At 56.9% G+C, this 65,659-nt stretch overlaps 9 protein-coding genes across 17 annotated transcripts; all 9 read right to left on the bottom strand.

The window, feature by feature from the left end:
* Positions 1-25,259: 25,259 nt before the first annotated feature.
* Positions 25,260-28,085, bottom strand: LOC129204606 (T-cell activation Rho GTPase-activating protein-like; the record flags this gene model as incomplete). The annotated part of the gene is made up of 8 exons (XM_054820832.1): positions 25,260-25,575; positions 25,662-25,753; positions 26,221-26,369; positions 26,677-26,794; positions 26,972-27,167; positions 27,335-27,444; positions 27,529-27,690; positions 27,885-28,085. Coding segments are annotated over 8 exons (1,344 nt in total), but the record flags the coding sequence as incomplete, so codon positions are not given.
* Positions 28,084-30,220, bottom strand: LOC129204705 (uncharacterized). 5 transcript variants are annotated; one of them, XM_054821147.1, is made up of 7 exons: positions 30,071-30,220; positions 29,831-29,950; positions 29,464-29,637; positions 29,287-29,328; positions 28,886-29,135; positions 28,499-28,565; positions 28,084-28,417 (listed from the first exon to the last, which is right to left on the bottom strand). In XM_054821147.1, exons 1-7 carry the CDS (start codon positions 30,100-30,102, stop codon positions 28,101-28,103), a joined length of 1,002 nt encoding a protein of 333 aa, XP_054677122.1. In that variant the 5' UTR covers positions 30,103-30,220; the 3' UTR covers positions 28,084-28,100. The 5 variants fall into 5 exon arrangements, with proteins under 5 accessions (XP_054677122.1, XP_054677123.1, XP_054677121.1 ...); XM_054821148.1 differs by having other exon boundaries at positions 28,084-28,565; positions 28,886-28,939; positions 29,051-29,135; XM_054821150.1 differs by having other exon boundaries at positions 28,334-28,579; positions 28,886-28,939; positions 29,051-29,135.
* Positions 30,221-33,280: 3,060 nt separating this feature from the next.
* LOC129204605 (T-cell activation Rho GTPase-activating protein-like) lies at positions 33,281-36,182 on the bottom strand (the record flags this gene model as incomplete). The annotated part of the gene is made up of 8 exons (XM_054820831.1): positions 33,281-33,672; positions 33,759-33,850; positions 34,318-34,466; positions 34,774-34,891; positions 35,069-35,264; positions 35,432-35,541; positions 35,626-35,787; positions 35,982-36,182. Coding segments are annotated over 8 exons (1,344 nt in total), but the record flags the coding sequence as incomplete, so codon positions are not given.
* Positions 36,181-38,454, bottom strand: LOC129204604 (uncharacterized). Its single transcript, XM_054820829.1, has 6 exons — positions 38,168-38,454; positions 37,384-37,734; positions 37,148-37,232; positions 36,983-37,036; positions 36,596-36,662; positions 36,181-36,514 (listed from the first exon to the last, which is right to left on the bottom strand). The coding sequence occupies exons 1-6, from the start codon at positions 38,452-38,454 to the stop codon at positions 36,198-36,200; spliced, it is 1,161 nt and encodes a 386-aa protein (XP_054676804.1). The 3' UTR covers positions 36,181-36,197.
* Positions 38,455-41,378: 2,924 nt separating this feature from the next.
* Positions 41,379-44,281, bottom strand: LOC129204603 (T-cell activation Rho GTPase-activating protein-like; the record flags this gene model as incomplete). Its single annotated transcript, XM_054820828.1, has 8 exons — positions 41,379-41,770; positions 41,857-41,948; positions 42,417-42,565; positions 42,873-42,990; positions 43,168-43,363; positions 43,531-43,640; positions 43,725-43,886; positions 44,081-44,281. Coding segments are annotated over 8 exons (1,344 nt in total), but the record flags the coding sequence as incomplete, so codon positions are not given.
* On the bottom strand, positions 44,280-46,420 carry LOC129205314 (uncharacterized). Of its 5 annotated transcripts, none has more exons than XM_054822612.1 (7): positions 46,267-46,420; positions 46,027-46,146; positions 45,660-45,833; positions 45,483-45,524; positions 45,082-45,331; positions 44,695-44,761; positions 44,280-44,613 (listed from the first exon to the last, which is right to left on the bottom strand). In XM_054822612.1, exons 1-7 carry the CDS (start codon positions 46,296-46,298, stop codon positions 44,297-44,299), a joined length of 1,002 nt encoding a protein of 333 aa, XP_054678587.1. In that variant the 5' UTR covers positions 46,299-46,420; the 3' UTR covers positions 44,280-44,296. The 5 variants fall into 5 exon arrangements, with proteins under 5 accessions (XP_054678587.1, XP_054678588.1, XP_054678586.1 ...); XM_054822613.1 differs by having other exon boundaries at positions 44,280-44,761; positions 45,082-45,135; positions 45,247-45,331; XM_054822615.1 differs by having other exon boundaries at positions 44,530-44,775; positions 45,082-45,135; positions 45,247-45,331.
* Positions 46,421-49,476: 3,056 nt separating this feature from the next.
* Positions 49,477-52,378, bottom strand: LOC129204602 (T-cell activation Rho GTPase-activating protein-like; the record flags this gene model as incomplete). Its single annotated transcript, XM_054820827.1, has 8 exons — positions 49,477-49,868; positions 49,955-50,046; positions 50,514-50,662; positions 50,970-51,087; positions 51,265-51,460; positions 51,628-51,737; positions 51,822-51,983; positions 52,178-52,378. Coding segments are annotated over 8 exons (1,344 nt in total), but the record flags the coding sequence as incomplete, so codon positions are not given.
* Positions 52,377-54,517, bottom strand: LOC129205313 (uncharacterized). Its single transcript, XM_054822610.1, has 6 exons — positions 54,364-54,517; positions 53,757-53,930; positions 53,580-53,621; positions 53,179-53,428; positions 52,792-52,858; positions 52,377-52,710 (listed from the first exon to the last, which is right to left on the bottom strand). Exons 1-6 carry the CDS (start codon positions 54,393-54,395, stop codon positions 52,394-52,396), a joined length of 882 nt encoding a protein of 293 aa, XP_054678585.1. The 5' UTR covers positions 54,396-54,517; the 3' UTR covers positions 52,377-52,393.
* Positions 54,518-57,569: 3,052 nt separating this feature from the next.
* LOC129204600 (uncharacterized) lies at positions 57,570-62,756 on the bottom strand. The gene is made up of 13 exons (XM_054820826.1): positions 62,470-62,756; positions 61,857-62,030; positions 61,680-61,721; positions 61,279-61,528; positions 60,892-60,958; positions 60,278-60,492; positions 59,922-60,083; positions 59,728-59,837; positions 59,365-59,560; positions 59,070-59,187; positions 58,614-58,762; positions 58,051-58,142; positions 57,570-57,964 (listed from the first exon to the last, which is right to left on the bottom strand). Exons 1-13 carry the CDS (start codon positions 62,754-62,756, stop codon positions 57,649-57,651), a joined length of 2,178 nt encoding a protein of 725 aa, XP_054676801.1. The 3' UTR covers positions 57,570-57,648.
* Between the last annotated feature and the right edge of the window lie 2,903 nt (positions 62,757-65,659).

The raw sequence follows: 65,659 nt of genomic DNA, 5'->3' as shown, positions 1-65,659 counted from the left end.
TCCAACTGTTAACCTAACACTACCAAGTCCACCACTAAACCATGTCCCTTAAGCACCATGTCCACACAGTCACAACATCTCACCCATCACAAACTCTACCCTTTGTCCTGGTAGACCAGACTGTATGGGGTTAATATCATAACAAAGTACACATGCACCTACTAAAATTCCCTCCTTGCCCCCTGGGAACCAGATTACAGGGGTTATCATCATCATCAGTCTGAACTTTTATCTGTTACAAGCTCCACCCTGTGCCCTTGTGGACTAGATTATTGGGTCAACCTTATCACACTCTGACTACATGTACTCTTCACAAACTTCAATCCTCATCCCCTTGGATCAGACGGTAGAGGTTAATATTATAACAACCCGAATGCATACAGGATTATTATGCCCCTCAGGACATAAATTGCAGGGCTTACTGCACTCATGTGTGAGTGTCCAATAAAGCCACACAGGGATGCCCAACTATTCACGCTCAAATGTTCAGTAGGTTTGTGCATGAGCACCCAATAAATATGTGCATGAGTGCCCAATTTGTTTATGCATGGGCATACAAATAATTCACACCTGAGTGGCCTATCAGTTCATAAATGAGGGTCCAATCAGTTCATCCTTGAGCACCCAATAAACTCAAACATAGGCGCACAATTAATTCACATCGAAGTGCCAAATTAATTTATGCCAGACAGCCCAAATAGTTCATGCATGAGTGCCCAGTTAGTTCATGCATGAGTGTCCTGCAAACTTACACTTGATTATCCAATTAATCCCTGCATGGAAGCACAATTAATTCATGCCTGAGCACCCAATTAGCTCACACATGGGCATCCAAATGGTTCAAGACACCCCATTAGCTCATGCATGACTGCACAATCAGGTCACACATGATCACTGAATTCATGCATGAGAACCTGACCATTTCATGCATGATCACACAGTTCACTTAAGATGAGCACTTTACTCGTGCATGAACACCTGATGATCTCACAAGTGCTGTACTGGACACACGTGGCAGGCTTCAGCATCCAGGGGCTACAGCAGGGCCAGCGTGGGAGGTGGCCATGAGCTGCCCTGTGCAGTTGGCAGCTGGCTCTGAAGCTGATGTAACTTCCCACCGCACCCCAAAATGCCAGGCCCTCAAAGGAGCCCACAGTGCTCCATCACAGAGATACTTAAGAAGGAGCAGCCAGCACAAGGGGAAGAGACATGGGGAGATGGTAGAGGAGACACATGGAGGGAGAGATAGCGGTGATGATGTACAGGGGGAGACCTGCTCATGGAAGGAGGCACTCCATGTCTGAGCAGTGTCCCTGAGGGACTGCGGCCCATGGGTGATCCACACCAGAGCAGGGACACCCTTGAGGGATCGTGGCCTGCAGGCAACCCACTACCTGAAAGCTCCCACAGCTATTCATAGTTACTAATTCCCTTTTGCTATGAGCTGGTGGGAAGTCCTATTGATCTAGCAGTGACCTATATGCATCATCATGCAAGTGGAGCATGCCAGAAGATGGGTGTGAGACTAGGAGCAAAGATAATGCTGAAAGGCCAGTAGTATGGTTGACCTGGGAAAGAGTGTCAAAGAGATCTGAAAATTCTCCTTGGTGCCACCCTACTTATTGGGACTGTTCCTGAAAGAACAGGGACAGAATAAGATGACATGGGGCAGAAAGCCTTTCAGAGATGAGAGCTGTGAGTTAAGGAATTGTAGATGCAGGGGAAAACAGAAGGCTCAATTAATGTTGTTCAGGATGTTGAGCAAGGTCCAGAACAGTTGAGCACCATTTTACTCCCCAGGTTGGGAAATGCCTTTGTTGCATCAAAAGAACACTCTTCACCACCCATTTTAGGTCTGGACAAAGCCCTACAGCTATCTGATTCATGAACCTATCGGTACCTCCAACAGTGGTGTTAATCTTAGCTTGTACTATCTTCATCATCTGCTTTGTATGCTACAATAGAGTAAATAAATGAAAAATTCTGTTGTATTCTTGGTTTTGTGTTTTGCAGGACCAAGGTGTGAAATTTATAGTAAGTGCTCAGATTACATTAACCCAAATAATGCAGTCCACAGGGGCAAGGGGTGGCATTTGTAATGCATATATATTCAAACTGTCGTGACTTACATTTGTTGCAGGAGCAAGGAGTGGAGTTTGCAATAAGCATGCATTCAGATTGTTATAGTATTAACCCATACAGTCTAGTCCACTGGAATGAGGGTAGAAGATTGCAAACAGTATATATATTCAGATCATGATAAGGTTGACCCACATCTCTTCCTATTCATCTTCCCAGCCCTCAGGACATCAGTCAGGTAGCTTAAAACTCTTTTCCCCCTTGCTTACACATTGTTCACACCTACTGCCCCACTAAGACATAGCACCACTTACACCCCGAATTCCCAATACCAGAATCAAGGCTCCTTGCTGAGCCTCGGAGTCATGCAAATTATTCCAACCCTTGATTGTGCCAGGCCCACATTCTCCAACAACTACTGTCCTGGGCACACTTACTGTTGCTAGCAAGACAGCCTCCACTGGGGGAATTTTTACTTAAGTTACTGCAAACTAACACAAACTTCTAATCACTGATTTGGGTAATGAGAAAGAAGAAAGCAAGCAATTAAACACTTAGACATCTTTCTTCCCCGTTCCCAGTTCAAGCTTCCTTTGCTTTCAGTACAGATGACACGCAGTCCATCCCAACCCCTTTGGTGATGCAATGGGCAGTGCAGGAGGTTGGAGTTGTGTGCATGACTGTCTGCTGCTGCTATCTGCTTTTCATTGGGTTTCTTCCACTACTTCTGAACCTCAGTCTTCCTGCCCTGGCATGGATGGGATGAAGGTCAACACATCATTCCTCAAGACTCAACTAAGCAATTTATCTTTTCAGTCAGTGAAAACTGCACTTGACATCTTTTACTGTCTCTTTTCGCAATTATTGAGAAAGCCTTGCAGAGGTTCATAGTATTCACGGCGATATAAAAGGTCAAGCCATATGGCCTCAAGAACATGCACAACGCTGAAAAATGTTTTACCCCTAAGTAACAGTGCAAAAAAAGTTGGTTCAGTGCAAAATGAAAAAAACCAACACCAAGGACTTAGATGTGCTTGACAATCTCAGTACCTCCTGGATTACTCTTTTACCATTCTAGCCACGCAAAGCATTCAGCAGTGCAATGCAACTGCCTATACCAGAATGATAATTCCTTTGCAACGGGCAGCCTGGATTGTATTTGGGAGCCTGGCCCATTTACTGTGTATTTCTGCCAAGATACATCTTAACTTGCAGCTGACTTTGAAATGCAAACCACTTAGCAACCCATAATATGATGCTTTCTAATCTCTAAAATCCCACACTACCTACTAAAGGCAGGAGGCTTAGGCCTTGAAACGCCTAAGTGTTAACAGAGTTGCATTGACAGAAACAGCATTTGTTTTGAAAAGTCTTCAAGTGTATTGATACCAGATCAGGGCCCATCAGTCTGTCAGCTAAAGTCACTTCTCATGTTCCTCTCTGTGTTGACTGGATACTTGCTAAGATGTCTCTCAAGCTATGCAAGTCAGGAGAGAAAAAGCCGTAAACTGATCAGAGTGAAAAATAAGCCTATTCAGTGGCTCTGTCTTGCCAGCGCAGAACAGCTGGAATTTGTGGCAATACTGGTTGTAAAAGCACTGTTTCAATGTGAACTTAGAACTGTCACACTCCCAGAGCCCCCTCTATCAGGAAAGGGCTGAAAAGACAGGAGGAAAATATCTACCCCATACATCACCAGGTTTGCCCAAAAGCGTACTCTGAGAGGAATGATGCCTCATGCTGCTGAGATTTAAACCCTTTGAGCACTGTTTCCTCTCCAAATATGTACATATCAGTTTAACATGGCTGTCTACAATGGCAGATAATTATAACTTATCTCAGTTGGCATCCCCTTGTTTAAGGGAGCCTCCAGCAAGCATTTACGCAGGCAAATAAAAGAACCAAAAATGAAGGGCTGGGGAATGGGAACCATTCTTCAGGTACTACTGTCTACTGTTTATATTAAATCATAACCAGGATTGACAGAGAAGATGGCTGAACAGTCTGAGCATAGGCTTGGAGGCATGCTACATCAGTGGCCCTATGGAAAAGGGAGTACCTCTTCTTCCACCAGGCAAAGCTACCTGAAAATGCTTACAGCAGCAACTCCATTCCTGGGCACCAGGGAAACACCTGGTAATGCAGTGCAGGCAGTCTGTCCCCACTCCTGCAGCATGCCAAGGTACATGGAGGTGTTACATGGCCAACTAGTCTCCTGTGTTCTGGACAGCCACTCTGGGGCATTTAGCTTAACGACACACATCTACCTCATTACCCAGCCCCAAAATTAGCATGGAAAATAAACGCCATATCACAAGAGCCTGGCGTTTAAATGCACTCTCATTCATTACCTCAATCCAAATTTTGCATTCTGCTACAAGCTGACAAGATAATTGTTAGGTAATTACACTGTCTTCATTTCCAAGTGCAGCAAAGATGCAGCAGCAAGAGAATGTACTAGCATGATAAAAATCACATGTTTGCTTTTCAAAAAATTATCCAGCTGGCCTGTATATTACCAAATAAGTAGTGTGCTGGAAGGAAACAATGGCAGGAGAATGCTTCAGAGCCGTTTGCTGCTCTTGTTGATGTTATAGGCACTCGCAACTAGAATAACAGAGGGTAACAATACATGGTAGCCCTCTGCACCACTGCTTCCCTCACTTGTCAATGCTGGGGCACCCCAGGTGTGACGCCTGCTGCCGCCATTGGCACATGGGAGGCACAGGGGGTGCAAAAAAAGGGGTGGGAGAGCTCAGGAGGTATCACCAGACCTTCATCAGCCAAACCTCCAGCAGCAATAAGGTAACTTCAGCTGTTTCTGGTATATTTGTACACTACAGTTATTGCAGACCCAGTAGGTCTACCCAAATCAACTTGAAAAGCAGCCCAAGCTAGGAGTCTGAACTGTGCCCAGGAGGAATGATGCGGCCTGCAAAAATCCTGCTGAGAAAGGCTGGCCAAGCTGTTACAGCTCTCCTCTGCCAGCATTCAAGTGAGCCAGTTTGACACTAGTTGTGGTGCATCCACATGAGCAGAGATGCTCTAGGAGAACAGCTGTTCTTGCACTGATGTGTTTCCAGGATCACTGATACCATGACAGTACCACAGAGTGGGTATTTCATCCCCGTAGCTCTTCTGAGGACAATCTGCAAGATGGACCAAGAAGTTCCATTCCCAGTCAAGATTTCAGCAATCAGTTATGAAGGACTGCCTTCTCTGCTGCTTACCATAAGCCACAGCTTTATTGTTCCTATGAGACACCGTGGCAGTTCAGCAGGAGACACCAACTCATCACAAAACCTAGCTCATGAAAGAGCACGGTATTCAGCTGCAGCCAGGCAGTACAGCTGCTCAGGCAGACATGGCATAAAAAACAGACCGACTAGAAACAGAATTTTGATTTGGTTCAAAGACATCAAAAATGTTTCCATTTGGATATAAAAGCCTGAAAAAACCCAACGTGGAAATTTCATTTTCCCTCCCAAACACTTTATAAGAAAACAACGTATCATTGGACAAACCCCTGGCACTTCCAACCACCTTCTGTAATTGTCTGTTTTGTGACTGTTCAGTGAAAAAGTGAACAGTCAGAGGAAGGCAGAGAAAGGCCTGAGTCTCCTGTGTCTATTTGTATTCCCTATAAAATCCCATGCTATCATACAATAATCAAGTGATTTTGCTTCTTTTATATTTTAATTGCTGTGTATCTTATTTGGTTATGTGACTTTCCTCTCAAGCTGTAAAGCACCCCAAAGCCCAGAACTGTAACACCTGAGCCACAAGCATATGATTTGATGGTATTTTCAAGTGCTAAGCACACTTATATCTCATTGTTCAGTTTCAGAGCTTAATGTCAGAAGGCATCCATAGCTGCTGATGCCACAGGGACTTGGTAGTGCACAGCAGTGCAGCAGGTCCTGAACTGTCTGCAACAGATGATTTGGGGGTTTCTTTTGCTTTTTATGAGGAAGCTTACTTTTGCTTACTGACAGCCAGTTTTTCCAAAGTGTGCCACTTTCAATGATGTCTTAGTCAGGAACATTTTTACTCTCCAAGGTGAATTTTTAGTTCAAGGCAGAGGGAGGTGTTCAGAGCAGAGACCCTAAGGTTTCCTGATTTGAGAGAAGTGGTGCCATACATGGCTCTTTTGTCTGAGAAGGCCTGAATCTGTTTGTTAACCTGTGTGCCTCTTCCCCACCCCTCAGCTTTCACAAGGGACTTGCCTAAATCTGAAACAGGAAATAGTTTTACATTTCTGACCCACCTCTACCCAGAACATTGAAGGAGCAAGTCCTTAATTAATGGGGACCATATCCTAAAACACTCTAAAGCAACCCAATGCAAACTTTTTTCCTGGGTTATTCCTGCATATTTCAGTTACGAGAATTTTCAGCTAGGGCTAGTAGTTGATGATTGCTTTTGCTAATTATCAGTTTGATCATGTCTCCTCTCCTCTCCTTGAGAGGCTCAAGAGTTATCCCTGGGGGCACAGGTAGGGTACAGAAAGTGCTCAGGCAGTGGAGAGTTTGATCTCTTGTGCTCCCCATTTCACAAAATAATTTCACATCACAACTCTCACATTTGTCTGTGAGTACCAGGGATGGATTTGGACATTACAGGCAGGGAGACCCGAGGAGTGGTATGTTACTGGGAAGGTGGGGAAGAGTGGAAGAGTATAGATAGAAAGGAAGAATTTCAAGCCACTGGCTGGTATTCCTCCTCCTCACTGCATTCCTCCCTCCTCCTCCTCCCCACTGTAAGCCTGTTTCCACCTGAGCTAGGCCTGTTAGGAAATCTGCTCAGCAGAGTCACTGGAATAATGACCTAGATTCAGATGAATTAGACATTCAAAATAGGCCATTTAAATCACTCTCCAAAGCATCTATTTCCTCTTAGTGAATATGCAGGGCCACAGGTGACAAGTGCAGCTGTAGACACTGGAAATGTCTACACTAAGCAGGATGGATCTCAGCCTAAACATCATAAAATCAGTATATTTATCACCTCAGCATTCCTGAGAGATATGGCAGTACTACCCTTGCCAAAGTGAGACAAAAGAAATCACAATATACAACTTCAGGCCTAAAATTCAGGGTTAAAAATAAGAGCCTTGGTTTCCTATGCCATCACTGAAGCTTAACAGAATGCAATACAGAGCAATTTCCTAAGCAAAGTGATTTGAATCAACTCTCTCAGGAAGCAGATCACAGGAAATGGTAAATAAATGTGTCAAGTAGATGTACCTACCCAAGAAACTACACGTGCGATCTATAACATTTTCATTTTCCAAGTCAGTACGTAAGGGATCTAAATAAATGCTGGCTGTATTCTTTCAGAAGCGTTCCCTCCAAAACATGCTGGCTTCTACAACTGGCAGTTCAGTGGGAAACCCTTAATGGCTATACTCCTAAGGTCACAGCTAGGACCTGAACCGTACCACTTGCTGTTCAAAAAGTCAAGGGAACTATAGGAATTATTCATTGAGAGTAATCTCAGCATTAAAATAGTATTATCGGAAGCTACAAAAAAGCTATTAGTTACAGGAAAGTCTATACCATCTTGACTGGGGGAGGAAAAAAGAGATGCTTTTTGCAGGGGAACCAGCCTGAAAACCAGATCATCCCAGAAGGTTTGTGCAGCTTGAGACAAATCAGTCAGCCCATGCAAATTCTCTACTGTTTTTCTGCTGTTAAAAAACAAAAAAAAGTCCTTTCTTCTGTAAGAGTCTGGGCTGACTCATGCTGTGTACAACCCAGTATGACCTAGTGGAAGTCAAATTTCCCAGTGATAACACTGCTACAGGCTATAATAAAAAGGAGGATCTCTGTCCTGCCTAACCATCAGCACCCAATTTTTTTTTTTTTTTTACTCAAGTTTGGAGCCCTAAGTTCTCCACCAGGACCACAATGAGACATTCTGATGCTCATGGCAGGATGGTAATTTGGCAGACTTGCATACTAAGTAAACAGGGATGATTTTTTTAAATTTTTTTTTTTATTTGAATAAATGCATTTGCCTCTGCTTTGGTAACCACCAGAGGTATATGTAGAGTAGGCTAGGTTGTCCTTCATCTTTCCTGCAAGCCAACTCTCTCTAGAGATGAAGGCACCACATCAGTCCACACAACTGAAGATCTTTAATTTGTTTGGGTTTTTTTAGAGAGCATCTGAATGCCGTGAGGACCTACCAATGTATATGCAATGCTACAACTTACAGGCTTAAATATATGAGAAATAATAGAGGCGTATATGTCAATCTTTCGGGCAAGCTTTAAACAGTCTCAGGTTATGAACCTTACCAGCACCATCTGAGGGTTATCTGGGGAACACTCCAGCTCCATCATTTGAGATGTTGTGAAGCTTCTTTTATTCTGCACCAGAATGCCTGCAGCTTTTCACCCACCTTCAGATACTTCCTGCATCAGACACACAGTACCAGAAGAGAAATATCTGGAGAATCTTCTCAGCTGAAGGAATAAAAAGAGCATTGTGAGTAGACAAGACCATTTCAGAACACCTTTATTTTAAACAAAGGACTGTTGATACAGGACTCTAACCAAACCCCATCACCAGGGAGAATTTATCCCTGTTAAACTCAAGAACCTGGCTGTGTATCACAGTGCCATAATTTGCAGTTCAATAGCTCTGAAAAATAAACTAAGATTCTTGGAGGAAATAGATGAAAAGGTGCAGAGGTGGAGGATTTTAACAGTTCCAGGATCTTTTAATGACAGAGGAAGCACTCTGGCGACATCTTCCCACAACCAGCACAGATATAGCAAGACACCATAGCATGCTTAAACCAAAGAACCTTGTCTCATCTGCATAAAGGCAGTGTCATTTTCTCAGCCTCCTTGCTATCACAGTCTAAGAGCACCATTCAATATTGGTGATGCAGGTAAACTGCTGTTTTGTTCAGATAACCCAGGCAAAGGAAAGGCAAAGTGAGGTCCAAAACCATGGCTGACATAAATCAGAGTTGGTAGAATTCACCCGGCTGAAGATCGAGCCCTGTTTATATATTGGTTTTCGCCTCAAAGGAGTAAGTGAAGTTGCCACCATAGAAATGCTTTTGGAGTTGCCTTGCTAAAGCAATCTTGATGAATCTTGCTATTCAACACAGCAGCTCTTTTGAACACTGCAGTCCTCAATAAATCAAAACATGCCAGGATGTCTGTAATTCTTAATCAACATTTTTGAGCTTCCTCTCCCCAAACACCACCCTGAGGAAAAAATAGAGTAGATGCCAATTTCCCTGTTGGTGCAAATGAGTATACTTCCACTGAAAGTGAGAAGCTTCGGCCAATTTAAACAAGCTACAAAATTTGGATCTGGTGCTGTTTCTGCTCCTGCTTAGAGTGGTTTTTAGATCCCACAGAGTTCTTGTGGGATGAAGCAGTTATCTCCTAAAGCAGCTTTCATGCAAAGGTTTGCAGTCCTTGACAGAGGAGATCTTGTTACCCACAAGTTCTATTTTAGGCAAAGGAAGAAGTGACTTGTCCAAGTCTCTTAGCTAAAGAACAGCCAAACAAGGCTGTGCCCAAGCCCTGGAGACCAGGTTTCAGAGTGCCTGTTTCACAATTATGTTTAACTAAATATCTTTTCAATGAGGGACTTTAAAATGAGGAACCTTTTCATATTTTTTTATTGCTCAAAACCACAGCTACCATATTGAGACACATTTCTGAGCTTTAAAAAAAAAAAGGCTGCTTTCAACATTCCTAATTTTCACTGTTTATAAGCCATGACTTTACAGAATGATTATTTTTTTTTCCTGTGTAGTTGAATATGCCCTGTATCTAGAGAGTAATTTTGGCTTTAATCTGCTCTAAATGCTAGAATGTCGGACAAGTGAAGCATTTGATGGTGATGATAATGAGTAGCCCATTAAAGGTAATTTTTAAAAAGTTAATGAGCTCTCACTAAGGGACCGACACGTACTGTAATGAAAAATGTTTGCATAAAGAATATAACTTTCTTGCTATTTATTTTACTTTATAGAGTATCTATAAAACTTTTTAATATGCCTTCAATTAATTCAGCAGTTTAGACAACATTTGAGTTTTATTTTCATTCTTGTTGTGCCATAGTAGAATACAGAAGTCTAGTTTTCTAAGGAAAGCAACTGATATCTCTATTAATCACTCCCTTTTACCACCCTATTCTCTATTGAATGTCCAGGGATTTAATTTTTTTCCCCTGCTTAATTAAGGGAACTCAGCAACAAAGTGATTTAGCGATAATGACTCTTGCTATTTCTTTAGCTGTGCGGTCACTGTTAGCCACTATTTGAATTTACCAGCATAAATAAAGCCCTTCAGTGACTAAACAAAGTTAAAGTAGCAATAAATTAAGCCTGCCATGTACATTTGGTTAAACCTTTAGCCAACATAAATACAAGCAGCCTTTTGCTGTGATTTGCTTGGTACAATGACATCATACATTTCCAAATAGAACATCAAGACCACAGCCAAAAAGCTAACAATTCCCTTACGCGAATCAAATTGCAACAATCTAGAGTTTGTTGCACTGACTGTTCAGTTTCTGGCTTCTGTGCCCTCTGCTCTCATGTGACCACATTATAAAATAATCTATATGGTGATCTCGATTTTGCATTTTCTGCATGATTACATTTTGGCAAGGGGACTCCCTATGTCATCTCTCTCCGCAGGAATGCTTTGAAAATTACTGAAAAAGTCAGAATTTGCCAGCTCAGAGTCAAATCCAACCTTCTCCTCCTGAAGCAGATCATAGGAGGAATAAAGGATAGAAAGAGTTGTGTCCAGAAACAGGCAAAAAGAGAAGAGTCCCAAGCAGAGGCTGTGCTACCCAGAGCTAAACCTAGCTAGGGCTGATGAAAGGGGCCTGTGCAGATAAGAAAATTTTTAGCTAGTGGAAAGGAAAATAAGGGGGTGCAAGAAAACTGGACAAGAAAACTGTCACACTAACGGATTTTCTGAAAGCAGGCCAAGACCATAATTCTGTTTACCTCCTGATCCATTAGAGCCTCTCCCAGGGAACACACCTACACAGCAGGACAATGCACAGCCCAGAGACACCTGAGCTACCTTTAGAGAAAGTGGCTTGGTTATTGAGAACAGTCACAGCACAGAGCACCAACCTCAGGAGGCGTTCACTTCAACTTTCATATCAACGCCAAGGCAAGCCTAGGTCAGAGCACACGCTTCCACAACAAGGCAACACCTGAAACCTCCTTTCAGAAACAGGACAGCAACTACTGCTACTGCTCCTGAGGGTTTTCATCCCCTGCAGGGTGGACCCTGGCCAGCTGGGAATGGCCAGGAGCAACCAATTAACAGCAGAGCATTGGGCTTCTCCTTGTAAGATAAAGGAAAGTAGTCAGCTGGCTCTTATCAGGTAGTGTTAGTCCTACCGCTCACAGTAGTGGAAGCATTGCTTCTGGTGCACCTGTGAACAGCACTTCCAAAAGCACAGCAGGCAGCTTTGCAAGACTATGATACAGCTTATTTTGTGCTACTGCTGCTTAAAAAAAAAAAAAAAAAAAAAAAAAAGTCAGAGGTGTTGGAGGATGCTGACACTGCCTCTGAGTTGACAAACCCCATCCTCAGGTACCTGTGAGCTAGTAACTGTGAGCTTCTCAGAGTCCTTGTGAGCTACTACAATAGAATGCAAGGTAAAATATTCTGCACTTCCTTCTCTTTCCCTTTGTATTCCCACCTCAGCAGCAGCAGCCAGGTTTAATCCAGAACTATAATTTACTCCTAAATAATCATGCTCTTGTATTTGTTCTCTAGTAACAATTTCTTCACTAAGTGAAACAATTAAACATTTTAATGCAAGAAGGAATCAAATGAAAAATTGCATCACAGACATGTTACTGATCCAGAGATGAGCAAAGGATGAAAGAGAGGGAATACTTCTCTGAGCCCATGTGCATGACAGAATTAAAAAAGGAGAAAACTTAATAACTAATTGGTTATAACTTTATGGTGAAGCCATAAAAATGGCAATAAGAATATTTTGCCTGAGACAGTTTTGTGCTGTATAATTTTGTCACTTGTTATTTATATTTTCATCATGAAAGTTTTCTTGAAAGAGAGGCAGTAGAAAAATATGGTGAGGCTAGACTTCACAACTGATTATACTTTTACAGTATTTTAAAAACAAAGAGATAGAGCAAAGTCACTCATATATCAGCTTTTCTCTACTCTCTCTTTATTCTCCTAGACCTGTGTTGAGTAATAATTCTTGCCTTCTAATTCATGACATATTAAGGATGAAAAAGAACTCACATTCTTTTTCTTTTTTTCCCTTTCTTTTTATTATTCCTTTTGAAAGATCTGCAAAAGGCTGAAATATCATCCAGGCCTCTATCAAGCCAATCAGCACAATGCTTATTAAGCACAACACAGAAGATGTGATCTATTTTTAATTAAGCTATCTTTGAACAATGCAACGTAAGGAACCTGGCTTTTGAACTGCAAGGCAATCAGTGAATGGACGTTGAGTGAATTAAAAGTAAACAGGAGGAAGAATTCCAAATACAGGGAGGGCTCAGAGGGGATTTCCAAAAAAAAAAAAAGTTTTCTCAAGGAAAGGAAAAATTAACATTTTCTTATCATAATTTTGAGGGTACATTTCATTCCCTATTTGACTCACTTTTCAAAGCCACATCAGGTTGTTTGTAGAAACAATTTGTTAGCAAATACGTGGTTCTCCTCTGCCCGGAACATTAGAAACTGCAACATATATACAACACTTACTGATGTTTAAGTATCAATCAGATTGTGTATTATTTGAGCAGAGTACACATTCAAGTCCACTTTACACCGTTATGGAACAGACTAAACAAACCTGACCTCAGGGGTGACCCTCATAGGATCCCCAAAGATCACAAATGTATAGTAGGCAGTCACCATGAGACTTTTACAGCCTGGTAATGGCATGCAAATGACACTCTGTCTCTGTAACGCAGCCAAATTCTGGGGTTGTATATGAGAGTAATTTCCTGAAGAATTTGGGGAAAATGTGATACTTTTCCTTTTATGTATAAAATTCGCAACATCTCGTCCTTTTACTAGAGGACTACAGGGAAAACACTGACAAACTTCTCGCCAAGCCGTACTGTTCCCTGTAGCAGCACCTCTCCAAAAGTCTCCCTCTGTAAGCAGAGCGGGCACATTTCTCCCGTACACAGAGAGAGCCCAGTATGCTGAGCCCAGTTTCCACACGCCAGAAAACATGCTCAGCACCTCACTGAACTACCTGTGTGAAGTATTCTCCTCCAGAGCCCAGCTTCAGGCAGAAGAGGCGGGGAGATGCTCTGAATTGCCCTGTGGAGAATCTGTTCTCTCTCCAGCACTTACACGGGGAGCAAGGAAACTGGCTATGGTTGGCTCCTTAACATCAGTCAAGGGGAATCCCACTCATTCCCCTCAGGGCTGCATTTTTTTTAACGGAACATATGCAGTGATACAGATGGTTCAGCATGAGTGAAGCTGTCTCATGCCAGTGCAATAGGTGAAGGCTTAGCTTAGGTTGCTCCATCACTGAGGATTAGGCCAATTTTCACAGTGGCAGCCGCACCTACACGTCACAGATGTAACTTCTTGTCCACACAGCTCATATCTTTCTCGCCACTTTCAGTGCTGTAGCTGTGTTATTCCAGTTTTGCTTCAAGGCTTCCACTGCAGCTGTGTATACATTTGCCATAAATCAGCTTATCTGTTCCCACTGGAGCTCTTAGCAGAGGAAAAGAGACAGGGAGGAAAAGGTAAATGCATCTTCCACAAGCCTTTGCACTTCTATGTACACCGGCTAGTAAAGGATCAGGATCATCCTGGCGTAACACAGAGGAACCCACTTGTGGTTCCACCCTGGGCTTTGAAGAAACAACCCATTCTAGTCATGCTGAGCAGCAGCTCCCAAAGGATAGCATGCCATGGCCACGCTCCCTCGCTCAGTTTTTACGAGAACTCACAGATGAACATCTGGTTTAAGACTTTCTTACCACCGCAGGGACTCAGGAGGGCTTTTTTCCTCCCTGCCTGGCCATAAGATTTCCGCTGTCCATTGGGGACCTCCCTGGCATTACCTGTGCTTTTATCAGATCACCGATGTGTCGCCGCAGTGTACTCCATGCACAGACACGTCATGGATTACTAAAACCAAAATCCGAAGCAGAGTATAGCAGCCCCGCTTTTTGGCACCACTTTTCAAGGGGTGTATTTGGTACTCATCTCATGCAATTTCTTTCACCTGACCTCCTCAGCTATGAGACACTGCTTATGACCTGGAGAAAGGACTGCACAACAAGGACTTATGCCAATGAATTATTTGGCCCAATAGGTTAGGATTCTTCTGTTTGCAGTGACTGCATTAAAGGGAGACACTGGGAAACCTTGCCAAATGTAATAAAGCAGTGTTAATTTAGCATGTGGAGCACATAGGCAGACATGGGGCTTAATTTGGAACCTGCATCTATCTTCCTCAAGGTATTGCTGTTTAAGGTTAAACTTACACAAGGACTACACAAGGACTGCAGGGAGAAAAAGTCTTGGCCTCCTATGTTTTTTAACAAAATAAGATTCAGTGAGATTTTCCCACTTTCAAGACCCACTCTAGCCATTTCTTCCCTTTCTGGCTACTCCCCTTTCTTTCCTCTTCCCAGAATCACGCTGTCGGTAAACTGTTTTCTTCCAATATATAACATTACAAACCTATGGGTATTTTCCTCTCCTCTGCAGTTCCAACCTCTTCTGGGGAATTAAATTATGCATACTGCATGAAAATAGGACCACAGGCTGGGCCTCTACAAGCTGCTAATTGAAAACCTTGTCAGAAGTAGGAGGAAGTGGCAAGAAACTTGGCAGGCCCTGACGCTTTTCGTGCTGTACTTAGCTCTTGGTACTTATGAATGGCAGCTCTGCAGTACTTTGCAGAGGTTTACAAGTTGTGCCAGTGCTGTCTCTGCAATTATAGAACAACATGTTCTTCTCTACAAGCTGAAAAAAAGAAAGGAGCGTTTATATCCAGAAAGCCACATCCTGTGTTTTTCATCCAGGTAATATTGCTGCTGAAATGAACGTGAAGACAACAGAAGACAAGACCTCACATCAAACATACTAGACATGCACGGCTATCAACTACAGAAAAAGCCAATGAGGCAATGTTATTCTTTGAAAAAACATCCGCGTGCTAGATTCCTGGCAAAGATGATCTTAGGCTGTAGAAGGTAAGAAAGTGAAAGAGGCAGAGGGGAAGATGTCTAGACCTGATCCTGTGGTTCTCAGTTGAATCCTGCTTCAAAACACCACCTCACACAGGAGCTGAAGAATCCACCCCCGTTAAAAATTACTACAAATTACCTGATATGAAATGCTTACATTATGAAAACAGGGATGATTTTGCATCTGTTAATGAGGATAATGACTAATATATTCAGGCAGTAGACGTGACAGCTGTCTGTATGTTTTTTAGGGGCATGTATTTTTAGATGCCATTTACCTCCAAACATATTAACTACTACATTCTTCCAAAGTGCTCCAAACCTCCAAAGCTTAAGAATGCAGGTTAAATTTCTTTCTGCTTCTGCACCACTCAGTTACATCACTCTGTCTCATTATTTGAAAGCTCCCATAAATCTGCCACTCAGATCCTCAGCTAAGTGTTATTGTAAAGGGAAATGGCTAATGTCAATGTGAAACAGAACAAATTTGAAATCACAGTCCACAGAAACACTGCTTAAATACAACTGCACTGCCTGCTGCTCCATTTTAACTAGTTTAATCGCTTGCTGACCAAGCAGGGCTTATAACTGTTAAGGAATATATGTTTGTACTTTTCTCCTATTTTTCAAAACCAAAGATTTGCAAGACAAACTCCAATTTTAAGACAAAAGTCACCCCATTAAATCTTAACAGATGTTTCTCAAGTTTAGAAGATTAAGAAAGATTTCAGCATCAAAAATCAAAGAAAATATTCTGTGACCTTAAAAAAGGATAAATCGCAAAGCTCTAAACAAACCAAAAGTCCACTTTGACAGCTGCATCTGACTGAATTGATGAGGTGCTATTGATGTTTGGATTAAACTATGCCTCTGTGATCAAGTACTCAAACATGGGATAAAAGAGGAATATATTCTTTAATCCCACCAACTAATTTTGTGTAGGCAGCAGTTGCAGAAAGCAGTGGTTACAGAACAAACGTTGGAAGTGGCTTCACTTTTGCTTATTGACAAAGCTATTTTTATTTCATTAATTCACCAAGTATACTATCAGCGTTTAAACTAACATGGGGAAATCTATATCAAGCACAGTATTCTCCACAAACAAATCACTGAAAATTTCAAAGTCATTAAAGGTAGAATCAATAGGATATGATTCTGAAGGGCTAGGAAGATGCAGTGCTAAAGTGTAATAGAAAAATTAGATATTGATTTTTTTATATAATCTTGATAAACAAAGTAAACAACACAGGAGATTCCAGTTCTGTTTTTATAGCATCTCTTCTCTGAAAAGGGAAAGGGTTAAGAGACAGTTAAGTCACTTGTTAATTACTGTCTTCATCTATCACTCTGTAACCCTAGAAACTTGCCACCTCTAGGAGAAGACTACATGGCGTCCGCTTTCCAAAGCTCCTAGCGAGGGAGGAACTGAAGCAAAGCTAGGCTCCAGATGCTGCATTGCTAGGAATCCAGATGGGAGAAACTAAACCAAAACTAGCCACCTGGATACCTGGATCCTCGTCTGACTACAACTGGGAAAGGGCTTTGGGGTAAACAAGAATCAGACCTGTAATATTTAAACAGCAGCACTGCATCCACTGCTGTGTGCTGGGATACCTCATGGCATTCAGACCCATCGCAAGAAGGATACTACATGAAAGAATGGGAAAGATTCTGGCTACTTGCAGAAAGTCCAGTTCCAGGCTGGCACTGGGTTGCACCGCAGACTGCCAACATATGAAGCCCTGCAACCTGAGCAAACAGCTGAGCACATCATTTTCTGGAGTAGAAAGTCCAGCGTCGGAAAAAATAGACTCTCAGAACATAGGGATTCCAGATTTGCAGAAGGCATAGAGCGAGGGAAAACTCACATGTAGTAAATTTGTATTCCAAATAAAGCTTCCCAGCTCATGCACACAAAACAATATCCAAACATTTTTTTCACTTGAGGCACTCAAGAATGTGATTCTGAAGTAATTTACTGGAGAATGATGTCATTTTAGGGGAATAACTCCCATCAGTAAATATTTACTGTGAGCATCCTTTCACGAAAATAAAGGGGGAAAATATATCCTGAAGAGATCAAAGGATACCGTAAAGGTAGGCATCCATTCACAGAGCAGACTCTGTGGTGGTGGTGGGTGAATCTACTGAAGCTGGTGGCAAACTTCTCATTGGTTTCAAAAAAGGCTTGGACTTCACCTCTAATTCTTTGCTCTTCTGCCTATTTTTGTTACTTCTGTTTCTCTTAACAGCTGCTCTTTCCATACAGGTAAGGAACATCTACTATCAGATCCAGATTTGCACACACTGTTATTTTACTATGCATGCATAAGAGGAAGAAGAGAGCTTTATAATTCTGAGAACTGTTTCTGACAAGAGCCAAGCACTCCCAAGTTGAACCAAACTAACCATACATTTTGCAGGATTAGCCCTAAATTAACCAAAAGCAGCTGCCTTGCATTCAAGAGAGGCAGCAAAAGCGACAAATTATATCATGAATCATAAAAGAGAAGAATGAAAATAACGGATGGTCTCTTCACCTGACTTAGCAACCTAAAAAAGGTATATTCTCAGCTTTGGGATAGTCTAGACTCTTTATCATTTCTTCAAGCACAGTTCTATGCACATTTTCAGGAGGGGGTTGGATGTAAAAAGAACTTTCCATTGCTATCAGTTTAGTCTGTCTTTACAGTCACTTGTTCTTGAAGGATGCAAAACCACACAATAATCTGGCTGAAAAACACCAGATGACAAAATGTATGTGGTAATATATATCCATGTATTAATGGTTATTTATATAAAAGTATTGTGTTTCTATGTTGTAGAAAAATACATAGAATATTGACAAAAAGTTTGAGCCTATTTCTGGGTTGTTGGTTTTGGGGTTTTTTATTTATTTTCAGCTGGATAAAATAAATCTTTGCCATTTTTTTTTCAAACTCTTTTTAACTCACAAGTATATCTGCTTATGCTTCCAGAATCATAAATATGAAACCAAGCAACACCACTGGTTATGATTTATATAGCTGGTCTGTGACTATTATGCAAAGACAAGTTTTACCATTACAATTATACTTATGTAATTCTGACAGTTTTCTTTGTGTTGCTAGGGAATTCTGTAAACAAACCAAATAAAACCACAGAGTACTTCAATAGCAGTGACAAAATTTCGTAGCCACAATACTGAGAATATGGTCTAATTATTCTATAAACACACTTTGATTTGTTTACTTCAGTGTCAAATTAACTTCAAATATGTAACAACAGTCACTGATTTGATATGGTATACAATACTGCCAGTGACTGCTTTCATTGTAGTGTGTGTAAATCTATCTCTTTTTTAAATGAGTTCATTTCTGAAAGCGTCTCTGCCGTACATTGTGAATACTAAACAGGGAAACACATATGCAACTTATTTAAAAGAAAATTATTTCCAATGAATTTTGCTATGATCCAGCATATTTCGGCTCCATTTTATTTTTCCTTTTGCACAGTAGAAGGAATAATTTTTGGAAGATTAATAACTCATGACTTAGAGAAACAAATTATAATCTCACTGGGGAAAAATGAGCCAAACTAACCTCATTTCCATCCATGCAGTTCCCTGAATCAGTAGATTGTGCTACTTTAAAAGAAAGAACTTTGAATGTTATAACCAATAGATAAAACTGGGACAAAATCAAATTTTTTGAGCAGTTGCAAAGAACAGAGATCCTGGAGAGATGCACTGAAGAAACAAATGATTACATGGTGTTTTTCATTTCATACTATATTTGACTGAACAGTAATCTAGGGAAAACACCAATGGCTTACAAAAAGATTCAGATGTGGGATTTTTGTTCTTTTTCCAGAGCTCTTTTCTGAGAAGTAGTACACGGGTTGCTGCATACCATGACCATCAGTGGTGGCAAGTAACAAATTCGGTAATGGCAGCCGCTGCTCTGCACAAATTACTTTGAAGTGGCTTGAGATATGTATGCCACAGCTTGGATACACTTGTATCATAAAGTGCTTTTCACAGAGAAGGATCTCTAAATGGTTTCCAAGCTGCGCACCCTATGGACAGGTCAGAAGCCCACCCACTGAAACAAGGCCAGCTAAGGACAGAATGAGGCTGCCAAATGGCATCTGTAAAACTAAACAATATAATTAAGCAGAAAAAAAAGCAAGAATGTTAGTCCCATATTCTGCCAGTGCCAGCTCTTTCTGCCCATTTGCTCACACAGTACTGGGAGATGTGACAATATCCAGTGGAACAATTTCCCTTTCAGCAAGCAAGGAGTTAATGTCTTGCTCACAAGGGTCATGTGTATAAAGCAGAGAAAAGAAGGCAGAAGCAGGGACCTGGGACCTGTCCCAGAAACCAGAAGGGTTAAAAATGTTAGTAATGAGAGATATCACTCATGTCCAGGGTCTCTCGGGACTGGACAGGCAAATTTTCTCCCCCTGGACGTAAAGTTTTGTAGTTTCAGTAAGCAGACAGACAATAATCCATGCTGGAATTTCCTTGGGAGACCAACCACCCCTTCTTCCCTGTCTGGAAATAGCGAGACCTGCAATGACGTGGACAAAATGAATCTCCATTTTCTGATCTTCACAAGAATAGGCCTTCAGCAGGTCTGTGTGAGACACCGACTCAAAGAGAGAGGTATACATCCATTTAACTCCCTGCCACGTGGCTTTTCTACCATGGAAGGTATGACTGCATCCCAACCTATTTATGCAAGCTGTCTGCTGTGACAAAAGCAAAACATTTCTGTTGCAACAACTGAAATGTCAAAATATTGCAGAAAATCACTGGAAGTTTTGGGGATCTTGCAGGCATTTCACCCACCTCACTCTGTAAGTGAACCTTCTGTGATTTTGCAGAACAAACAAGACAGACACTATCTTGGCAATATTTAGAGATGGACAGAACAACCTCCTGTGAGTGATTCAGGAAAGCAAGGCTGGCTGTACAGCTGATGACAGTGTTGGGCTGGCATCCTTTCTGGCTCTGGCATGAAAAGTGATAATAAATAAATGGGTTCTAGGGTAAAACAATCAGAGAGACAAGATGTGAAAAAGCAACATAAAGAAGTGTTGTATTTCCTCTGGGACATAAAACCCAGCTCCGCAAAGGCTCCCTATTTACCTTTATCCTCAAAGGCTGGTGAAGAAATAAATTGAGGAAATGAACTAGAAAAAGGCAGAGGATCTGCCACTGCACAGGGTCAGCCCCCCAGCAGGTACAGATACCAGCACTGCTCAGGTTCCTTCAGCCCACTGGTCTCTACATAAACACTTGCTGAGTTGTCTTTGCTATGGGGCACCTAAGGAAGCCTTGACCTTGTGGACATCCCAGTGACTGAGTATTGTGGAAGGGATTTAGTCCCAGAACGTTAACGTGTATGCAGTGTAATCATTAGCAAGACTCCACAGCGGACTCCAGCGTTCCCTGCAGTGTACCTCAAACGGCGCTGAGCAGAGACACGAGGACTCGTGCCCTTTAAAGGACTAAAATCTCCAGGCAGAAAATACTGGATTTACCGTCGTTAAGCCAAAACGATCTAGGGATTCATGGAGAGCTTAGAGTTTTAATACTTGTGAGGTAGAAATTGTGGAAATTAACAATGAAGTTGTGGAAATTAGAGGTTATTATTACAAAGCCGCTATTTAAGGGATAATGTTCTTGGCAGAGAAATATACGAGGCAATAAATTGCATTAGTAGGTGATTATATTCCCAAAGCAAAAACTGCAGTGATGGCTGAATAAGTAACCACAAACACCATTATACAACAAGGGAAAGGATAAAAGCCATGATATTGTGCCTTCTAAAAATATTTCATACACACACATTATTTTCCTCCATTATTAGTGCATTTAAGAGTCTTGCGCTTCATCCTTCTTAGCATTTCCATATTTACTCAAGTAGTACAGATGAAGTCTAAAGGAACTCAATTCAGAGGTGGGCCTTGGACACCTGACCCACCTGATACCCATTGGTAGGGATATACAGATGGTTTGTAGATCAAGTTAATGGGTAATCGTTTTCAGCTTCTCAGAGGCCCTCTAGAGTAGTTCTGCACTTCCACAAGCACAAGAGTACAGCAAGAAATCAAGGGGAAAGGACCATCTTCCCAGAAATCTGTGGTCCAACCCTCTGGGGGCACTTCCACTTGTACAGATAATACCTACCCCTAGGAGAGATCCCTAGGTCAGCCCCTCAGCCTGACTGGGGTATAGAGAGTAAATCCCTTCTCCCCATCCTTAGCTCTTAGTTCTCAAAAAAACCCACTCCTCCTTCCCACTTATTCAGGGTGAATTTCATCCAAAAGAAATAACTCTTCTAGCACACGACCCATATGGTTAGCTGAAGCAAAGCGACCTAAGAAATACAGCAAGGGCTGTATCTTCATCTTTCCTGTACTTTATACTTTGCAGCTTGGGGCTCTGATGGCTCTTCAGCTATTTCAAGACTAGTAACAAGGATTCCCTTTTTTCCCTCATTATGTATGGCTGAAAAATTGTAACTGTTTCACCAGCTATGAGCCTCACTGCCATTATTCCTGCCTCCGTCACGTCACTATAAGCTTACTTTATGTGTATGGAGCACGCACCAACCCCAGGCTACACTTAAACTCACTTTGAAATGGGAACAAAATGCAACATGCCATTGTTATGTGCAAGTTCCCAAGAAAATGATTCCTCTTCTACAATTTGCACTGACTGCCAGTAAGTTTCTATGAGGGGGAGGTGTAATGGAGCTGATTTTGCCCTATAAATCACTGCTTAGCTTGCAGTCCATCTACCTGGCTATTACTCTGTTTCCAGAATAGGATGGAGTGCTGGAGCCTCTGGAAAGCCCAGTTTCAAGCTCAGGAAGACCAAGTTAGGATCACAGAATCACAGAGTGGCTTGGAAGGGACCTCAAAGATCATCTAGTTCCAACCCCCCTGCCATGGGCAGGGACACCCTTCACTAGACCAGGTTGCCCAAAGCCCCATCCAACCTGGCCTTGAACAAACAATTCCAGGGAGGGGGCATCCACAGCTTCTCTGGGCAGCCTGTTCCAGTGCCTCACCACCCTCACAGTAGAGAATTTCTTCCTAATATCTAGCTTAAATCTACCCTCCTTCAGCTTAAAGCCATTATGTCCTGTCACTACATTCTCCTCTCCAGCTTTCTTGTAGGCCCCCTCTGGGTTCTGGAAGGCTGCTTTAAGATCTCCCTGGAGCCTTCTCTTCTCCAGGCTGAACAACCCAAACTCTCTCAACCTGTCCTCATAGGAGAGATGCTCCATCCCTCTGATCATCTTTGTGGCCTCCTCTGGACTCTCTCCAACAGCTCCATGTCTGTCTTGTACTGGGGACCCCAGAGCTGGATGCAGTACTCCAGGTGGGGTCTCACAAGAGCAGAGTAGAGGGGCAGGATCACCTCCCTCAACCTGCTGGTCACACCTCTTTTGATGCAGCCCAGAATACAATTGGCTTTCTGGGCTGCTAGCACACACCGACGGCTCATGCTGAACTCCATCAACCAACACCCTCGAGTCCTTCTCCTCAGGGCTGCTCTCAATCCATTCTCCACCCAGCCTGTAGTTGTGCTTGGGATGGCCCTGAGCCATGTGCAGGACCTTGCACTTGGCCTTGTTGAACTTCATGAGGTTTGCACGGACCCACCTCTCAAGCCTGTCAAGGTCCCTCTGGACGGCATCCCTTCCCTCCCGCATGTCAACCACACCATACAGCTTGGTGTTATTGGCAAATCTACTGAGGGGGCACTCAATCCCACTGTTCATGTTGCTGACAAAGACGTTAAAAAGCGCCGGTCCCAATATCGACCCCTGAGGAACGCCGCTCGTCACTGTTCTCCACTTGGACGTTGAGCCACTGACTGCAACACTTTGAGTTGCATCCAACCAACTCCTTATCCACCGAGTGGTCCATCCATCAAATCCATCTCTCTCCAATTCAGAGACAAGAATGTTGTGCAGGACACTGGCAAATGCCTTGCACAAGTCCAGATAGATGACATCAGTTGCTCTTCCCCTATCCGCCAACACTGTAACCCTGTCGTATAAGGCCACAAAAATTTGTAAGGCATGATTTGCCCTTAGTGAAGCCATGTTGGCTGTCACCAATCACCTCCTTATTTTCCATGTGCCTGAGCATAGTCTCCAGGAGGATCTGCTCCATGATCTTGCTGGGCACACAGGTGAGACTGACCGGCCTGTAGTTCCCCAGGTCTTCCTTTTTTCCCTTGTTAAAAATGGGGGCTATGTTTCCCCTTTTCCAGTCAGTGGGAACTTCACCGGACTGCCACAACTTCTCAAATATGACGGAGAGTGGCTTAGCAACTTCATCCACCAGCTCCTTCAGGACATGCAGATGTATCTCATTCAGTCCCATGGACTTGTGCACCTTCAGGTTCCTTAGATGGTCTCAAACCTGACCTTCTCCTACAGTGGGTGGTTCTTCATTCTCCCAGTCCTACCTTTGCCTTCTGTGACTTGGGCAGTGTGGCTAGAGCACTTGCTGGTGAAGACTGAGGCAAAAAAGTAATTGAGTACCTCAGCCTTCTCCATATCCCAGGTAACCAGGTGTGGTGAGTTGAGCCTGGCTGGGGCCAGGTGCCCACCAGAGCCGCTCTCTCACTCCCCTCATTCACTAAACAGGGGAGAAAAGGCATAACGAAATGCTTGTAGGTCGAGATAAGGACAGGGAGAGACCACTCACTAATTATCATCACGAGCAAAACAGACCAAACTTAGAGAGGGAATTAATCTAATTTATTACTAGGCAAAACAGAGTAGAGGAATGAGAAAATAAAATCAACTCTTAAAACACTTCCCCCCACCCCTCCCATCTTCCCGGGCTCAACTTCACTCCCGGCTTCAACCTTCCCCCCCGTCAGCGGCACAGGGGGACGGGGAGTGGGGGTTACGGTCAGTTCATCACACGGTGTTTCTGCCGCTTCTTCCTCCTCAGGGGGAGGACTCCTCTCATCGTTCCCCTGCTCCAGCATGGAGTCCCTCTCACGGGGTGCAGACCTTCCGGAAGAGACTGCTCCAGCGTGGGGTCCCCCACGGGGTCACAAGTCCTGCCAGCAAACCTGCCCTGGCGTGGGCTCCCCTCTTCACGGGGCCACAGGTCCGGCGAGGAACTTACTCCAGCGTGGGCTTCCCACGGGGTCACAGCCTCCTGTGGGTGCCTCCACCTGCTCCGGCGTGGGGTCCTCCATGGGCTGCAGGTGGAATCTCTGCTCCCCATCATCCTTCCTCCGTGGGCTGCAGGGGGACAGCCTGCCTCACCATGGTCTTCTCCACGGGCTGCAGGGGAATCTCTGCTCCGGCGCCTGGAGCGCCTCCTCCCCCTCCTTCTGCACTGACCTTGGTGTCTGCAGAGTTTCTCACATCTCCTCACTCCTCTCTCCGGCTGCAAAAGCTCCCGCTAGGGGGTTTTTTTCCCTTCTTAACTATGTTATCCCATAGGCGCTACCACCGTCGCTGATGGGCTCGGCCTTGGCCGGCGGCGGGTCCGTCTTAGAGCCGGCCGGCATTGGCTCTATCGGACACGGGGGAAGCTTCTAGCAGCTTCTCACAGAAGCCACCGCTGTAGGCCCCCCCCCCCCGCTGCCAAAACCTTGCCACGCAAACCCATTACAGTTTCCCTCCTAAAGCGCCTCCACTCGGCCCTGATGCCTGCTGCAAAGGGTGCTGGGACAAGGGACGATCCCAGACTCCTCCCTGACAATTCATCCCCAGACCACAGCTCCCCACTCCCGAATATCCCACGGCAGGAGGCACAGTCCGAAGAGACAAAAGATCATTTTATTTGTGGACAACAGCTGCGGGGGCCCAGGACTCACAGCGCTTCAGCCAGGGAAAATGAATCGGCACCTGCAACAACAGAGTCAGAAAGCTCCCATAAAGCCAGAAGGGCAGGACGAGGCAGGGCTTTGTTCCCCTCTCCTTGGGGCACACCCTTCACGAGGAACCGTTCGTGGCAAAGATGGGCGGCAGAGCCTGGTACACACCTGGGCCTCCTGGCCTCCTGCACCCTCCTGCCTCTTCTCTTTGGTCCAGCCCCAGAAACTTCTGCCCTCTTCTTCCTCCTCGTCTCTTCCACGTGGGCCTCCTGGCCTCCTGCACCCTCCTGCCTCTTCTCTTTGGTCCAGCCCCAGAAACTTCTGCCCTCTTCTTCCTCCTCGTCTCTTCCACCGGGCTTTCACTCTCCTCCCCCCAGGCCTGTTTCCTCTTTCGCTCTCTTCTTTTTCCCTCGGCCTGGGGAGAGCCTGCAAACCTTTCCATCCCACAGAGGTATCAGCGAGGGAAAGCCACCATCCGCTGGAGTCCGTTCCCATTCGAACCACAACCGGCTCAGTTTACCTTCTTTCCCTTGAAAGGCTCGCCAGTTCTTCGGGGCGCCCCGGGGAGTCTGCCGCGCTCTCGGGGGTGCTCGGAGGCAAAGCCGGAGGTGCCTACAACAGAAAAGTCGGAGGTAGCAGGTGGCAAGAGATGACCCGGAGCCGTAAGCAGCTCCCGGACAAATCGCTACCTCAGCTCTGCAGAGGAGAGCCCTTTGGCTGCTTTGCATCCGCCACGGTCCGCACAGCGCCCCCCCCCCCACCCGCCCCCTCCAAAGAGACTCGATGAAGCTCTGATAGGAAGGAGGACCTGGGCAAAAGCCCTCGGAAGTCAGCGGCTGCTCCCCTCTGCCCTTCCGACGGTGTTTTGTGGGCATTTGGTTTGCTGGAGCACATGCCCAGTGCCTTTGAGAAACAAGCGTGCCAGTTTTCGTTACCACGGCCCATCCCGGGCGCCGGAGGAATCGCCCAAACCCGCAGCAGCTCTGCTGCCAGGCAGGGGCACAGCAGCCACTTGGCCTCTCCAGAAACTCCCCTCCCACACCAGAGACGCTGTCACGGGCTTTGGGGACCTGACCTACCTCTCCCGCGTCAGACCCCACCACCGTATCTCCCCCGGCTTCTCGGAGGACACCGAGCTCTAGAGAGGCGGGCGTGCGCGGCGAGGCATCTGCCTGACGCTCGGGCTCTGCTCTGACCGCAGGGACGCTTTGCTCTGCCAAACGCGGGCCTCGAAAGAAAAAGCACGTGCAGCACGGTGAGGGACTTCTGGGAAGGAGAAACCAGCTCCGGCCAAAGCCCGCCGAAGCCCTACGCCACTGCTGGGCTCAGCCCTCGGCTGCCCTGTCTGCCCGCTTCGGCTCACCTTGCCGAGCAAAACAAAGCGCTCGTGCCCCGAGAGGCAGCGGCCCAAGAGAGGCCAGGGGACAAGCGGGGCTCCGAGGGCGACGCTCGCTGCCCAGCCCCGCCAGGAACGACGCCGAGGGTTCTGGCGTCCCGAGCCCCAGGCTGTGACAAGCCTCGGTCCCTCCGCTTACCTCGGGAGCTCTGCCTGGGGGCTGGCGACTCCTCGGCTGCTGGACAGCAAAGCTCAGCGGTCTCCTCCCCAAAGAGTTCCCTGCAGTTCTCCACCAGGAACTCCACCAGCACCTTCACCTGCACACATCAAAGCCTTGCTCTCAAGCCAGCTGCCGGAAAACGGGGCCGAGCAAGCGGCCTTTCCCACTCCCGACCCTCGCTCCAGGCAGGAGGCAGCCGGAGACCTCTGAGCAGCCAAGCTCGGAGGATGGGACGGGCCGGGAAGGCCGCAGCCAGCAGGGCCAGACAGCGTACCTTCTCGGTCGCCTCCAGCATGGCCTCCAGCGGGAGCAGGTCCTCGTGCGGTGGGCTCAGCAGGCTTGGCCCCATGCAGATGGCCAGGTTGCTGGAGCTCATCCTGCTGGTGCCCGCGCTGCGGGCGATGCGCCGGAGGAGGGAGAGCAGCCGCTTCAGGAGGAGGACGTTGGCCGCGGGCAGCTTCTCGGCCACCCTGAGGGAACAGGAACGCAAGGTTCATGGAGCAGATGCTGCCCACAGCCATCCCCCAGGCTCGCCCGAGGCAGGTGGGAGGCGGCGGCTGTGTCGCGCAGCTCTCCAGGTGCTCTCGGCCAGCGCTCAGGGCTCCTGCTCAACAGGCAGGCTGCTGCCCACGCTTACGCTTTCAGCTCTGCCATCTTCTCCTCCTTGCTGGTCCTCCGCATGGCGGCCATCCAGTCCTCGTAGAGGTCGTTGACGAGGAGCTTGGAGGGGATGCTTCGCAGGAAGTCCTGCAAGGCCCGGGCCTCCAGCTGAGCCTTTGGACACTCCAGGCCAGCCAGGAGCTCCTCCGGCGGCAGCTCCCAAGCGCTCACCTTCAAGAGGATAGCCAGCAGCAGCGCCGGCTGCCTTCCCAGCTCCACCTCTGCACCGCGGTCCAGGGCCTCCCGCAGCTCCCGAAGCGCTGTCACGCTGGCAGCTTGGCGGAATATCCCCTCCGTCGATGGCCCTTCCTGCTGCAGGACAGCCAGCAGCTCCTGCAGGAGAGGCAGGAGGACGCTTGCTTGCCTGCGGAGCTGCCTTCCAACAGCGCCGGCCAGAGCGCTGCCCCAGACCTGGCTCCTTGCTGGGGCTGAAGTGCCCAGGCCCTCCTCCCCGCAGCTCCCGGGGACACCCACAGCCTCTACGGAGCACCTGGAGGGCTGGGGACCCCCTGTCCAGGCTGCCTTACCTGGATGGGCCGGGGCAGCGTGCCCTCCTCCCCGCAGACGGCTGCCAGGGGCTGGCCAAAGAGCGCCCTGCTGCAGCCGCAGCCCGCCTGCCCTGGCGCCTGGGCAGCGGCCGGGCTGCGCCGCAGAGCAAAGGGCCAGGGCAGCCGTGTCCTCCTCCTGTTCCTGCTGCTGCAGCTGCTCCCTCCTGCTGCAAAGGAAAAGAGAGCACGAGCCCCTCAATGGAGACCGCCAGGCCAGCGCTCCCGGAGCCTGCCCTGCCCTGCCCTGCCCTGCAGCGCAGCGCTGAGCGGTGCGGCAGGGGGGGCAGGGAGCCAGCGGCCGGAACCGCGGCTCTGGCTCGCTCGGAGGCTCCCGAGAGCCGGCGTGCCACCGGGACAGCCCGGCCCAGCCCTCGCCCTGCCAAGCCCCGGGGCAGCAGCAGCAGCAGCAGCAGCAGCAGAGGCTCCCTGTCCCCGCAGAACCACATCCAGCGGCCGCTGCCCAGCGGGTGTCCTTGCTCCTCCCGCCGACGTCCTCCCTCGGGCTACCGCACCTGCATGGCGACACTCAAGGGACAAGTGAGCACAGCTCAGCCGGTCGGTTGCAGGAGCTGGCCTTGCTTTCCAATACTCACCTGCTGAGCGGCAGCGTGCCCCCGCGTCGCCGGACGGGACCGGCGCGAGCCCTTGCTTGCGATCGGCCTGCAAGAAGCAGGCTGTGCTTAGAGGGCAGCCCCACAGCAGAAAGGGCCACCAGCCAGCTGCCCCCCGGCACCGGCAGCCCGCGCGCGGCAGAGCCGGGACCCTCCGCTCTCCCGGGCTCTCTGCCCCGCGCGGCGGGTTTCCTCCCAGCGCCAACAGCCGGGACGTGCCGGCGTTCCTGGGGGCTCCCCAAGCCTCTCCGCTCCCTGAGTGGCACCGCGGCACCCTCCCTCCCTCCAGCCCTCTGTCCCGCACGAGCTCGCTCCGCTCGCCGCACACGGCGGCACAGCCAGAGGTGGCCAAAAGGCCGCCGCTCTCACCTTGGCCTGGCCCTCCAGCAGCCTCTCCAGGCTCCTGGCGCTGAATGTCCTCCCCTGGCCAAGCGAGAAAGAGGGCGAGGAGCTGAGCAGCCGTGCCTCTGCTGCTCGGCAGCTGCAGGACCAGCGCTCGCTCGGGGACAGAGCCCAGGCCAGAGAGACACTCACGGCACGGCGGCGCCTCAGCTCCTTCTCCAGGACTTGGAGCGATGGGAGACGGGTCACCCGCACTTTCGCGGCTCCTTCGGGTGCCCTGTGCCACAAGAAGGGACAGGGAGAGGGCCGGATGAGCCCCAAGACACCTCTTCTCTCTTGTCGGGGGGTGCCGCGGGGGCACCTCTCCCCAGCTGGGGAGCTGTCTTCCCCCGTCGGGCTGCGCCCGGAGCATCCCTCCCCCGGCTCACCCCAGCAGTGTGCCCAGCCACAGCTCCTTCAGTGCCCGGGAGCTGCAGACAGAGAGGAGGAGAAAGAGCGTCAGGCCCCGCTGCCCCCCAGCCCGTGGGCAGAGGCGGGCGCCGGCACAGCCCTGCCCCATGGGCAAGGAGACGGGGCAGGACGAAGCCCCGTGGAGCACAACTCGCCCGAAAGTGGCAATGCAGGAGCCGCTGGGCCAGACGAAGACGAGGGAGCTCCTGTCCACGCCGCTGCCTTCCTGCTCCTCCTCTTCTTCCTCCCCCGCCGCCTCCTTCCTGCCGCTCAGCACCCACAGCTGCTCCAGGGCCAGGCGCAGCTGTGGGCGCAGGCTGGTGCCACCTCTGCGGAGAGCAGGGGAAGGCGGGGAGCTGCATGGAGGTGGCCTCCTCGGGCTCCCCCACCTGCCCTTGGCACGGACGTGGATCGATGCGTCCAGCACCAAGGTCCCGGGGCCTGGGGCTGGTGCCCGGGTGTCCCCGCAATGGTGCCGGGGTCAGGCATGGGGCAAAGGCAGCGGGGCGCTGAGGCTCTTACTGCAACTTGGCCACCACCAGCTCCTCTTGGAGGAGGAGAAGGCGCCTCGCGCTCCTCTCGCGGCCCCGGCTCAGCTGCACGTCCGCGCTCAGCACCGCCTCGGCCTCGCTGAGAGCCTCCCTGCGGAGCAGCGAGCGGCGGGCATGAGAAAGGCTGCTGCTGCTGCTGCTGCTGCTGCTGCTGCTGCTGCTGCGGGGCCCGGCCGTGCCCGCGTGTCCCCAAGCCGCCCGGGGAGCCTACCTGGAGCCGCAGCAGCAGTTGGCCTGGCCCATCGCGCCCGGGACAGGAGGCCCCTCGCCGGGCACCAAGGACTCGCGCCAGCCGGCGATGGCGAGGATGGGAAGCGGGCCGCCGGTGCCGGTGCTAGTGGCTGCTCGGCCAGATCCTGCCTCCTCGCAGCCAGCACAGCTCCGTGCTGCTGTCTCTGCGGGCTGTTGGCTCCAACTGACCAACGCTGGGAGCCCAACGGAAAGTGGGAGGGGCACTGGGGGGGGCACTGGGCTGAGGGTTCTCTCCAGGATGGCCATGGCTGCCTTGCACTGGGGAGCCCAGAGCAGGGCACAGCCCGGGGCGAGGACCACCTGCCTCCACCTGCTGGCACTGCCCCTTGCCTCGCGGCTCACCGCTCCTCCCTGGCCTCCGACTCGACTTGGTGCCACCGGCCACCACCCCCTGGGGCCGGCCGCTCGGCCGCTTTCCCGGCCACTGCGCTGCTCCTCAGCCCATGGGCTCTTTGCTTTCTTCCAGTCCTCAGGCGCATCTCCCTTGTGGAGGGGCCTCGCAAGGCCACCTGCCAGCCCCCTCGGCACTTGAGGGTGCACCCCGTGGGGGCCCGACAGGGACGTCTTCTGCCTCCCCGCTTTGCTCAAGTCTTCTCTAATCTCATCCTCTGACACCTCATCCTGCCGGAGCCTCTTGCACGGAGGGCACCTCTTCTTTGCTCCAGCCTTCCCCCCGCCGGGCAGGTCTCCAGGGCCTGGGATGTCTGAAGGCTGGTCTCGCTAGGACCGTTCATGCCCCAGGACGATTGGCAGAACCTAGACCAGCCTGAAGTGCTGCCGCCGTAGCCCAGCGAAGGCCAGCAGAGTTTAAAGAGGGAGCAGCAGAAGTCCTGAAATGCAACCGTTGGATGAGCTGCATCAGGACATTTCTTCCCAGGAGCTGCTACGGGGCTGTGCTTTGCATCTGTGCTGCAAACAGCCTTGAGAACCCAAGGGGTGCGTTGGCTACTGCTGAGCAGCTTTCTGTAGAGCTGCTCAAACCAGTAAATAGCACCCACCCTGTCCAGCAGACCGTGCCAAGCAACAGGAGGAAGCTGCTTCTGGACTGCGCAGCGTCGTGGTCTGTTTGGATCTCTCACATTGGTAGGACAACGTACTCCATAAATTCAACTCTAGTCTATGAGTTCATAAAACACACAAAGAAGAATGGCAACCAAGGGCTACATCCACTTTGTCCAGACCAGTCTGACGTGTGGATTCACTCCTTCGCCAATTCATTCATTAGGTTTCAAAGTTACAAGTTCTCTAAGTCACAGCTGTAATTTGTAACTCATAACTTGCAACACGTGCGCTTACAAGCAAAAGGGCTGCCGAGCCGACGGTGATAACGCTTCCAAACACAGAATGGTGCGGGCGTCCCCTGCATCACACGGGGATGCACCGAAGCCTCGGCAGCCCGGCTGCTGCTGGAGCCGCTTCCAAAGCTTTTTGGGTGAGCTGAGGCATTTAGAGCGCCCGGCGTGGCAGTTAATCTCTGCCCTTGCCGTGAGCGAAGCGGGTCTGAGGAAACTGCCCGACAATCAGCGCGCAAGGAGGATGGCTGCAGGGGACGGCGGCTGCGTAGGGACCTCGAGCCCTTCCTGGCCATCGTGCCCTGCCTACGTCCTGCCCTTGCGCTCCCTTCCCGGCGCTCCTCCCGGGAGATACTCAAAGCTCCAGAGGACGAGGTCCTGGGCAAGCTGCTCTAGGGGAGCCTGCCTGAGCAGATGTTGGACCCAAGGACCTCCACAGGTCCTTTCCAACGTCCACCCTCCCCTCTGGGACTCTCTGCTTGGGGTTCTGGGGTGGGTTTCTTTTGCGGCCGACCCACCAAAGCTGCTCGATCGCTCCCCTCCTCAACCGGACAGGGCAGAGAAAATGTAGCGAGAGGCTCGTGGGTGGAGATGAGGACAGGGAGAGATCAGTCGCTAATTACCGTCACGGGCAAAACCGACTCAACTTGGAAAAAAAAGTCATCTCATTTATTATCAAGCAAAACAGAGTAGGGCAATGAGAAATAAAACCAAACCTTCAAACACCTCCTCCCACCCCTCCCTCCTTCCCGGGCTTAACTTTACTCCCGATTCCTCTCCCTCCTCCCCGGCCGCGGCAGAGGGGGACGGGGAATGGGGGTTGTGGTCAGTTCATCACACGGTGTCTCTGCCGCTCCTTCCTCCTCAGGGGGAGGACTCCTCACACTCTGCCCCTGCTCCAGCGTGGGGTCCCTCCCACGGCAGGCAGTCCTCCACCAACTTCTCCCACAGGAGTCCTTCCCACGGGCTGCAGTTCTTCACCAACTGCTCCAGCGTGGGGTCCCTCCCACGGGGTGCAGACCTTCCGGAAGAGACTGCTCCAGCGTGGGTCCCCCACGGGGTCACAAGTCCTGCCAGCAAACCTGCTCCGGCGTGGGCTCCTCTCTCCACGGGGCCACAGGTCCCGCCAGGAGCCTGCTCCAGCGCGGGCTTCCCACGGGGTCACAGCCTCCTGTGGGTGCCTCCACCTGCTCCGGCGTGGGGTCCTCCACGGGCTGCAGGTGGAATCTCTGCTCCCCATCATCCTTCCTCCGTGGGCTGCAGGGGGACAGCCTGCCTCACCATGGTCTTCTCCACGGGCTGCAGGGGAATCTCTGCTCCGGCGCCTGGAGCGCCTCCTCCCCCTCCTTCTGCACTGACCTTGGTGTCTGCAGAGTTTCTCACATCTCCTCACTCCTCTCTCCGGCTGCAAAAGCTCCCGCTAGGGGGTTTTTTCCCTTCTTAACTATGTTATCCCATAGGCGCTACCACCGTCGCTGATGGGCTCGGCCTTGGCCGGCGGCGGGTCCGTCTTAGAGCCGGCCGGCATTGGCTCTATCGGACACGGGGGAAGCTTCTAGCAGCTTCTCACAGAAGCCACCGCTGTAGGCCCCCCCCCCGCTGCCAAAACCTTGCCACGCAAACCCATTACAGTTTCCCTCCTAAAGCGCCTCCACTCGGCCCTGATGCCTGCTGCAAAGGGTGCTGGGACAAGGGACGATCCCAGACTCCTCCCTGACAATTCATCCCCAGACCACAGCTCCCCACTCCCGAATATCCCACGGCAGGAGGCACAGTCCGAAGAGACAAAAGATCATTTTATTTGTGGACATCAGCTGCGGGGGCCCAGGACTCACAGCGCTTCAGCCAGGGAAAATGAATCGGCACCTGCAACAACAGAGTCAGAAAGCTCCCATAAAGCCAGAAGGGCAGGACGAGGCAGGGCTTTGTTCCCCTCTCCTTGGGGCACACCCTTCACGAGGAACCGTTCGTGGCAAAGATGGGCGGCAGAGCCTGGTACACACCTGGGCCTCCTGGCCTCCTGCACCCTCCTGCCTCTTCTCTTTGGTCCAGCCCCAGAAACTTCTGCCCTCTTCTTCCTCCTCGTCTCTTCCACGTGGGCCTCCTGGCCTCCTGCACCCTCCTGCCTCTTCTCTTTGGTCCAGCCCCAGAAACTTCTGCCCTCTTCTTCCTCCTCGTCTCTTCCACGGGGCTTTCACTCTCCTCCCCCCAGGCCTGTTTCCTCTTTCGCTCTCTTCTTTTTCCCTCGGCCTGGGGAGAGCCTGCAAACCTTTCCATCCCACAGAGGTATCAGCGAGGGAAAGCCACCATCCGCTGGAGTCCGTTCCCATTCGAACCACAACCGGCTCAGTTTACCTTCTTTCCCTTGAAAGGCTCGCCAGTTCTTCGGGGCGCCCCGGGGAGTCTGCCGCGCTCTCGGGGGTGCTCGGAGGCAAAGCCGGAGGTGCCTACAACAGAAAAGTCGGAGGTAGCAGGTGGCAAGAGATGACCCGGAGCCGTAAGCAGCTCCCGGACAAATCGCTACCTCAGCTCTGCAGAGGAGAGCCCTTTGGCTGCTTTGCATCCGCCCCGGTCCGCACCGCGCCCCCCCCCCCACCCGCCCCCTCCAAAGAGACTCGATGAAGCTCTGATAGGAAGGAGGACCTGGGCAAAAGCCCTCGGAAGTCAGCGGCTGCTCCCCTCTGCCCTTCCGACGGTGTTTTGTGGGCATTTGGTTTGCTGGAGCACATGCCCAGTGCCTTTGAGAAACAAGCGTGCCAGTTTTCGTTACCACGGCCCATCCCGGGCGCCGGAGGAATCGCCCAAACCCGCAGCAGCTCTGCTGCCAGGCAGGGGCACAGCAGCCACTTGGCCTCTCCAGAAACTCCCCTCCCACACCAGAGACGCTGTCACGGGCTTTGGGGACCTGACCTACCTCTCCCGCGTCAGACCCCACCACCGTATCTCCCCCGGCTTCTCGGAGGACACCGAGCTCTAGAGAGGCGGGCGTGCGCGGCGAGGCATCTGCCTGACGCTCGGGCTCTGCTCTGACCGCAGGGACGCTTTGCTCTGCCAAACGCGGGCCTCGAAAGAAAAAGCACGTGCAGCACGGTGAGGGACTTCTGGGAAGGAGAAACCAGCTCCGGCCAAAGCCCGCCGAAGCCCTACGCCACTGCTGGGCTCAGCCCTCGGCTGCCCTGTCTGCCCGCTTCGGCTCACCTTGCCGAGCAAAACAAAGCGCTCGTGCCCCGAGAGGCAGCGGCCCAAGAGAGGCCAGGGGACAAGCGGGGCTCCGAGGGCGACGCTCGCTGCCCAGCCCCGCCAGGAACGACGCCGAGGGTTCTGGCGTCCCGAGCCCCAGGCTGTGACAAGCCTCGGTCCCTCCGCTTACCTCGGGAGCTCTGCCTGGGGGCTGGCGACTCCTCGGCTGCTGGACAGCAAAGCTCAGCGGTCTCCTCCCCAAAGAGTTCCCTGCAGTTCTCCACCAGGAACTCCACCAGCACCTTCACCTGCACACATCAAAGCCTTGCTCTCAAGCCAGCTGCCGGAAAACGGGGCCGAGCAAGCGGCCTTTCCCACTCCCGACCCTCGCTCCAGGCAGGAGGCAGCCGGAGACCTCTGAGCAGCCAAGCTCGGAGGATGGGACGGGCCGGGAAGGCCGCAGCCAGCAGGGCCAGACAGCGTACCTTCTCGGTCGCCTCCAGCATGGCCTCCAGCGGGAGCAGGTCCTCGTGCGGTGGGCTCAGCAGGCTTGGCCCCATGCAGATGGCCAGGTTGCTGGAGCTCATCCTGCTGGTGCCCGCGCTGCGGGCGATGCGCCGGAGGAGGGAGAGCAGCCGCTTCAGGAGGAGGACGTTGGCCGCGGGCAGCTTCTCGGCCACCCTGAGGGAACAGGAACGCAAGGTTCATGGAGCAGATGCTGCCCACAGCCATCCCCCAGGCTCGCCCGAGGCAGGTGGGAGGCGGCGGCTGTGTCGCGCAGCTCTCCAGGTGCTCTCGGCCAGCGCTCAGGGCTCCTGCTCAACAGGCAGGCTGCTGCCCACGCTTACGCTTTCAGCTCTGCCATCTTCTCCTCCTTGCTGGTCCTCCGCATGGCGGCCATCCAGTCCTCGTAGAGGTCGTTGACGAGGAGCTTGGAGGGGATGCTTCGCAGGAAGTCCTGCAAGGCCCGGGCCTCCAGCTGAGCCTTTGGACACTCCAGGCCAGCCAGGAGCTCCTCCGGCGGCAGCTCCCAAGCGCTCACCTTCAAGAGGATAGCCAGCAGCAGCGCCGGCTGCCTTCCCAGCTCCACCTCTGCACCGCGGTCCAGGGCCTCCCGCAGCTCCCGAAGCGCTGTCACGCTGGCAGCTTGCCGGAATATCCCCTCCGTCGATGGCCCTTCCTGCTGCAGGACAGCCAGCAGCTCCTGCAGGAGAGGCAGGAGGACGCTTGCTTGCCTGCGGAGCTGCCTTCCAACAGCGCCGGCCAGAGCGCTGCCCCAGACCTGGCTCCTTGCTGGGGCTGAAGTGCCCAGGCCCTCCTCCCCGCAGCTCCCGGGGACACCCACAGCCTCTACGGAGCACCTGGAGGGCTGGGGACCCCCTGTCCAGGCTGCCTTACCTGGATGGGCCGGGGCAGCGTGCCCTCCTCCCCGCAGACGGCTGCCAGGGGCTGGCCAAAGAGCGCCCTGCTGCAGCCGCAGCCCGCCTGCCCTGGCGCCTGGGCAGCGGCCGGGCTGCGCCGCAGAGCAAAGGGCCAGGGCAGCCGTGTCCTCCTCCTGTTCCTGCTGCTGCAGCTGCTCCCTCCTGCTGCAAAGGAAAAGAGAGCACGAGCCCCTCAATGGAGACCGCCAGGCCAGCGCTCCCGGAGCCTGCCCTGCCCTGCCCTGCCCTGCAGCGCAGCGCTGAGCGGTGCGGCAGGGGGGGCAGGGAGCCAGCGGCCGGAACCGCGGCTCTGGCTCGCTCGGAGGCTCCCGAGAGCCGGCGTGCCACCGGGACAGCCCGGCCCAGCCCTCGCCCTGCCAAGCCCCGGGGCAGCAGCAGCAGCAGCAGCAGCAGCAGAGGCTCCCTGTCCCCGCAGAACCACATCCAGCGGCCGCTGCCCAGCGGGTGTCCTTGCTCCTCCCGCCGACGTCCTCCCTCGGGCTACCGCACCTGCATGGCGACACTCAAGGGACAAGTGAGCACAGCTCAGCCGGTCGGTTGCAGGAGCTGGCCTTGCTTTCCAATACTCACCTGCTGAGCGGCAGCGTGCCCCCGCGTCGCCGGACGGGACCGGCGCGAGCCCTTGCTTGCGATCGGCCTGCAAGAAGCAGGCTGTGCTTAGAGGGCAGCCCCACAGCAGAAAGGGCCACCAGCCAGCTGCCCCCCGGCACCGGCAGCCCGCGCGCGGCAGAGCCGGGACCCTCCGCTCTCCCGGGCTCTCTGCCCCGCGCGGCGGGTTTCCTCCCAGCGCCAACAGCCGGGACGTGCCGGCGTTCCTGGGGGCTCCCCAAGCCTCTCCGCTCCCTGAGTGGCACCGCGGCACCCTCCCTCCCTCCAGCCCTCTGTCCCGCACGAGCTCGCTCCGCTCGCCGCACACGGCGGCACAGCCAGAGGTGGCCAAAAGGCCGCCGCTCTCACCTTGGCCTGGCCCTCCAGCAGCCTCTCCAGGCTCCTGGCGCTGAATGTCCTCCCCTGGCCAAGCGAGAAAGAGGGCGAGGAGCTGAGCAGCCGTGCCTCTGCTGCTCGGCAGCTGCAGGACCAGCGCTCGCTCGGGGACAGAGCCCAGGCCAGAGAGACACTCACGGCACGGCGGCGCCTCAGCTCCTTCTCCAGGACTTGGAGCGATGGGAGACGGGTCACCCGCACTTTCGCGGCTCCTTCGGGTGCCCTGTGCCACAAGAAGGGACAGGGAGAGGGCCGGCTGAGCCCCAAGACACCTCTTCTCTCTTGTCGGGGGGTGCCGCGGGGGCACCTCTCCCCAGCTGGGGAGCTGTCTTCCCCCGTCGGGCTGCGCCCGGAGCATCCCTCCCCCGGCTCACCCCAGCAGTGTGCCCAGCCACAGCTCCTTCAGTGCCCGGGAGCTGCAGACAGAGAGGAGGAGAAAGAGCGTCAGGCCCCGCTGCCCCCCAGCCCGTGGGCAGAGGCGGGCGCCGGCACAGCCCTGCCCCATGGGCAAGGAGACGGGGCAGGACGAAGCCCCGTGGAGCACAACTCGCCCGAAAGTGGCAATGCAGGAGCCGCTGGGCCAGACGAAGACGAGGGAGCTCCTGTCCACGCCGCTGCCTTCCTGCTCCTCCTCTTCTTCCTCCCCCGCCGCCTCCTTCCTGCCGCTCAGCACCCACAGCTGCTCCAGGGCCAGGCGCAGCTGTGGGCGCAGGCTGGTGCCACCTCTGCGGAGAGCAGGGGAAGGCGGGGAGCTGCATGGAGGTGGCCTCCTCGGGCTCCCCCACCTGCCCTTGGCACGGACGTGGATCGATGCGTCCAGCACCAAGGTCCCGGGGCCTGGGGCTGGTGCCCGGGTGTCCCCGCAATGGTGCCGGGGTCAGGCATGGGGCAAAGGCAGCGGGGCGCTGAGGCTCTTACTGCAACTTGGCCACCACCAGCTCGTCTTGGAGGAGGAGAAGGCGCCTCGCGCTCCTCTCGCGGCCCCGGCTCAGCTGCACGTCCGCGCTCAGCACCGCCTCGGCCTCGCTGAGAGCCTCCCTGCGGAGCAGCGAGCGGCGGGCATGAGAAAGGCTGCTGCTGCTGCTGCTGCTGCTGCTGCTGCTGCTGCTGCGGGGCCCGGCCGTGCCCGCGTGTCCCCAAGCCGCCCGGGGAGCCTACCTGGAGCCGCAGCAGCAGTTGGCCTGGCCCATCGCGCCCGGGACAGGAGGCCCCTCGCCGGGCACCAAGGACTCGCGCCAGCCGGCGATGGCGAGGATGGGAAGCGGGCCGCCGGTGCCGGTGCTAGTGGCTGCTCGGCCAGATCCTGCCTCCTCGCAGCCAGCACAGCTCCGTGCTGCTGTCTCTGCGGGCTGTTGGCTCCAACTGACCAACGCTGGGAGCCCAACGGAAAGTGGGAGGGGCACTGGGGGGGGCACTGGGCTGAGGGTTCTCTCCAGGATGGCCATGGCTGCCTTGCACTGGGGAGCCCAGAGCAGGGCACAGCCCGGGGCGAGGACCACCTGCCTCCACCTGCTGGCACTGCCCCTTGCCTCGCGGCTCACCGCTCCTCCCTGGCCTCCGACTCGACTTGGTGCCACCGGCCACCACCCCCTGGGGCCGGCCGCTCGGCCGCTTTCCCGGCCACTGCGCTGCTCCTCAGCCCATGGGCTCTTTGCTTTCTTCCAGTCCTCAGGCGCATCTCCCTTGTGGAGGGGCCTCGCAAGGCCACCTGCCAGCCCCCTCGGCACTTGAGGGCGCACCCCGTGGGGGCCCGACAGGGACGTCTTCTGCCTCCCCGCTTTGCTCAAGTCTTCTCTAATCTCATCCTCTGACACCTCATCCTGCCGGAGCCTCTTGCACGGAGGGCACCTCTTCTTTGCTCCAGCCTTCCCCCCGCCGGGCAGGTCTCCAGGGCCTGGGATGTCTGAAGGCTGGTCTCGCTAGGACCGTTCATGCCCCAGGACGATTGGCAGAACCTAGACCAGCCTGAAGTGCTGCCGCCGTAGCCCAGCGAAGGCCAGCAGAGTTTAAAGAGGGAGCAGCAGAAGTCCTGAAATGCAACCGTTGGATGAGCTGCATCAGGACATTTCTTCCCAGGAGCTGCTACGGGGCTGTGCTTTGCATCTGTGCTGCAAACAGCCTTGAGAACCCAAGGGGTGCGTTGGCTACTGCTGAGCAGCTTTCTGTAGAGCTGCTCAAACCAGTAAATAGCACCCACCCTGTCCAGCAGACCGTGCCAAGCAACAGGAGGAAGCTGCTTCTGGACTGCGCAGCGTCGTGGTCTGTTTGGATCTCTCACATTGGTAGGACAACGTACTCCATAAATTCAACTCTAGTCTATGAGTTCATAAAACACACAAAGAAGAATGGCAACCAAGGGCTACATCCACTTTGTCCAGACCAGTCTGACGTGTGGATTCACTCCTTCGCCAATTCATTCATTAGGTTTCAAAGTTACAAGTTCTCTAAGTCACAGCTGTAATTTGTAACTCATAACTTGCAACACGTGCGCTTACAAGCAAAAGGGCTGCCGAGCCGACGGTGATAACGCTTCCAAACACAGAATGGTGCGGGCGTCCCCTGCATCACACGGGCATGCACCGAAGCCTCGGCAGCCCGGCTGCTGCTGGAGCCGCTTCCAAAGCTTTTTGGGTGAGCTGAGGCATTTAGAGCGCCCGGCGTGGCAGTTAATCTCTGCCCTTGCCGTGAGCGAAGCGGGTCTGAGGAAACTGCCCGACAATCAGCGCGCAAGGAGGATGGCTGCAGGGGACGGCGGCTGCGTAGGGACCTCGAGCCCTTCCTGGCCATCGTGCCCTGCCTACGTCCTGCCCTTGCGCTCCCCTCCCGGCGCTCCTCCCGGGAGATACTCAAAGCTCCAGAGGACAAGGTCCTGGGCAAGCTGCTCTAGGGGAGCCTGCCTGAGCAGATGTTGGACCCAAGGACCTCCACAGGTCCTTTCCAACGTCCACCCTCCCCTCTGGGACTCTCTGCTTGGGGTTCTGGGGTGGGTTTCTTTTGCGGCCGACCCACCAAAGCTGCTCGATCGCTCCCCTCCTCAACCGGACAGGGCAGAGAAAATGTAGCGAGAGGCTCGTGGGTGGAGATGAGGACAGGGAGAGATCAGTCGCTAATTACCGTCACGGGCAAAACCGACTCAACTTGGAAAAAAAAGTCATCTCATTTATTATCAAGCAAAACAGAGTAGGGCAATGAGAAATAAAACCAAACCTTCAAACACCTCCTCCCACCCCTCCCTCCTTCCCGGGCTTAACTTTACTCCCGATTCCTCTCCCTCCTCCCCGGCCGCGGCAGAGGGGGACGGGGAATGGGGGTTGTGGTCAGTTCATCACACGGTGTCTCTGCCGCTCCTTCCTCCTCAGGGGGAGGACTCCTCACACTCTGCCCCTGCTCCAGCGTGGGGTCCCTCCCACGGCAGGCAGTCCTCCACCAACTTCTCCCACAGGAGTCCTTCCCACGGGCTGCAGTTCTTCACCAACTGCTCCAGCGTGGGGTCCCTCCCACGGGGTGCAGACCTTCCGGAAGAGACTGCTCCAGCGTGGGTCCCCCACGGGGTCACAAGTCCTGCCAGCAAACCTGCTCCGGCGTGGGCTCCTCTCTCCACGGGGCCACAGGTCCCGCCAGGAGCCTGCTCCAGCGCGGGCTTCCCACGGGGTCACAGCCTCCTGTGGGTGCCTCCACCTGCTCCGGCGTGGGGTCCTCCACGGGCTGCAGGTGGAATCTCTGCTCCCCATCATCCTTCCTCCGTGGGCTGCAGGGGGACAGCCTGCCTCACCATGGTCTTCTCCACGGGCTGCAGGGGAATCTCTGCTCCGGCGCCTGGAGCGCCTCCTCCCCCTCCTTCTGCACTGACCTTGGTGTCTGCAGAGTTTCTCACATCTCCTCACTCCTCTCTCCGGCTGCAAAAGCTCCCGCTAGGGGGTTTTTTCCCTTCTTAACTATGTTATCCCATAGGCGCTACCACCGTCGCTGATGGGCTCGGCCTTGGCCGGCGGCGGGTCCGTCTTAGAGCCGGCCGGCATTGGCTCTATCGGACACGGGGGAAGCTTCTAGCAGCTTCTCACAGAAGCCACCGCTGTAGGCCCCCCCCCCCGCTGCCAAAACCTTGCCACGCAAACCCATTACAGTTTCCCTCCTAAAGCGCCTCCACTCGGCCCTGATGCCTGCTGCAAAGGGTGCTGGGACAAGGGACGATCCCAGACTCCTCCCTGACAATTCATCCCCAGACCACAGCTCCCCACTCCCGAATATCCCACGGCAGGAGGCACAGTCCGAAGAGACAAAAGATCATTTTATTTGTGGACAACAGCTGCGGGGGCCCAGGACTCACAGCGCTTCAGCCAGGGAAAATGAATCGGCACCTGCAACAACAGAGTCAGAAAGCTCCCATAAAGCCAGAAGGGCAGGACGAGGCAGGGCTTTGTTCCCCTCTCCTTGGGGCACACCCTTCACGAGGAACCGTTCGTGGCAAAGATGGGCGGCAGAGCCTGGTACACACCTGGGCCTCCTGGCCTCCTGCACCCTCCTGCCTCTTCTCTTTGGTCCAGCCCCAGAAACTTCTGCCCTCTTCTTCCTCCTCGTCTCTTCCACGTGGGCCTCCTGGCCTCCTGCACCCTCCTGCCTCTTCTCTTTGGTCCAGCCCCAGAAACTTCTGCCCTCTTCTTCCTCCTCGTCTCTTCCACGGGGCTTTCACTCTCCTCCCCCCAGGCCTGTTTCCTCTTTCGCTCTCTTCTTTTTCCCTCGGCCTGGGGAGAGCCTGCAAACCTTTCCATCCCACAGAGGTATCAGCGAGGGAAAGCCACCATCCGCTGGAGTCCGTTCCCATTCGAACCACAACCGGCTCAGTTTACCTTCTTTCCCTTGAAAGGCTCGCCAGTTCTTCGGGGCGCCCCGGGGAGTCTGCCGCGCTCTCGGGGGTGCTCGGAGGCAAAGCCGGAGGTGCCTACAACAGAAAAGTCGGAGGTAGCAGGTGGCAAGAGATGACCCGGAGCCGTAAGCAGCTCCCGGACAAATTGCTACCTCAGCTCTGCAGAGGAGAGCCCTTTGGCTGCTTTGCATCCGCCACGGTCCGCACAGCGCCCCCCCCCCCCACCCGCCCCCTCCAAAGAGACTCGATGAAGCTCTGATAGGAAGGAGGACCTGGGCAAAAGCCCTCGGAAGTCAGCGGCTGCTCCCCTCTGCCCTTCCGACGGTGTTTTGTGGGCATTTGGTTTGCTGGAGCACATGCCCAGTGCCTTTGAGAAACAAGCGTGCCAGTTTTCGTTACCACGGCCCATCCCGGGCGCCGGAGGAATCGCCCAAACCCGCAGCAGCTCTGCTGCCAGGCAGGGGCACAGCAGCCACTTGGCCTCTCCAGAAACTCCCCTCCCACACCAGAGACGCTGTCACGGGCTTTGGGGACCTGACCTACCTCTCCCGCGTCAGACCCCACCACCGTATCTCCCCCGGCTTCTCGGAGGACACCGAGCTCTAGAGAGGCGGGCGTGCGCGGCGAGGCATCTGCCTGACGCTCGGGCTCTGCTCTGACCGCAGGGACGCTTTGCTCTGCCAAACGCGGGCCTCGAAAGAAAAAGCACGTGCAGCACGGTGAGGGACTTCTGGGAAGGAGAAACCAGCTCCGGCCAAAGCCCGCCGAAGCCCTACGCCACTGCTGGGCTCAGCCCTCGGCTGCCCTGTCTGCCCGCTTCGGCTCACCTTGCCGAGCAAAACAAAGCGCTCGTGCCCCGAGAGGCAGCGGCCCAAGAGAGGCCAGGGGACAAGCGGGGCTCCGAGGGCGACGCTCGCTGCCCAGCCCCGCCAGGAACGACGCCGAGGGTTCTGGCGTCCCGAGCCCCAGGCTGTGACAAGCCTCGGTCCCTCCGCTTACCTCGGGAGCTCTGCCTGGGGGCTGGCGACTCCTCGGCTGCTGGACAGCAAAGCTCAGCGGTCTCCTCCCCAAAGAGTTCCCTGCAGTTCTCCACCAGGAACTCCACCAGCACCTTCACCTGCACACATCAAAGCCTTGCTCTCAAGCCAGCTGCCGGAAAACGGGGCCGAGCAAGCGGCCTTTCCCACTCCCGACCCTCGCTCCAGGCAGGAGGCAGCCGGAGACCTCTGAGCAGCCAAGCTCGGAGGATGGGACGGGCCGGGAAGGCCGCAGCCAGCAGGGCCAGACAGCGTACCTTCTCGGTCGCCTCCAGCATGGCCTCCAGCGGGAGCAGGTCCTCGTGCGGTGGGCTCAGCAGGCTTGGCCCCATGCAGATGGCCAGGTTGCTGGAGCTCATCCTGCTGGTGCCCGCGCTGCGGGCGATGCGCCGGAGGAGGGAGAGCAGCCGCTTCAGGAGGAGGACGTTGGCCGCGGGCAGCTTCTCGGCCACCCTGAGGGAACAGGAACGCAAGGTTCATGGAGCAGATGCTGCCCACAGCCATCCCCCAGGCTCGCCCGAGGCAGGTGGGAGGCGGCGGCTGTGTCGCGCAGCTCTCCAGGTGCTCTCGGCCAGCGCTCAGGGCTCCTGCTCAACAGGCAGGCTGCTGCCCACGCTTACGCTTTCAGCTCTGCCATCTTCTCCTCCTTGCTGGTCCTCCGCATGGCGGCCATCCAGTCCTCGTAGAGGTCGTTGACGAGGAGCTTGGAGGGGATGCTTCGCAGGAAGTCCTGCAAGGCCCGGGCCTCCAGCTGAGCCTTTGGACACTCCAGGCCAGCCAGGAGCTCCTCCGGCGGCAGCTCCCAAGCGCTCACCTTCAAGAGGATAGCCAGCAGCAGCGCCGGCTGCCTTCCCAGCTCCACCTCTGCACCGCGGTCCAGGGCCTCCCGCAGCTCCCGAAGCGCTGTCACGCTGGCAGCTTGCCGGAATATCCCCTCCGTCGATGGCCCTTCCTGCTGCAGGACAGCCAGCAGCTCCTGCAGGAGAGGCAGGAGGACGCTTGCTTGCCTGCGGAGCTGCCTTCCAACAGCGCCGGCCAGAGCGCTGCCCCAGACCTGGCTCCTTGCTGGGGCTGAAGTGCCCAGGCCCTCCTCCCCGCAGCTCCCGGGGACACCCACAGCCTCTACGGAGCACCTGGAGGGCTGGGGACCCCCTGTCCAGGCTGCCTTACCTGGATGGGCCGGGGCAGCGTGCCCTCCTCCCCGCAGACGGCTGCCAGGGGCTGGCCAAAGAGCGCCCTGCTGCAGCCGCAGCCCGCCTGCCCTGGCGCCTGGGCAGCGGCCGGGCTGCGCCGCAGAGCAAAGGGCCAGGGCAGCCGTGTCCTCCTCCTGTTCCTGCTGCTGCAGCTGCTCCCTCCTGCTGCAAAGGAAAAGAGAGCACGAGCCCCTCAATGGAGACCGCCAGGCCAGCGCTCCCGGAGCCTGCCCTGCCCTGCCCTGCCCTGCAGCGCAGCGCTGAGCGGTGCGGCAGGGGGGGCAGGGAGCCAGCGGCCGGAACCGCGGCTCTGGCTCGCTCGGAGGCTCCCGAGAGCCGGCGTGCCACCGGGACAGCCCGGCCCAGCCCTCGCCCTGCCAAGCCCCGGGGCAGCAGCAGCAGCAGCAGCAGCAGCAGAGGCTCCCTGTCCCCGCAGAACCACATCCAGCGGCCGCTGCCCAGCGGGTGTCCTTGCTCCTCCCGCCGACGTCCTCCCTCGGGCTACCGCACCTGCATGGCGACACTCAAGGGACAAGTGAGCACAGCTCAGCCGGTCGGTTGCAGGAGCTGGCCTTGCTTTCCAATACTCACCTGCTGAGCGGCAGCGTGCCCCCGCGTCGCCGGACGGGACCGGCGCGAGCCCTTGCTTGCGATCGGCCTGCAAGAAGCAGGCTGTGCTTAGAGGGCAGCCCCACAGCAGAAAGGGCCACCAGCCAGCTGCCCCCCGGCACCGGCAGCCCGCGCGCGGCAGAGCCGGGACCCTCCGCTCTCCCGGGCTCTCTGCCCCGCGCGGCGGGTTTCCTCCCAGCGCCAACAGCCGGGACGTGCCGGCGTTCCTGGGGGCTCCCCAAGCCTCTCCGCTCCCTGAGTGGCACCGCGGCACCCTCCCTCCCTCCAGCCCTCTGTCCCGCACGAGCTCGCTCCGCTCGCCGCACACGGCGGCACAGCCAGAGGTGGCCAAAAGGCCGCCGCTCTCACCTTGGCCTGGCCCTCCAGCAGCCTCTCCAGGCTCCTGGCGCTGAATGTCCTCCCCTGGCCAAGCGAGAAAGAGGGCGAGGAGCTGAGCAGCCGTGCCTCTGCTGCTCGGCAGCTGCAGGACCAGCGCTCGCTCGGGGACAGAGCCCAGGCCAGAGAGACACTCACGGCACGGCGGCGCCTCAGCTCCTTCTCCAGGACTTGGAGCGATGGGAGACGGGTCACCCGCACTTTCGCGGCTCCTTCGGGTGCCCTGTGCCACAAGAAGGGACAGGGAGAGGGCCGGCTGAGCCCCAAGACACCTCTTCTCTCTTGTCGGGGGGTGCCGCGGGGGCACCTCTCCCCAGCTGGGGAGCTGTCTTCCCCCGTCGGGCTGCGCCCGGAGCATCCCTCCCCCGGCTCACCCCAGCAGTGTGCCCAGCCACAGCTCCTTCAGTGCCCGGGAGCTGCAGACAGAGAGGAGGAGAAAGAGCGTCAGGCCCCGCTGCCCCCCAGCCCGTGGGCAGAGGCGGGCGCCGGCACAGCCCTGCCCCATGGGCAAGGAGACGGGGCAGGACGAAGCCCCGTGGAGCACAACTCGCCCGAAAGTGGCAATGCAGGAGCCGCTGGGCCAGACGAAGACGAGGGAGCTCCTGTCCACGCCGCTGCCTTCCTGCTCCTCCTCTTCTTCCTCCCCCGCCGCCTCCTTCCTGCCGCTCAGCACCCACAGCTGCTCCAGGGCCAGGCGCAGCTGTGGGCGCAGGCTGGTGCCACCTCTGCGGAGAGCAGGGGAAGGCGGGGAGCTGCATGGAGGTGGCCTCCTCGGGCTCCCCCACCTGCCCTTGGCACGGACGTGGATCGATGCGTCCAGCACCAAGGTCCCGGGGCCTGGGGCTGGTGCCCGGGTGTCCCCGCAATGGTGCCGGGGTCAGGCATGGGGCAAAGGCAGCGGGGCGCTGAGGCTCTTACTGCAACTTGGCCACCACCAGCTCCTCTTGGAGGAGGAGAAGGCGCCTCGCGCTCCTCTCGCGGCCCCGGCTCAGCTGCACGTCCGCGCTCAGCACCGCCTCGGCCTCGCTGAGAGCCTCCCTGCGGAGCAGCGAGCGGCGGGCATGAGAAAGGCTGCTGCTGCTGCTGCTGCTGCTGCTGCTGCTGCTGCTGCGGGGCCCGGCCGTGCCCGCGTGTCCCCAAGCCGCCCGGGGAGCCTACCTGGAGCCGCAGCAGCAGTTGGCCTGGCCCATCGCGCCCGGGACAGGAGGCCCCTCGCCGGGCACCAAGGACTCGCGCCAGCCGGCGATGGCGAGGATGGGAAGCGGGCCGCCGGTGCCGGTGCTAGTGGCTGCTCGGCCAGATCCTGCCTCCTCGCAGCCAGCACAGCTCCGTGCTGCTGTCTCTGCGGGCTGTTGGCTCCAACTGACCAACGCTGGGAGCCCAACGGAAAGTGGGAGGGGCACTGGGGGGGCACTGGGCTGAGGGTTCTCTCCAGGATGGCCATGGCTGCCTTGCACTGGGGAGCCCAGAGCAGGGCACAGCCCGGGGCGAGGACCACCTGCCTCCACCTGCTGGCACTGCCCCTTGCCTCGCGGCTCACCGCTCCTCCCTGGCCTCCGACTCGACTTGGTGCCACCGGCCACCACCCCCTGGGGCCGGCCGCTCGGCCGCTTTCCCGGCCACTGCGCTGCTCCTCAGCCCATGGGCTCTTTGCTTTCTTCCAGTCCTCAGGCGCATCTCCCTTGTGGAGGGGCCTCGCAAGGCCACCTGCCAGCCCCCTCGGCACTTGAGGGTGCACCCCGTGGGGGCCCGACAGGGACGTCTTCTGCCTCCCCGCTTTGCTCAAGTCTTCTCTAATCTCATCCTCTGACACCTCATCCTGCCGGAGCCTCTTGCACGGAGGGCACCTCTTCTTTGCTCCAGCCTTCCCCCCGCCGGGCAGGTCTCCAGGGCCTGGGATGTCTGAAGGCTGGTCTCGCTAGGACCGTTCATGCCCCAGGACGATCGGCAGAACCTAGACCAGCCTGAAGTGCTGCCGCCGTAGCCCAGCGAAGGCCAGCAGAGTTTAAAGAGGGAGCAGCAGAAGTCCTGAAATGCAACCGTTGGATGAGCTGCATCAGGACATTTCTTCCCAGGAGCTGCTACGGGGCTGTGCTTTGCATCTGTGCTGCAAACAGCCTTGAGAACCCAAGGGGTGCGTTGGCTACTGCTGAGCAGCTTTCTGTAGAGCTGCTCAAACCAGTAAATAGCACCCACCCTGTCCAGCAGACCGTGCCAAGCAACAGGAGGAAGCTGCTTCTGGACTGCGCAGCGTCGTGGTCTGTTTGGATCTCTCACATTGGTAGGACAACGTACTCCATAAATTCAACTCTAGTCTATGAGTTCATAAAACACACAAAGAAGAATGGCAACCAAGGGCTACATCCACTTTGTCCAGACCAGTCTGACGTGTGGATTCACTCCTTCGCCAATTCATTCATTAGGTTTCAAAGTTACAAGTTCTCTAAGTCACAGCTGTAATTTGTAACTCATAACTTGCAACACGTGCGCTTACAAGCAAAAGGGCTGCCGAGCCGACGGTGATAACGCTTCCAAACACAGAATGGTGCGGGCGTCCCCTGCATCACACGGGCATGCACCGAAGCCTCGGCAGCCCGGCTGCTGCTGGAGCCGCTTCCAAAGCTTTTTGGGTGAGCTGAGGCATTTAGAGCGCCCGGCGTGGCAGTTAATCTCTGCCCTTGCCGTGAGCGAAGCGGGTCTGAGGAAACTGCCCGACAATCAGCGCGCAAGGAGGATGGCTGCAGGGGACGGCGGCTGCGTAGGGACCTCGAGCCCTTCCTGGCCATCGTGCCCTGCCTACGTCCTGCCCTTGCGCTCCCCTCCCGGCGCTCCTCCCGGGAGATACTCAAAGCTCCAGAGGACGAGGTCCTGGGCAAGCTGCTCTAGGGGAGCCTGCCTGAGCAGATGTTGGACCCAAGGACCTCCACAGGTCCTTTCCAACGTCCACCCTCCCCTCTGGGACTCTCTGCTTGGGGTTCTGGGGTGGGTTTCTTTTGCGGCCGACCCACCAAAGCTGCTCGATCGCTCCCCTCCTCAACCGGACAGGGCAGAGAAAATGTAGCGAGAGGCTCGTGGGTGGAGATGAGGACGGGGAGAGATCAGTCGCTAATTACCGTCACGGGCAAAACCGACTCAACTTGGAAAAAAAAGTCATCTCATTTATTATCAAGCAAAACAGAGTAGGGCAATGAGAAATAAAACCAAACCTTCAAACACCTCCTCCCACCCCTCCCTCCTTCCCGGGCTTAACTTTACTCCCGATTCCTCTCCCTCCTCCCCGGCCGCGGCAGAGGGGGACGGGGAATGGGGGTTGTGGTCAGTTCATCACACGGTGTCTCTGCCGCTCCTTCCTCCTCAGGGGGAGGACTCCTCACACTCTGCCCCTGCTCCAGCGTGGGGTCCCTCCCACGGCAGGCAGTCCTCCACCAACTTCTCCCACAGGAGTCCTTCCCACGGGCTGCAGTTCTTCACCAACTGCTCCAGCGTGGGGTCCCTCCCACGGGGTGCAGACCTTCCGGAAGAGACTGCTCCAGCGTGGGTCCCCCACGGGGTCACAAGTCCTGCCAGCAAACCTGCTCCGGCGTGGGCTCCTCTCTCCACGGGGCCACAGGTCCCGCCAGGAGCCTGCTCCAGCGCGGGCTTCCCACGGGGTCACAGCCTCCTGTGGGTGCCTCCACCTGCTCCGGCGTGGGGTCCTCCACGGGCTGCAGGTGGAATCTCTGCTCCCCATCATCCTTCCTCCGTGGGCTGCAGGGGGACAGCCTGCCTCACCATGGTCTTCTCCACGGGCTGCAGGGGAATCTCTGCTCCGGCGCCTGGAGCGCCTCCTCCCCCTCCTTCTGCACTGACCTTGGTGTCTGCAGAGTTTCTCACATCTCCTCACTCCTCTCTCCGGCTGCAAAAGCTCCCGCTAGGGGTTTTTTTCCCTTCTTAACTATGTTATCCCATAGGCGCTACCACCGTCGCTGATGGGCTCGGCCTTGGCCGGCGGCGGGTCCGTCTTAGAGCCGGCCGGCATTGGCTCTATCGGACACGGGGGAAGCTTCTAGCAGCTTCTCACAGAAGCCACCGCTGTAGGCCCCCCCCCCCGCTGCCAAAACCTTGCCACGCAAACCCATTACAGTTTCCCTCCTAAAGCGCCTCCACTCGGCCCTGATGCCTGCTGCAAAGGGTGCTGGGACAAGGGACGATCCCAGACTCCTCCCTGACAATTCATCCCCAGACCACAGCTCCCCACTCCCGAATATCCCACGGCAGGAGGCACAGTCCGAAGAGACAAAAGATCATTTTATTTGTGGACATCAGCTGCGGGGGCCCAGGACTCACAGCGCTTCAGCCAGGGAAAATGAATCGGCACCTGCAACAACAGAGTCAGAAAGCTCCCATAAAGCCAGAAGGGCAGGACGAGGCAGGGCTTTGTTCCCCTCTCCTTGGGGCACACCCTTCACGAGGAACCGTTCGTGGCAAAGATGGGCGGCAGAGCCTGGTACACACCTGGGCCTCCTGGCCTCCTGCACCCTCCTGCCTCTTCTCTTTGGTCCAGCCCCAGAAACTTCTGCCCTCTTCTTCCTCCTCGTCTCTTCCACGTGGGCCTCCTGGCCTCCTGCACCCTCCTGCCTCTTCTCTTTGGTCCAGCCCCAGAAACTTCTGCCCTCTTCTTCCTCCTCGTCTCTTCCACGGGGCTTTCACTCTCCTCCCCCCAGGCCTGTTTCCTCTTTCGCTCTCTTCTTTTTCCCTCGGCCTGGGGAGAGCCTGCAAACCTTTCCATCCCACAGAGGTATCAGCGAGGGAAAGCCACCATCCGCTGGAGTCCGTTCCCATTCGAACCACAACCGGCTCAGTTTACCTTCTTTCCCTTGAAAGGCTCGCCAGTTCTTCGGGGCGCCCCGGGGAGTCTGCCGCGCTCTCGGGGGTGCTCGGAGGCAAAGCCGGAGGTGCCTACAACAGAAAAGTCGGAGGTAGCAGGTGGCAAGAGATGACCCGGAGCCGTAAGCAGCTCCCGGACAAATTGCTACCTCAGCTCTGCAGAGGAGAGCCCTTTGGCTGCTTTGCATCCGCCACGGTCCGCACAGCGCCCCCCCCCCCACCCGCCCCCTCCAAAGAGACTCGATGAAGCTCTGATAGGAAGTAGGACCTGGGCAAAAGCCCTCGGAAGTCAGCGGCTGCTCCCCTCTGCCCTTCCGACGGTGTTTTGTGGGCATTTGGTTTGCTGGAGCACATGCCCAGTGCCTTTGAGAAACAAGCGTGCCAGTTTTCGTTACCACGGCCCATCCCGGGCGCCGGAGGAATCGCCCAAACCCGCAGCAGCTCTGCTGCCAGGCAGGGGCACAGCAGCCACTTGGCCTCTCCAGAAACTCCCCTCCCACACCAGAGACGCTGTCACGGGCTTTGGGGACCTGACCTACCTCTCCCGCGTCAGACCCCACCACCGTATCTCCCCCGGCTTCTCGGAGGACACCGAGCTCTAGAGAGGCGGGCGTGCGCGGCGAGGCATCTGCCTGACGCTCGGGCTCTGCTCTGACCGCAGGGACGCTTTGCTCTGCCAAACGCGGGCCTCGAAAGAAAAAGCACGTGCAGCACGGTGAGGGACTTCTGGGAAGGAGAAACCAGCTCCGGCCAAAGCCCGCCGAAGCCCTACGCCACTGCTGGGCTCAGCCCTCGGCTGCCCTGTCTGCCCGCTTCGGCTCACCTTGCCGAGCAAAACAAAGCGCTCGTGCCCCGAGAGGCAGCGGCCCAAGAGAGGCCAGGGGACAAGCGGGGCTCCGAGGGCGACGCTCGCTGCCCAGCCCCGCCAGGAACGACGCCGAGGGTTCTGGCGTCCCGAGCCCCAGGCTGTGACAAGCCTCGGTCCCTCCGCTTACCTCGGGAGCTCTGCCTGGGGGCTGGCGACTCCTCGGCTGCTGGACAGCAAAGCTCAGCGGTCTCCTCCCCAAAGAGTTCCCTGCAGTTCTCCACCAGGAACTCCACCAGCACCTTCACCTGCACACATCAAAGCCTTGCTCTCAAGCCAGCTGCCGGAAAACGGGGCCGAGCAAGCGGCCTTTCCCACTCCCGACCCTCGCTCCAGGCAGGAGGCAGCCAGAGACCTCTGAGCAGCCAAGCTCGGAGGATGGGACGGGCCGGGAAGGCCGCAGCCAGCAGGGCCAGACAGCGTACCTTCTCGGTCGCCTCCAGCATGGCCTCCAGCGGGAGCAGGTCCTCGTGCGGTGGGCTCAGCAGGCTTGGCCCCATGCAGATGGCCAGGTTGCTGGAGCTCATCCTGCTGGTGCCCGCGCTGCGGGCGATGCGCCGGAGGAGGGAGAGCAGCCGCTTCAGGAGGAGGACGTTGGCCGCGGGCAGCTTCTCGGCCACCCTGAGGGAACAGGAACGCAAGGTTCATGGAGCAGATGCTGCCCACAGCCATCCCCCAGGCTCGCCCGAGGCAGGTGGGAGGCGGCGGCTGTGTCGCGCAGCTCTCCAGGTGCTCTCGGCCAGCGCTCAGGGCTCCTGCTCAACAGGCAGGCTGCTGCCCACGCTTACGCTTTCAGCTCTGCCATCTTCTCCTCCTTGCTGGTCCTCCGCATGGCGGCCATCCAGTCCTCGTAGAGGTCGTTGACGAGGAGCTTGGAGGGGATGCTTCGCAGGAAGTCCTGCAAGGCCCGGGCCTCCAGCTGAGCCTTTGGACACTCCAGGCCAGCCAGGAGCTCCTCCGGCGGCAGCTCCCAAGCGCTCACCTTCAAGAGGATAGCCAGCAGCAGCGCCGGCTGCCTTCCCAGCTCCACCTCTGCACCGCGGTCCAGGGCCTCCCGCAGCTCCCGAAGCGCTGTCACGCTGGCAGCTTGCCGGAATATCCCCTCCGTCGATGGCCCTTCCTGCTGCAGGACAGCCAGCAGCTCCTGCAGGAGAGGCAGGAGGACGCTTGCTTGCCTGCGGAGCTGCCTTCCAACAGCGCCGGCCAGAGCGCTGCCCCAGACCTGGCTCCTTGCTGGGGCTGAAGTGCCCAGGCCCTCCTCCCCGCAGCTCCCGGGGACACCCACAGCCTCTACGGAGCACCTGGAGGGCTGGGGACCCCCTGTCCAGGCTGCCTTACCTGGATGGGCCGGGGCAGCGTGCCCTCCTCCCCGCAGACGGCTGCCAGGGGCTGGCCAAAGAGCGCCCTGCTGCAGCCGCAGCCCGCCTGCCCTGGCGCCTGGGCAGCGGCCGGGCTGCGCCGCAGAGCAAAGGGCCAGGGCAGCCGTGTCCTCCTCCTGTTCCTGCTGCTGCAGCTGCTCCCTCCTGCTGCAAAGGAAAAGAGAGCACGAGCCCCTCAATGGAGACCGCCAGGCCAGCGCTCCCGGAGCCTGCCCTGCCCTGCCCTGCCCTGCAGCGCAGCGCTGAGCGGTGCGGCAGGGGGGGCAGGGAGCCAGCGGCCGGAACCGCGGCTCTGGCTCGCTCGGAGGCTCCCGAGAGCCGGCGTGCCACCGGGACAGCCCGGCCCAGCCCTCGCCCTGCCAAGCCCCGGGGCAGCAGCAGCAGCAGCAGCAGCAGCAGAGGCTCCCTGTCCCCGCAGAACCACATCCAGCGGCCGCTGCCCAGCGGGTGTCCTTGCTCCTCCCGCCGACGTCCTCCCTCGGGCTACCGCACCTGCATGGCGACACTCAAGGGACAAGTGAGCACAGCTCAGCCGGTCGGTTGCAGGAGCTGGCCTTGCTCTCCAATACTCACCTGCTGAGCGGCAGCGTGCCCCCGCGTCGCCGGACGGGACCGGCGCGAGCCCTTGCTTGCGATCGGCCTGCAAGAAGCAGGCTGTGCTTAGAGGGCAGCCCCACAGCAGAAAGGGCCACCAGCCAGCTGCCCCCCGGCACCGGCAGCCCGCGCGCGGCAGAGCCGGGACCCTCCGCTCTCCCGGGCTCTCTGCCCCGCGCGGCGGGTTTCCTCCCAGCGCCAACAGCCGGGACGTGCCGGCGTTCCTGGGGGCTCCCCAAGCCTCTCCGCTCCCTGAGTGGCACCGCGGCACCCTCCCTCCCTCCAGCCCTCTGTCCCGCACGAGCTCGCTCCGCTCGCCGCACACGGCGGCACAGCCAGAGGTGGCCAAAAGGCCGCCGCTCTCACCTTGGCCTGGCCCTCCAGCAGCCTCTCCAGGCTCCTGGCGCTGAATGTCCTCCCCTGGCCAAGCGAGAAAGAGGGCGAGGAGCTGAGCAGCCGTGCCTCTGCTGCTCGGCAGCTGCAGGACCAGCGCTCGCTCGGGGACAGAGCCCAGGCCAGAGAGACACTCACGGCACGGCGGCGCCTCAGCTCCTTCTCCAGGACTTGGAGCGATGGGAGACGGGTCACCCGCACTTTCGCGGCTCCTTCGGGTGCCCTGTGCCACAAGAAGGGACAGGGAGAGGGCCGGCTGAGCCCCAAGACACCTCTTCTCTCTTGTCGGGGGGTGCCGCGGGGGCACCTCTCCCCAGCTGGGGAGCTGTCTTCCCCCGTCGGGCTGCGCCCGGAGCATCCCTCCCCCGGCTCACCCCAGCAGTGTGCCCAGCCACAGCTCCTTCAGTGCCCGGGAGCTGCAGACAGAGAGGAGGAGAAAGAGCGTCAGGCCCCGCTGCCCCCCAGCCCGTGGGCAGAGGCGGGCGCCGGCACAGCCCTGCCCCATGGGCAAGGAGACGGGGCAGGACGAAGCCCCGTGGAGCACAACTCGCCCGAAAGTGGCAATGCAGGAGCCGCTGGGCCAGACGAAGACGAGGGAGCTCCTGTCCACGCCGCTGCCTTCCTGCTCCTCCTCTTCTTCCTCCCCCGCCGCCTCCTTCCTGCCGCTCAGCACCCACAGCTGCTCCAGGGCCAGGCGCAGCTGTGGGCGCAGGCTGGTGCCACCTCTGCGGAGAGCAGGGGAAGGCGGGGAGCTGCATGGAGGTGGCCTCCTCGGGCTCCCCCACCTGCCCTTGGCACGGACGTGGATCGATGCGTCCAGCACCAAGGTCCCGGGGCCTGGGGCTGGTGCCCGGGTGTCCCTGCAATGGTGCCGGGGTCAGGCATGGGGCAAAGGCAGCGGGGCGCTGAGGCTCTTACTGCAACTTGGCCACCACCAGCTCGTCTTGGAGGAGGAGAAGGCGCCTCGCGCTCCTCTCGCGGCCCCGGCTCAGCTGCACGTCCGCGCTCAGCACCGCCTCGGCCTCGCTGAGAGCCTCCCTGCGGAGCAGCGAGCGGCGGGCATGAGAAAGGCTGCTGCTGCTGCTGCTGCTGCTGCTGCTGCTGCTGCTGCGGGGCCCGGCCGTGCCCGCGTGTCCCCAAGCCGCCCGGGGAGCCTACCTGGAGCCGCAGCAGCAGTTGGCCTGGCCCATCGCGCCCGGGACAGGAGGCCCCTCGCCGGGCACCAAGGACTCGCGCCAGCCGGCGATGGCGAGGATGGGAAGCGGGCCGCCGGTGCCGGTGCTAGTGGCTGCTCGGCCAGATCCTGCCTCCTCGCAGCCAGCACAGCTCCGTGCTGCTGTCTCTGCGGGCTGTTGGCTCCAACTGACCAACGCTGGGAGCCCAACGGAAAGTGGGAGGGGCACTGGGGGGGCACTGGGCTGAGGGTTCTCTCCAGGATGGCCATGGCTGCCTTGCACTGGGGAGCCCAGAGCAGGGCACAGCCCGGGGCGAGGACCACCTGCCTCCACCTGCTGGCACTGCCCCTTGCCTCGCGGCTCACCGCTCCTCCCTGGCCTCCGACTCGACTTGGTGCCACCGGCCACCACCCCCTGGGGCCGGCCGCTCGGCCGCTTTCCCGGCCACTGCGCTGCTCCTCAGCCCATGGGCTCTTTGCTTTCTTCCAGTCCTCAGGCGCATCTCCCTTGTGGAGGGGCCTCGCAAGGCCACCTGCCAGCCCCCTCGGCACTTGAGGGTGCACCCCGTGGGGGCCCGACAGGGACGTCTTCTGCCTCCCCGCTTTGCTCAAGTCTTCTCTAATCTCATCCTCTGACACCTCATCCTGCCGGAGCCTCTTGCACGGAGGGCACCTCTTCTTTGCTCCAGCCTTCCCCCCGCCGGGCAGGTCTCCAGGGCCTGGGATGTCTGAAGGCTGGTCTCGCTAGGACCGTTCATGCCCCAGGACGATTGGCAGAACCTAGACCAGCCTGAAGTGCTGCCGCCGTAGCCCAGCGAAGGCCAGCAGAGTTTAAAGAGGGAGCAGCAGAAGTCCTGAAATGCAACCGTTGGATGAGCTGCATCAGGACATTTCTTCCCAGGAGCTGCTACGGGGCTGTGCTTTGCATCTGTGCTGCAAACAGCCTTGAGAACCCAAGGGGTGCGTTGGCTACTGCTGAGCAGCTTTCTGTAGAGCTGCTCAAACCAGTAAATAGCACCCACCCTGTCCAGCAGACCGTGCCAAGCAACAGGAGGAAGCTGCTTCTGGACTGCGCAGCGTCGTGGTCTGTTTGGATCTCTCACATTGGTAGGACAACGTACTCCATAAATTCAACTCTAGTCTATGAGTTCATAAAACACACAAAGAAGAATGGCAACCAAGGGCTACATCCACTTTGTCCAGACCAGTCTGACGTGTGGATTCACTCCTTCGCCAATTCATTCATTAGGTTTCAAAGTTACAAGTTCTCTAAGTCACAGCTGTAATTTGTAACTCATAACTTGCAACACGTGCGCTTACAAGCAAAAGGGCTGCCGAGCCGACGGTGATAACGCTTCCAAACACAGAATGGTGCGGGCGTCCCCTGCATCACACGGGCATGCACCGAAGCCTCGGCAGCCCGGCTGCTGCTGGAGCCGCTTCCAAAGCTTTTTGGGTGAGCTGAGGCATTTAGAGCGCCCGGCGTGGCAGTTAATCTCTGCCCTTGCCGTGAGCGAAGCGGGTCTGAGGAAACTGCCCGACAATCAGCGCGCAAGGAGGATGGCTGCAGGGGACGGCGGCTGCGTAGGGACCTCGAGCCCTTCCTGGCCATCGTGCCCTGCCTACGTCCTGCCCTTGCGCTCCCCTCCCGGCGCTCCTCCCGGGAGATACTCAAAGCTCCAGAGGACGAGGTCCTGGGCAAGCTGCTCTAGGGGAGCCTGCCTGAGCAGATGTTGGACCCAAGGACCTCCACAGGTCCTTTCCAACGTCCACCCTCCCCTCTGGGACTCTCTGCTTGGGGTTCTGGGGTGGGTTTCTTTTGCGGCCGACCCACCAAAGCTGCTCGATCGCTCCCCTCCTCAACCGGACAGGGCAGAGAAAATGTAGCGAGAGGCTCGTGGGTGGAGATGAGGACGGGGAGAGATCAGTCGCTAATTACCGTCACGGGCAAAACCGACCCAACTTGGAAAAAAAAGTCATCTCATTTATTATCAAGCAAAACAGAGTAGGGCAATGAGAAATAAAACCAAACCTTCAAACACCTCCTCCCACCCCTCCCTCCTTCCCGGGCTTAACTTTACTCCCGATTCCTCTCCCTCCTCCCCGGCCGCGGCAGAGGGGGACGGGGAATGGGGGTTGTGGTCAGTTCATCACACGGTGTCTCTGCCGCTCCTTCCTCCTCAGGGGGAGGACTCCTCACACTCTGCCCCTGCTCCAGCGTGGGGTCCCTCCCACGGCAGGCAGTCCTCCACCAACTTCTCCCACAGGAGTCCTTCCCACGGGCTGCAGTTCTTCACCAACTGCTCCAGCGTGGGGTCCCTCCCACGGGGTGCAGACCTTCCGGAAGAGACTGCTCCAGCGTGGGTCCCCCACGGGGTCACAAGTCCTGCCAGCAAACCTGCTCCGGCGTGGGCTCCTCTCTCCACGGGGCCACAGGTCCCGCCAGGAGCCTGCTCCAGCGCGGGCTTCCCACGGGGTCACAGCCTCCTGTGGGTGCCTCCACCTGCTCCGGCGTGGGGTCCTCCACGGGCTGCAGGTGGAATCTCTGCTCCCCATCATCCTTCCTCCGTGGGCTGCAGGGGGACAGCCTGCCTCACCATGGTCTTCTCCACGGGCTGCAGGGGAATCTCTGCTCCGGCGCCTGGAGCGCCTCCTCCCCCTCCTTCTGCACTGACCTTGGTGTCTGCAGAGTTTCTCACATCTCCTCACTCCTCTCTCCGGCTGCAAAAGCTCCCGCTAGGGGGGTTTTTTCCCTTCTTAACTATGTTATCCCATAGGCGCTACCACCGTCGCTGATGGGCTCGGCCTTGGCCGGCGGCGGGTCCGTCTTAGAGCCGGCCGGCATTGGCTCTATCGGACACGGGGGAAGCTTCTAGCAGCTTCTCACAGAAGCCACCGCTGTAGGCCCCCCCCCGCTGCCAAAACCTTGCCACGCAAACCCATTACAGTTTCCCTCCTAAAGCGCCTCCACTCGGCCCTGATGCCTGCTGCAAAGGGTGCTGGGACAAGGGACGATCCCAGACTCCTCCCTGACAATTCATCCCCAGACCACAGCTCCCCACTCCCGAATATCCCACGGCAGGAGGCACAGTCCGAAGAGACAAAAGATCATTTTATTTGTGGACAACAGCTGCGGGGGCCCAGGACTCACAGCGCTTCAGCCAGGGAAAATGAATCGGCACCTGCAACAACAGAGTCAGAAAGCTCCCATAAAGCCAGAAGGGCAGGACGAGGCAGGGCTTTGTTCCCCTCTCCTTGGGGCACACCCTTCACGAGGAACCGTTCGTGGCAAAGATGGGCGGCAGAGCCTGGTACACACCTGGGCCTCCTGGCCTCCTGCACCCTCCTGCCTCTTCTCTTTGGTCCAGCCCCAGAAACTTCTGCCCTCTTCTTCCTCCTCGTCTCTTCCACGTGGGCCTCCTGGCCTCCTGCACCCTCCTGCCTCTTCTCTTTGGTCCAGCCCCAGAAACTTCTGCCCTCTTCTTCCTCCTCGTCTCTTCCACGGGGCTTTCACTCTCCTCCCCCCAGGCCTGTTTCCTCTTTCGCTCTCTTCTTTTTCCCTCGGCCTGGGGAGAGCCTGCAAACCTTTCCATCCCACAGAGGTATCAGCGAGGGAAAGCCACCATCCGCTGGAGTCCGTTCCCATTCGAACCACAACCGGCTCAGTTTACCTTCTTTCCCTTGAAAGGCTCGCCAGTTCTTCGGGGCGCCCCGGGGAGTCTGCCGCGCTCTCGGGGGTGCTCGGAGGCAAAGCCGGAGGTGCCTACAACAGAAAAGTCGGAGGTAGCAGGTGGCAAGAGATGACCCGGAGCCGTAAGCAGCTCCCGGACAAATCGCTACCTCAGCTCTGCAGAGGAGAGCCCTTTGGCTGCTTTGCATCCGCCACGGTCCGCACAGCGCCCCCCCCCCCCCCCACCCGCCCCCTCCAAAGAGACTCGATGAAGCTCTGATAGGAAGTAGGACCTGGGCAAAAGCCCTCGGAAGTCAGCGGCTGCTCCCCTCTGCCCTTCCGACGGTGTTTTGTGGGCATTTGGTTTGCTGGAGCACATGCCCAGTGCCTTTGAGAAACAAGCGTGCCAGTTTTCGTTACCACGGCCCATCCCGGGCGCCGGAGGAATCGCCCAAACCCGCAGCAGCTCTGCTGCCAGGCAGGGGCACAGCAGCCACTTGGCCTCTCCAGAAACTCCCCTCCCACACCAGAGACGCTGTCACGGGCTTTGGGGACCTGACCTACCTCTCCCGCGTCAGACCCCACCACCGTATCTCCCCCGGCTTCTCGGAGGACACCGAGCTCTAGAGAGGCGGGCGTGCGCGGCGAGGCATCTGCCTGACGCTCGGGCTCTGCTCTGACCGCAGGGACGCTTTGCTCTGCCAAACGCGGGCCTCGAAAGAAAAAGCACGTGCAGCACGGTGAGGGACTTCTGGGAAGGAGAAACCAGCTCCGGCCAAAGCCCGCCGAAGCCCTACGCCACTGCTGGGCTCAGCCCTCGGCTGCCCTGTCTGCCCGCTTCGGCTCACCTTGCCGAGCAAAACAAAGCGCTCGTGCCCCGAGAGGCAGCGGCCCAAGAGAGGCCAGGGGACAAGCGGGGCTCCGAGGGCGACGCTCGCTGCCCAGCCCCGCCAGGAACGACGCCGAGGGTTCTGGCGTCCCGAGCCCCAGGCTGTGACAAGCCTCGGTCCCTCCGCTTACCTCGGGAGCTCTGCCTGGGGGCTGGCGACTCCTCGGCTGCTGGACAGCAAAGCTCAGCGGTCTCCTCCCCAAAGAGTTCCCTGCAGTTCTCCACCAGGAACTCCACCAGCACCTTCACCTGCACACATCAAAGCCTTGCTCTCAAGCCAGCTGCCGGAAAACGGGGCCGAGCAAGCGGCCTTTCCCACTCCCGACCCTCGCTCCAGGCAGGAGGCAGCCAGAGACCTCTGAGCAGCCAAGCTCGGAGGATGGGACGGGCCGGGAAGGCCGCAGCCAGCAGGGCCAGACAGCGTACCTTCTCGGTCGCCTCCAGCATGGCCTCCAGCGGGAGCAGGTCCTCGTGCGGTGGGCTCAGCAGGCTTGGCCCCATGCAGATGGCCAGGTTGCTGGAGCTCATCCTGCTGGTGCCCGCGCTGCGGGCGATGCGCCGGAGGAGGGAGAGCAGCCGCTTCAGGAGGAGGACGTTGGCCGCGGGCAGCTTCTCGGCCACCCTGAGGGAACAGGAACGCAAGGTTCATGGAGCAGATGCTGCCCACAGCCATCCCCCAGGCTCGCCCGAGGCAGGTGGGAGGCGGCGGCTGTGTCGCGCAGCTCTCCAGGTGCTCTCGGCCAGCGCTCAGGGCTCCTGCTCAACAGGCAGGCTGCTGCCCACGCTTACGCTTTCAGCTCTGCCATCTTCTCCTCCTTGCTGGTCCTCCGCATGGCGGCCATCCAGTCCTCGTAGAGGTCGTTGACGAGGAGCTTGGAGGGGATGCTTCGCAGGAAGTCCTGCAAGGCCCGGGCCTCCAGCTGAGCCTTTGGACACTCCAGGCCAGCCAGGAGCTCCTCCGGCGGCAGCTCCCAAGCGCTCACCTTCAAGAGGATAGCCAGCAGCAGCGCCGGCTGCCTTCCCAGCTCCACCTCTGCACCGCGGTCCAGGGCCTCCCGCAGCTCCCGAAGCGCTGTCACGCTGGCAGCTTGGCGGAATATCCCCTCCGTCGATGGCCCTTCCTGCTGCAGGACAGCCAGCAGCTCCTGCAGGAGAGGCAGGAGGACGCTTGCTTGCCTGCGGAGCTGCCTTCCAACAGCGCCGGCCAGAGCGCTGCCCCAGACCTGGCTCCTTGCTGGGGCTGAAGTGCCCAGGCCCTCCTCCCCGCAGCTCCCGGGGACACCCACAGCCTCTACGGAGCACCTGGAGGGCTGGGGACCCCCTGTCCAGGCTGCCTTACCTGGATGGGCCGGGGCAGCGTGCCCTCCTCCCCGCAGACGGCTGCCAGGGGCTGGCCAAAGAGCGCCCTGCTGCAGCCGCAGCCCGCCTGCCCTGGCGCCTGGGCAGCGGCCGGGCTGCGCCGCAGAGCAAAGGGCCAGGGCAGCCGTGTCCTCCTCCTGTTCCTGCTGCTGCAGCTGCTCCCTCCTGCTGCAAAGGAAAAGAGAGCACGAGCCCCTCAATGGAGACCGCCAGGCCAGCGCTCCCGGAGCCTGCCCTGCCCTGCCCTGCCCTGCAGCGCAGCGCTGAGCGGTGCGGCAGGGGGGGCAGGGAGCCAGCGGCCGGAACCGCGGCTCTGGCTCGCTCGGAGGCTCCCGAGAGCCGGCGTGCCACCGGGACAGCCCGGCCCAGCCCTCGCCCTGCCAAGCCCCGGGGCAGCAGCAGCAGCAGCAGCAGCAGCAGAGGCTCCCTGTCCCCGCAGAACCACATCCAGCGGCCGCTGCCCAGCGGGTGTCCTTGCTCCTCCCGCCGACGTCCTCCCTCGGGCTACCGCACCTGCATGGCGACACTCAAGGGACAAGTGAGCACAGCTCAGCCGGTCGGTTGCAGGAGCTGGCCTTGCTTTCCAATACTCACCTGCTGAGCGGCAGCGTGCCCCCGCGTCGCCGGACGGGACCGGCGCGAGCCCTTGCTTGCGATCGGCCTGCAAGAAGCAGGCTGTGCTTAGAGGGCAGCCCCACAGCAGAAAGGGCCACCAGCCAGCTGCCCCCCGGCACCGGCAGCCCGCGCGCGGCAGAGCCGGGACCCTCCGCTCTCCCGGGCTCTCTGCCCCGCGCGGCGGGTTTCCTCCCAGCGCCAACAGCCGGGACGTGCCGGCGTTCCTGGGGGCTCCCCAAGCCTCTCCGCTCCCTGAGTGGCACCGCGGCACCCTCCCTCCCTCCAGCCCTCTGTCCCGCACGAGCTCGCTCCGCTCGCCGCACACGGCGGCACAGCCAGAGGTGGCCAAAAGGCCGCCGCTCTCACCTTGGCCTGGCCCTCCAGCAGCCTCTCCAGGCTCCCGGCGCTGAATGTCCTCCCCTGGCCAAGCGAGAAAGAGGGCGAGGAGCTGAGCAGCCGTGCCTCTGCTGCTCGGCAGCTGCAGGACCAGCGCTCGCTCGGGGACAGAGCCCAGGCCAGAGAGACACTCACGGCACGGCGGCGCCTCAGCTCCTTCTCCAGGACTTGGAGCGATGGGAGACGGGTCACCCGCACTTTCGCGGCTCCTTCGGGTGCCCTGTGCCACAAGAAGGGACAGGGAGAGGGCCGGCTGAGCCCCAAGACACCTCTTCTCTCTTGTCGGGGGGTGCCGCGGGGGCACCTCTCCCCAGCTGGGGAGCTGTCTTCCCCCGTCGGGCTGCGCCCGGAGCATCCCTCCCCCGGCTCACCCCAGCAGTGTGCCCAGCCACAGCTCCTTCAGTGCCCGGGAGCTGCAGACAGAGAGGAGGAGAAAGAGCGTCAGGCCCCGCTGCCCCCCAGCCCGTGGGCAGAGGCGGGCGCCGGCACAGCCCTGCCCCATGGGCAAGGAGACGGGGCAGGACGAAGCCCCGTGGAGCACAACTCGCCCGAAAGTGGCAATGCAGGAGCCGCTGGGCCAGACGAAGACGAGGGAGCTCCTGTCCACGCCGCTGCCTTCCTGCTCCTCCTCTTCTTCCTCCCCCGCCGCCTCCTTCCTGCCGCTCAGCACCCACAGCTGCTCCAGGGCCAGGCGCAGCTGTGGGCGCAGGCTGGTGCCACCTCTGCGGAGAGCAGGGGAAGGCGGGGAGCTGCATGGAGGTGGCCTCCTCGGGCTCCCCCACCTGCCCTTGGCACGGACGTGGATCGATGCGTCCAGCACCAAGGTCCCGGGGCCTGGGGCTGGTGCCCGGGTGTCCCCGCAATGGTGCCGGGGTCAGGCATGGGGCAAAGGCAGCGGGGCGCTGAGGCTCTTACTGCAACTTGGCCACCACCAGCTCGTCTTGGAGGAGGAGAAGGCGCCTCGCGCTCCTCTCGCGGCCCCGGCTCAGCTGCACGTCCGCGCTCAGCACCGCCTCGGCCTCGCTGAGAGCCTCCCTGCGGAGCAGCGAGCGGCGGGCATGAGAAAGGCTGCTGCTGCTGCTGCTGCTGCTGCTGCTGCTGCTGCTGCTGCTGCGGGGCCCGGCCGTGCCCGCGTGTCCCCAAGCCGCCCGGGGAGCCTACCTGGAGCCGCAGCAGCAGTTGGCCTGGCCCATCGCGCCCGGGACAGGAGGCCCCTCGCCGGGCACCAAGGACTCGCGCCAGCCGGCGATGGCGAGGATGGGAAGCGGGCCGCCGGTGCCGGTGCTAGTGGCTGCTCGGCCAGATCCTGCCTCCTCGCAGCCAGCACAGCTCCGTGCTGCTGTCTCTGCGGGCTGTTGGCTCCAACTGACCAACGCTGGGAGCCCAACGGAAAGTGGGAGGGGCACTGGGGGGGGCACTGGGCTGAGGGTTCTCTCCAGGATGGCCATGGCTGCCTTGCACTGGGGAGCCCAGAGCAGGGCACAGCCCGGGGCGAGGACCACCTGCCTCCACCTGCTGGCACTGCCCCTTGCCTCGCGGCTCACCGCTCCTCCCTGGCCTCCGACTCGACTTGGTGCCACCGGCCACCACCCCCTGGGGCCGGCCGCTCGGCCGCTTTCCCGGCCACTGCGCTGCTCCTCAGCCCATGGGCTCTTTGCTTTCTTCCAGTCCTCAGGCGCATCTCCCTTGTGGAGGGGCCTCGCAAGGCCACCTGCCAGCCCCCTCGGCACTTGAGGGTGCACCCCGTGGGGGCCCGACAGGGACGTCTTCTGCCTCCCCGCTTTGCTCAAGTCTTCTCTAATCTCATCCTCTGACACCTCATCCTGCCGGAGCCTCTTGCACGGAGGGCACCTCTTCTTTGCTCCAGCCTTCCCCCCGCCGGGCAGGTCTCCAGGGCCTGGGATGTCTGAAGGCTGGTCTCGCTAGGACCGTTCATGCCCCAGGACGATTGGCAGAACCTAGACCAGCCTGAAGTGCTGCCGCCGTAGCCCAGCGAAGGCCAGCAGAGTTTAAAGAGGGAGCAGCAGAAGTCCTGAAATGCAACCGTTGGATGAGCTGCATCAGGACATTTCTTCCCAGGAGCTGCTACGGGGCTGTGCTTTGCATCTGTGCTGCAAACAGCCTTGAGAACCCAAGGGGTGCGTTGGCTACTGCTGAGCAGCTTTCTGTAGAGCTGCTCAAACCAGTAAATAGCACCCACCCTGTCCAGCAGACCGTGCCAAGCAACAGGAGGAAGCTGCTTCTGGACTGCGCAGCGTCGTGGTCTGTTTGGATCTCTCACATTGGTAGGACAACGTACTCCATAAATTCAACTCTAGTCTATGAGTTCATAAAACACACAAAGAAGAATGGCAACCAAGGGCTACATCCACTTTGTCCAGACCAGTCTGACGTGTGGATTCACTCCTTCGCCAATTCATTCATTAGGTTTCAAAGTTACAAGTTCTCTAAGTCACAGCTGTAATTTGTAACTCATAACTTGCAACACGTGCGCTTACAAGCAAAAGGGCTGCCGAGCCGACGGTGATAACGCTTCCAAACACAGAATGGTGCGGGCGTCCCCTGCATCACACGGGCATGCACCGAAGCCTCGGCAGCCCGGCTGCTGCTGGAGCCGCTTCCAAAGCTTTTTGGGTGAGCTGAGGCATTTAGAGCGCCCGGCGTGGCAGTTAATCTCTGCCCTTGCCGTGAGCGAAGCGGGTCTGAGGAAACTGCCCGACAATCAGCGCGCAAGGAGGATGGCTGCAGGGGACGGCGGCTGCGTAGGGACCTCGAGCCCTTCCTGGCCATCGTGCCCTGCCTACGTCCTGCCCTTGCGCTCCCCTCCCGGCGCTCCTCCCGGGAGATACTCAAAGCTCCAGAGGACGAGGTCCTGGGCAAGCTGCTCTAGGGGAGCCTGCCTGAGCAGATGTTGGACCCAAGGACCTCCACAGGTCCTTTCCAACGTCCACCCTCCCCTCTGGGACTCTCTGCTTGGGGTTCTGGGGTGGGTTTCTTTTGCGGCCGACCCACCAAAGCTGCTCGATCGCTCCCCTCCTCAACCGGACAGGGCAGAGAAAATGTAGCGAGAGGCTCGTGGGTGGAGATGAGGACGGGGAGAGATCAGTCGCTAATTACCGTCACGGGCAAAACCGACCCAACTTGGAAAAAAAAGTCATCTCATTTATTATCAAGCAAAACAGAGTAGGGCAATGAGAAATAAAACCAAACCTTCAAACACCTCCTCCCACCCCTCCCTCCTTCCCGGGCTTAACTTTACTCCCGATTCCTCTCCCTCCTCCCCGGCCGCGGCAGAGGGGGACGGGGAATGGGGGTTGTGGTCAGTTCATCACACGGTGTCTCTGCCGCTCCTTCCTCCTCAGGGGGAGGACTCCTCACACTCTGCCCCTGCTCCAGCGTGGGGTCCCTCCCACGGCAGGCAGTCCTCCACCAACTTCTCCCACAGGAGTCCTTCCCACGGGCTGCAGTTCTTCACCAACTGCTCCAGCGTGGGGTCCCTCCCACGGGGTGCAGACCTTCCGGAAGAGACTGCTCCAGCGTGGGTCCCCCACGGGGTCACAAGTCCTGCCAGCAAACCTGCTCCGGCGTGGGCTCCTCTCTCCACGGGGCCACAGGTCCCGCCAGGAGCCTGCTCCAGCGCGGGCTTCCCACGGGGTCACAGCCTCCTGTGGGTGCCTCCACCTGCTCCGGCGTGGGGTCCTCCACGGGCTGCAGGTGGAATCTCTGCTCCCCATCATCCTTCCTCCATGGGCTGCAGGGGGACAGCCTGTCTCACCATGGCCTTCACCACGGGCTGCAGGGGAATCTCTGCTCCGGCGCCTGGAGCGCCTCCTCCCCCTCCTTCTGCACTGACCTTGGTGTCTGCAGAGTTTCTTACATCTCCTCACTCCTCTCTCCGGCTGCAAAAGCTCTCTCCCTCTCAGTGTTTTTTCTTCTTCTTAAATATGTTATCACAGAGGCGATGATTGGCTCGGCCTTGGCCGGCGGCGGGTCCGTCTTAGAGCCGGCCGGCATTGGCTCTGTCAGACACAGGGGGATCTTCTAGGAGCTTCTCACAGAAGCCACCCCTGTAGCCCCCCCGCTACCAAAACCTTGCCACGCAAACCCAACACACCAGGTCTCCCATTTCCTTCCAGAGAGGGCCCACATCTTCCCTAGTCTTCCTTTTATCACTGATGAGTGGCAGGGTTGTATGCACAAATGTTCCACAGCTCTACCATTAACACCTCTCTAGCTCATTTAATGAGTTTGTGAAAATGCTCCAAAGTGTCTTTCTTCTGGTATGATTTTATGGATGCAAAGAATGAAGGGCAGAGGTCCCGGAGGTCACGCACTTTTTACCTCAGCTGTC

This window comes from Grus americana, chromosome 3 (assembly GCF_028858705.1).
Source record: "Grus americana isolate bGruAme1 chromosome 3, bGruAme1.mat, whole genome shotgun sequence".
NCBI classification, from domain to species: domain Eukaryota; kingdom Metazoa; phylum Chordata; class Aves; order Gruiformes; family Gruidae; genus Grus; species Grus americana.
The sequence above is the reverse complement of the archived record's forward strand: the minus strand, read 5'-3'. Positions and strand labels throughout refer to the sequence as shown.

Excerpts from the sequence above, each read along its gene's own strand:
- LOC129204604 (XM_054820829.1), bottom strand. The coding sequence starts at position 38,454 with ATGGCCATCCTGGAGAGAACCCTCAGCCCAGTGCCCCCCCCAGTGCCC. Across the intron at positions 37,037-37,147 it reads AGCTGAGGCGCCGCCGTGCC|GGGAGGACATTCAGCGCCAG; the intron begins GTGAGTGTCTCT and ends TCGCTTGGCCAG. Across the intron at positions 36,663-36,982 it reads TGCTGGAGGGCCAGGCCAAG|GCCGATCGCAAGCAAGGGCT; the intron begins GTGAGAGCGGCG and ends TGCTTCTTGCAG.
- LOC129205314 (XM_054822611.1), bottom strand. The coding sequence starts at position 46,298 with ATGGGCCAGGCCAACTGCTGCTGCGGCTCCAG. Across the intron at positions 46,147-46,266 it reads AACTGCTGCTGCGGCTCCAG|GGAGGCTCTCAGCGAGGCCG; the intron begins GTAGGCTCCCCG and ends GCTGCTCCGCAG. Across the intron at positions 45,525-45,659 it reads TCCTGCATTGCCACTTTCGG|CTCCCGGGCACTGAAGGAGC; the intron begins GCGAGTTGTGCT and ends CTCTGTCTGCAG.
- LOC129204705 (XM_054821146.1), bottom strand. The coding sequence starts at position 30,102 with ATGGGCCAGGCCAACTGCTGCTGCGGCTCCAG. Across the intron at positions 29,329-29,463 it reads TCCTGCATTGCCACTTTCGG|CTCCCGGGCACTGAAGGAGC; the intron begins GCGAGTTGTGCT and ends CTCTGTCTGCAG. Across the intron at positions 29,136-29,286 it reads TGGCTGGGCACACTGCTGGG|GGCACCCGAAGGAGCCGCGA; the intron begins GTGAGCCGGGGG and ends CTTGTGGCACAG.
- LOC129205313 (XM_054822610.1), bottom strand. The coding sequence starts at position 54,395 with ATGGGCCAGGCCAACTGCTGCTGCGGCTCCAG. Across the intron at positions 53,622-53,756 it reads TCCTGCATTGCCACTTTCGG|CTCCCGGGCACTGAAGGAGC; the intron begins GCGAGTTGTGCT and ends CTCTGTCTGCAG. Across the intron at positions 52,859-53,178 it reads TGCTGGAGGGCCAGGCCAAG|GCCGATCGCAAGCAAGGGCT; the intron begins GTGAGAGCGGCG and ends TGCTTCTTGCAG.
- LOC129204600 (XM_054820826.1), bottom strand. The coding sequence starts at position 62,756 with ATGGCCATCCTGGAGAGAACCCTCAGCCCAGTGCCCCCCCCAGTGCCC. Across the intron at positions 60,084-60,277 it reads CGCTGCCCCGGCCCATCCAG|GAGCTGCTGGCTGTCCTGCA; the intron begins GTAAGGCAGCCT and ends CCTCTCCTGCAG. Across the intron at positions 59,188-59,364 it reads TGCTGGAGGCGACCGAGAAG|GTGAAGGTGCTGGTGGAGTT; the intron begins GTACGCTGTCTG and ends TGATGTGTGCAG.